General features: G+C 44.8%; 2 protein-coding genes across 2 annotated transcripts in view; both read right to left on the bottom strand.

Moving 5' to 3' along the window:
* Positions 1–4,956, bottom strand: part of RPL14 (ribosomal protein L14) — a 5,671-nt gene extending 715 nt beyond the window's left edge. The window contains exons 1-5 of the mRNA XM_065397948.1: positions 4,865–4,956; positions 3,644–3,745; positions 1,613–1,707; positions 632–731; positions 124–177 (exon numbers count right to left, since the gene is read on the bottom strand). Coding sequence (XP_065254020.1) covers positions 124–177; positions 632–731; positions 1,613–1,707; positions 3,644–3,745; positions 4,865–4,867 — 354 coding nt within the window. The 5' untranslated portion in view covers positions 4,868–4,956. The remainder of the gene's footprint in view (positions 1–123; positions 178–631; positions 732–1,612; positions 1,708–3,643; positions 3,746–4,864) is intronic.
* A 19,409-nt stretch (positions 4,957–24,365) lies between these two features.
* Positions 24,366–57,579, bottom strand: ENTPD3 (ectonucleoside triphosphate diphosphohydrolase 3). The gene is made up of 10 exons (XM_065399267.1): positions 57,540–57,579; positions 53,245–53,372; positions 46,270–46,387; positions 40,485–40,635; positions 39,094–39,253; positions 34,015–34,245; positions 32,719–32,994; positions 32,504–32,614; positions 28,154–28,291; positions 24,366–24,599 (listed from the first exon to the last, which is right to left on the bottom strand). The coding sequence occupies exons 1-10, from the start codon at positions 57,577–57,579 to the stop codon at positions 24,366–24,368; spliced, it is 1,587 nt and encodes a 528-aa protein (XP_065255339.1).
* Positions 57,580–72,089: the final 14,510 nt, after the last annotated feature.

Genomic DNA, 72,089 nt, shown 5'->3' with positions numbered 1-72,089 from the left:
ATGAACAGAAAAATTAGTATAAGGAATTATGTATTTGAATCTGATTCAGAATAAAGAGCTAGATTTGCTTTTAAAACACCACAAATCAACTATCCAAAGACAGCTATACATGTAACCACTTACCATTTTCTTTGCCTTCATGACCTTGTAGCGATCAAAATCTGTCATCTTGGCTTTCTGTTGAAGAAAATTTGCACTTCAGTTAAAAGTTAACTAAAATCTTCCGTGTTTAATTCCTTAAACAGTTAAATGTAACATTGCAAAAATAAATATATTTTGTGCTTTTCAGCCAGACAACGCAAAAGAACTTTGCAAACCACCACTAAAATGAATTTACAAATCAGCGTACATGCCATTTATCTCCATAGCTGGGACTGTCTGATGATGCAGAGAACAGACAAAAAACATTTTGTAGAGATGGCAAAGCAGAAAAATAGATGATTAAATTTAGTGGTAAAACCATTTGATTTTCAACAACACAATTTACATTACAACTTGACAACCCATGTTTTCTCTGCCTTTAGTCTTACTCTGCAACATTAATCTCAATTTTTCTACTAGATTATATCTGATAACTTTAGTAACATGCTAAGTGCAGAGTATTTTATATCACACTGAAGATCAAACATACCTTTTCTCTGGCTTCAATCTTCTTTGCCCACCTTGTACCTGTCCATTTTTCATTAATATTTTCTTTCTCCCAGGCAACTCGCACATGCTTCTGACGAGCACTGCATTTAAACAAACAATGTCATATATCAACATTATTTGCATTATCATCATACACAAATCAACTCCTTCAGTGCTGCTCCAGCTTTCAATTTTAAGTAAGTGAAGTCAAATACCAAGTAGACAGGTTACATCGTTAGTACATGTCAAAGGTGTTAAACACAGAGCAAATTTAATCAAAGTCCTGTAAAAGTATACTAAAACTTCCTTCTTGTGTTGGCAGTTAGGATTGAAGGGAGGGGCAATCTAGAAAGATACACTGGGATACTATTCTCTTGGCATTCATCTAAAATGGTTAGTAAAAAACAGAAGTTATGAGTTCAAAGTTATGGAAGCTTTTATCAGCATAGTAGGTCTCATAGTAGTACCCAATAGTGATTGTGGCTTAGTGATTTTATAGATCACAGAAGCTGGAGAGAAAAGACTTGGAATTCAATCCAACTACAAATAGGGTATATAGTTCTTCAAATAAAGAACATATTGAATACTTCACTTTGAATATGTAGCCATAGTCTATTGTTTAGGAGACAACGCATGAAGTTATGCATTACTGTAATTCATTTATAACTTTTCCTTGTAAGTAATACGGGCTAGTATCTGCCTCAGTCAATTCTGCTACTTGTCAATCACACTGTCAATACTCATAGCAATGAATCCAATACATTTAACCATGATTATATGATCTGCTAGGTCTTAACAGCACACACATCATTAAATCACTTAGTACATTATGAAAGATGATTAGACTTTGGGGATAACTTAAGAAAACACCTATACATCCATATGATCTTTTCTAAAATTTAGAAACAAAATTACAAAAAGACCATGTAAATTAGCTTCACATTAAGTCAAGTTTAAACAGCCAAAAGGAAAGACAACTCACCTGTGTGGGAATTTGAGTACAAAATCGGTTAGCTGCATGCACTTGAAGGGCATAGCCTGCCTTCTTACACCACTGCAGGGGCCGTCAACTAGCGCCTAGAACAAGAGTGATTGAATGGATTCACTAACATTTTTCCAATATACTATGACAGACTACAGAAAGTTACTTTCAAATGAAGAAAGTGTTACAAACTGGAGGAGAGCACTATGCATTTGGAACACTGGAGAACATAACAAGAGTGGAGTACACTACCCAAACTCTATGGCAAGATCAACTAGCATTTATTTAAAGCATTGTTTCCCCAACACAGAAGGCCAAGGGAGACGCATGTTCTCGCACAGGTGCAACTAAAGATGCAGAAAACTTCTGTGCAACTTCCCCCTCCCTAATGCAAGTAGGAACAGTTCATATATATAGGACTACAGGCTCAGTCAGGTGAGCAGGGAGACTCAGGAAGCAAAACGTTAACGAAAATGAGTACAAATAAGAGACCGGAAAAATTAAACAAACAAACAAAAAAGAACAGAAACTGTGATGAGATGAGTTTGGAGATAGTGTCCCTCTGTCAATCACAAGAATCCAATACAGGTATTCAGCTCCTTTTAGAAAGATATGAACGCAAGAATGGCCATACAGGCCCAGACCAATGGTCCATCTAGCCCAGTATCCTGTCTTCCGACAGTGGCCAATGCCAGGTACTTCAGAGGGAATGAACAGAACAGGGCAATTTATCGAGCGATCCATCCCGTCCATCAGAAGCTGACCGAAACTAGGGACACCCAGAGCATGGGGTTGCATCCCTGACCGTCTTGGCAAATAGCCATTGATATTTTCCATGGAACTTATCTAGAGTTCTTTTTTTAACCCAGTTATACTTTTGACCTTCACAACATCTCCTGGCAACGAGTTCCACAGGTTGACTGTACATTGTGTGAAGTAGTATGTTCTTATGATCCATTCCCTAATCATTTTTCTTGCCTTTTGATTACTTTTTCCAATTCTAATATATCTTTTTTGAGATGGGGCAACCAGAACTGCATTGTATTCAAGGTGTGGGTGTATCATGCATTTATATAGCAACATGATATTTACTGTCTTATTATCTATCCCTTTCCTTGCGGTTCCTAACATTGTTAGCTTTTTTGACTGCCACTGCACACTGAGTGGATGTTTTCCATCCAAGAACTATCCACAATGATTCCAAGCTCTCTTTCCTGAGTGGTAACAGCTAATTTAGACCCCATCATTTTGTATGTATAGTTAGGACTATGTTTATTGTATTTATCATTCAATTTCATCTGTCATTTTGTAGCCCAGTTTTGAGACCCCTTTGTAACTCCTCGCAGTCTGCTTTGCACTTAACTATCTCACTACAGATCCCTGGGAGACATCACTATTTACCTCTCTCCATGCTGAAAACTATCCATTTATTCCTATCCTTTGTTTCCTGTTTTTTAACCAGTTACTGATCCACTAGAGCAGGGGTCGGCAACCTTTCAGAAATGGTGTGCCGAGTCTTCATTTATTCACTCTGATTTAAGATTTCGCGTGCCAGTAATACATTTTAATGTTTTTAGAAGGTCTCTTTCTATGAGTCTGTAATATATAACTAAACTATTGTATGTAAAGTAAATAAGGTTTTTAAAATGTTTAAGAAGCTTAATTTAAATTAAAATGCAGAGCCCCCCAGACCGGTGGCCAGGACCTGGGCAGTGTGAGTGCCACTGAAAATCAGCTTGTGTGCCGCCTTTGGCACACATGCCATAGGTTGCCTACCCCTGCATTAGAGGGCCTTCCTTCTTATCCTTACTATTGATCCTGAGAGGGGAAACAAGAGTTTCCGTACAAAGATTAATTGTAAAGCATGCAGTACACATGAGTATTTGTATTCCATTTTCCTTAACACTGTAAGCCCCTTGGAAAAATTGATATATGGAAAACTGAAGTATTTTAATATTGTACAAAAAATACCTTTAAAATAGAGAATGAAAAAATCGGGGAGAGGAAAAGACTACAGGTCTCTGAGCTTACCCTGTTCTGGTCAATAACATCCACAATTGCCACCAGCTTGCCAGCATGTGGCCCAAAGGAGATATAGGCAACTCGGCCAATCTCAACGTAACGTTTGAACACCTGGAAGAAATGTTTTACTGAAATTAAGAGTCTGAATAAAAGTAGTATGACCAAAACCAGGAATCGCTATCTACAAAACCTTCAATTGCAGGGGCCGTTTTGCCCCATGGCCTGGGATAGGAGATCTAGCACTTTCAGACCAGTTTCAGTTTAGATTTCAGAATCTGCAGCTATTCCTTCTTGTCTTGTGTTTCTGTTTTGTACATCCCATTTGAAAATCCTTCTTGTCAGAGGTAGGCTCAGGTAAGAGAGAGGGGCCCCTACAGGAGAAGGGAAACCAGGGGACAGACAAACGGCGCCCACAATTTCACTTGCATTTCGGTCAGGAGTCAATGGTACTCCAAGCAAACTGCATCCCCTATTCCCCTGCCCTGCTAGGAAGGGAATCTATACTATCCCTAGGGATGGGAGGCAAGCACTGGTCTGCGCGGGGGTGGGACCAGCTCGGCGGCAGCCCCCACACGAAGGGTCGGAGGTGGAATATGCCCCTCAGAGCTCACGGCTGGATGTGCGGGGGGGGGAGGGAGGTATCTGGCTATAAACTCAGTGCTGACGGTGCCGGTAGGAGGTGGCGCGGGAGACGCACGCTCGCTCCCCGCGTTACGGGCTGGGGGGGACGGACCCATTTCAGCTTGGGGGGAGGGAGGTTTGTGCAAAATGTGGCAACGGCAGCCCGGCTAGGGTGACCAGACAGCAACTGTGAAAAATCGGGACGGAGGTGGGGGGTAATAGGCTTCGATATAAGAAAAAGCCTCAAATATCGGGACTGTCCCTATAAAATCGGGACATCTGGTCACCCTAAGCCCGGCCCTGCGGTTCACCCGACCACCGGCCCCGCCAACGGACCGGAGCTTTGGGCTCCCCTCGGTGGGGGGGGGGGCAGCAGGCACCAGTGGAGACGTGGCCGAGCCCCGCGCCGCAGAACACGTTCCCGGAGCGGGGTGGCCCCCGCCCTGCCCTGCCACGGGGGCTCCCGCCCGGGGTCCCCGCGCCCCGGCCCCGCTCCGGTCATTGGGAGGAGGCGGCTCAGCGCCCTGCCGGGGCCCACTCCCGCCGCGCCGGGCTGGCGGGTGAGGGATTCCCGGGCTGGTGGCGGAGGCCGCGGCCGCACGCACTCACCATGATGGCCGCCCGCGAGCAGAAAGGAGCGAGCGGCTTCCGCTGAGCCCGGACGCCGCTTCCGATTCCCTACTGCGCATGCGCCCGCGCTGGAGAAGGTGGGTGCAAGCTCGCGCTCCAGATGCGCATGCTCCTGCGAGGGCGAGGACGACAGGAGGTGGGGAGAGTTGCCTTACTAAGTGCGCATGCGCACCAGGCGGTTCCGGTGGGTGTCGCAGGGAATCGTTTCCGCCCCTCCTCCAATAGGCATGCCTGCCAAACAATCGCGGTGGGCGGGTCAAGATTTTTACCTCATCCTTTGTACGCATGCGTGACAAGCATGCCGGGCATGGAAGGGGAGAGAATGTGGCCTCACCAAGGCGCATGCGTAGTCTCGGGAGTGTCTCGCGCGCTCCCCTACTGTAATCCGCATGCGTGAGAGGCTGTCGGCCTGGAAGCTGTGTGCGCGCGCCCTGCCGCCGAGCTGAACAGAGGGCGCGCGGGTCTGGCCGGGTCTGCGCTGGAGTTCGCAGAGCGGGGTGCGCGCAGAGCTGGTGCAGCGCATGCCCTGTAGTGATGTTGTACGGTACAGCCTGTACCAGCCCATGCATTTGCTGCACATGGGTAATGCGCGTTTTAAATGCCGTTGGCTTCTGTGGGGGTTTTCCCTTTGCAATGCGAGAGGATAATTGATCTTATTAGTCCTCCGTTAAACAAGTGTCTTTGCTTTCATTCACCAGTTATCTCAGCATGGAGTCAGCCCTGCCGAGAAACTGTCTGGTGCTTAGAAGAGAAAAGATTCCAAGCCAGATCCATAGTAGAAACAGAAGTTACCCAAAATCACAACCTCCTTTCTAATCCAGTAAGTTTGTACACTTGCTCAGCTCTGTGAATGGTAAGAATAACGATGACCAAGGTACTCCCAACACTGTAGCTCACCATGCATCAGTAGTGATGTTTGCCTTCCTTTCTGTAATTCCAGGAGGGTCTCTGGACCAAGGTACTATTTGTGAAGGTACGTGTGGAAGGAAGGCTGAGGAAAGCCACAATGGAGAAGTACTGAATCTTTCTATTGTAAAACAAAGTTTTTATAGAGCAGCCATACCTCAAGCCAAAGACTGAAAAAGGTGAGGACATTCTACAGGGCTTCCAGAGGGATAATGACATTGGCCATCTAAATCGTGCAAACTTGGCTGAGAATCAGAAGAAGGACGTCCTAGCAACTCGGAAGTTGCCACCTTCAAATTTCAGTTTCCTAAAACACTAATGGGCTCAGGGGCTAGTCAGAAATATCGTTGCTGCAGTGTGCAGCTCTTACACGAGTATAAATTTGCACATTACTCCAAACATCTGGATGGAGTGTTCTGTGAGTGTTCTTTAAACAGCAAGGAAGCAGTCTTGATTTCCATTCCCTTGAAAGACTGGTCAGATGGCAAGAAAATACTTGAGAGGCATAGCAAATCCAAAGAACATGTTCTTGCTATAGCAAAGTCAGATGAATTTGTTGCATTTGAGCACAAGAAAAAGTTTACATACTGCAATCAGCATGCTCTGAAACAAATAGTTAAAATTACCATCTTTTATGGAAGGCAGAACCTTTTAATGAGGGGACAAGTAATAAACACTAAGATTGTACATGTGCTTTCATGTAATATCACAGGACTGGACCCTAATTTGAAAGAGCAGCTTAGGTCTACACTACGAAATTAGGTCGAATTTATAGAAGCCGGTTTTATAGAAATCGGTTTTATACAGTCGATTGTGTGTGTCCCCACATAAAATGCTCTAAGTGCATTAAGTCGGCGGACCGCATCCACAGTACCGAGGCTAGCGTCGACTTGCGGAGCATTGCACTGTGAGTAGCTATTCCACAGTTCCCGCAGTCTCCGCCGCCCATTGGAATTCTGGGTTGAGATCCCAATGCCTGATGATGCAAAAACAGTGTCGCGGGGGATTCTGGGTACATGTCGTCAGGCCCCTCCCCCTCCGTCACAGCAACGGCAGACAATCGATTCGCGCCTTTTTACCTGGGTTACCTGTGCAGACAAGATACCACGGCAAGCCTGGAGCTCGCTCAGCTCAGCTCACCGTCACCATATGTCATCTGGGTGCCGGCAGACGTGGTACTGCATTGCTACACAGCAGCAGCTAATTGCCTTTTGGCAGTAGACGGTGCAGTATGACTGGTAGCCATCATCGGCTATCTGGGTGCTGGCAGACATGGGGCTGCATTGCTATACAGCAGCAGCTCCTTGCCTTTTGGCAGTGGATGGTGTATTACGATTGGTATCCATCATCGTCGTATTCCTCAGTGAGTTCGGTCAGAGGCACCTGGGCAGACATGTTTTGTCTCCTGGAGACTCAGTCCTGCCGGCAGTCCTATTGAACCGTCTTGACGATGATGGCTAGCAGTCGTAATACAGCATTTTCTGCCAAGCACCCAGAAGATGCCGAGGGCTATCAGTCGTGCTGCACCGTCTGCTGCCAGCTTAAGATGTAAAAAATAGATGGACCAGATTTGTTCTGTATTCATTTGCTTCCCCCTCCCTCCGTGAAATGAACGGCCTGCTAAACCCAGGGTTTTGAGTTCAATCTTTGGGGGGGCCATTCTGTGTGACAGTTGTTTGTGTTTCTCCCTCATGCACAGCCACCTTTGTTGATTTTAATTCCCTGTAAGCCATGTCGTCACTCGCCCCTCCCTCCCTCCCTCAGTCAGACAATAGTTTCGCGCCTTTTTTCAGCCCAGACGCCATAGCACTGGGATCATGGAGCCCACTCAGATCACCGCGGCAATTATGAGCACTATAAACACCACGCACATTGTCCTGGAGTATATGCAGAGCCAGAACATGCCAAAGTAAAACCAGGCGAGGAGGCGATTGCAGTGTGGCGACGAGAGTGATGAGGAAATTGACATGGACATAGACCTCTCACAAAGTACAGGCCCCAGCAATTTGCAAATCATGGTGTTACTGGGGCAGGTTCATGGCGTGGAACGCCGATTCTGGGCCCGGGAAACAAGCACAGACTGGTGGGACCGCATCGTGTTGCAGGTGTGGGACAATTCCCAGTGGCTGTGAAACTTTTGCATGCGTAAGGGCACTTTCATGGAACTTTGTGACTTGCTTTCCCCTGCCCTGAAGTGCTAGAATACCAGGATGAGAGCAGCCCTCACAGTTGAGAAGCGAGTGGCGATAGCCCTGTGGAAGCTTGCAACGCCAGACAGCTACCGGTCAGTTGGGAATCAATTTGGAGTGGGCAAATCTACTGTGGGGGCTGCTATGATCCAAGTAGCCAACGCAATCAAAGACCTGGTGATATCAAGGGTAGTGACTCTGGGAAACGTGCAGGTCATAGTGGATGGCTTTGCTGCAATGGGATTCCCAAACTGTGGTGGGGCGATAGACGGAACCCATATCCCTATCTTGTCACCGGAGCACCAAGCCACTGAGTACATAAACCACAAGGGGTACTTTTCAATGCTGCTGCAAGCCCTGGTGGATCACAAGGGACGTTTCACTAACATCAACGTGGGATGGCCGGGAAAGGTACATGATGCTTGCGTCTTCAGGCACTCTGGTCTGTTTCGAAAGCTGGAGGAAGGGACTTTCTTCCCGGACCAGAAAATAACCATTGGGGATGTTGAAATGCCTATCATTATCCTTGGGGACCCAGCCTACCCCTTAATGCCATGGCTCATGAAGCCGTACACAGGCAGCCTGGACAGGAGTCAGGACCTGTTCAACTATAGGCTGAGCAAGTGCCAAATGATGGTGGAATGTGCATTTGGACGTTTAAAAGCGCGCTGGCGCAGTTTACTGACTCGGATAGACCTCAGCGAAGCCAATATTCCAATTGTTATTGCTGCTTGCTGTGCGCTCCACAATATCTGTGAGAGTAAGGGGGAGACATTTATGGCGGGGTGGGAGGTTGAGGCAAATCGCCTGGCCGCTGATTACGCGCAGCCAGACACCAGGGCGGTTAGAAGAGTACAGCAGGGCGCGGTGTGTATCAGAGAAGCTTTGAAAACCAGTTTTGTGACTGGCCAGGCTACGGTGTGAAACTTCTGTTTGTTTCTCCTTGATGAACCCTCCGCCCCCCCCCCCCCCCGGTTCACTCTACTTCCCTGTAAACTAACCACCCTCCCCTCCCCCCTTCGAGCACCGCTTGCAGAGGCAATAAAGTCATTGTTACTTCACATTCATGCATTCTTTATTAATTCATCACACAACTAGGGGGATAACTGCCAAGGTAGTTCGGGAGGGGTGGAGGAGGAGGGAAGCGCCGGGTGGGGTGGGGGAGGAGGGAAGGACAAGGACACACTGCAGTTTAAAACTTTAAAACTAACACTTATTGAAGGCCAGCCTTCTGATGCTTGGGCAATCATCTGGGGTGGAGTGACTGGGTGGCCAGAGGCCCCCCCACCGCGTTCTTGGGCGTCTGGGTGAGGAGGCTATGGAACTTGGGGAGGAGGGCAGTTGGTTACACAGGGGCTGTAGCGGCGGTCTCTGCTCCTGCTGCCTTTCCTGCAGCTCAACCATACGCTGGAGCATATCAGTTTGATGCTCCAGCAGCCGGAGAATCGACTCTTGCCTTCTGTCAGTAAGCTGACGCCACCTATCCTCTTTAGCCCGCCACTTGCTCTCTTCAGCCCGCGATTCAGCCCGCCACCTCTCCTCTCGTTCATATTGTGCTTTTTTGCACTCTGACATTGACTGCCTCCACGCATTCTGCTGTGCTCTGTCAGCGTGGGAGGACATCTGGAGCTCCGAGAACATATCATCCCGAGTCCACCGTTTTCTCCTTCTAATCTTCACTAGCCTCTGTGAAGGAGAAACATTTGCAGCTGGTGGAGGAGAAGGGAGAGGTGGTTAAAAAAGACACATTTTAGAGAACAATGGGTACACTCTTTCACGTTAAATTTTGCTGTTCACATTACACAGCACATGTGCTTTCGTTACAAGGTCGCATTTTTCCTCTTATATTGAGGGCCTGCCGGTTTGGTGTGAGAGATCACTCACGCAGTGCCAGGCAACAGATTTCGGCTTGCAGGCAGCCATGGTAAGCCACAGGCTTTTGGCTTTTTTAACCTTCTTAACATGTGGGAATGGTTTCAAACAGTAGCGCCCTCATTTCCCATACCAAGCACCCGTTGGGTTGGCCATTTAAAATGGGTTTGCAATGTAAAAGGAGGGGCTGCGGTTTCTGGGTTAACATGCAGCACAAACCCAACTACCCCCCCCCACACAGACCCAATTCTCTGGGATGATCACTTCACCCCTCCCCCCACCGCGTGGCTAACAGCGGGGAACATTTCTGTTCAGCTGAGCAGGAACGGGCACCTCTGAATGTCCCCTTAATAAAATCACCCCATTTCAACCAGGTGACCGTGAATGATATCACTCTCCGGAGGATAACAAAGAGAGATAAGGAATGGATGTTGTCTGAATGCCAGCAAACACCGGGACCATACGCTGCCATGCTTTGTTATGCAATGATTCCAGACTACGTGGTACTGGCCTGGCGTGGTAAAGTGTCCTACCATGGCGGACGGGATAAGGCAGCCCTCCCCAGAAACCTTTTGCAAAGGCTTTGGGAGTACATGAAGGAGAGCTTTCTGGAGATGTCCCTGGAGGATTTCCGCTCCATCCCCATACACGTTAACAGACTTTTCCAGTAGCTGTACTGGCCGCGATTGCCAGGGCAAATTAATCATTAATCATTAAACATGCTTGCTTTTAAACCATGTGTAATATTTACAAAGGTACACTCACCAGAGGTCCCTTGTGTGCCCTCAGGGTCTGGGAGCACGCCTTGGGTGAGTTCGGGGGTTACTGGTTCCAGATCCAGGGTGATAAACATATCCTGGCTGTTGGGGAAACCGGTTTCTCCGCTTCCTTGCTGTGAGCTATCTTCATTGTCTTCATCATCATCTTCCTCGTACCCTGAACCCACTTCCCTGTTGCGTGATTCTCCATTGATGGAGTCAAAGCACACGGTTGGGGTAGTGGTGGCTGCACCCCCTAGCATGGCATGCAGCTCCGCGTAGAAGCGGCATGTTTGCGGCTCTGCCCCGGATCTTCAGTTTGCCTCTCTGGCTTTGTGGTAGGCTTGCCTTAGCTCCTTAATTTTCACGCGGCACTGCTGTGCGTCCCTGTTATGGCCTCTGTCCTTCATGGCCTTTAAGACTTTTTCTAATATTTTGCCATTTCGTTTACTGCTACGGAGTTCAGCTAGCACTGATTCGTCTCCCCATATGGCGAGCAGATCCCGTACCTCCCGTTCTGTCCATGCTGGAGCTCTTTTGCGATCCTGGGACTCCATCATGGTTACCTGTGCTGATGAGCTCTGCGTGGTCACCTGTGCTCTCCACGCTGGGCAAACAGGAAATGAAATTCAAAAGTTCGCGGGGCTTTTCCTGTCTACCTGGTCAGTGCATCTGAGTTGAGAGTGCTGTCCAGAGCGGTCACAATGAAGCACTGTGGCATAGCTCCCGGAGGCCAATAACGTCGAATTCCGTCCACACTACCCCAAATCCGACCCGCAAAGGCCGATTTTAGCGCTAATCCCCTCGTCGGAGGTGGAGTAAAGAAACCGGTTTAAAGGGCCCTTTAAGTCGAAAAAAAGGGCTTCGTCATGTGGACGTGTCCAGGCTTAATTCGATTTAACGCTGCTAAATTCGACCTAAACTCATAGTGTAGACCAGGCCTTAGTTATAGACCCTATAGTACAGTGGACATATCAGAACAAACGCAAAATGAGCTCATAAAGTTGGTAGGAGTCCATATACGGAGAAAGATTATTGAGAGAGTTAAAAGCAGGACCATTTTTCAGTTTAATCGCTGATGCAGCTAGTGCTTGTCCAGCAAAAGAAAACATGGCTGTATGTTACATCACTGGCTGTATGTTACATCCACTCAGGGCCATCCCTAGCCATTTGGGTGCCCTATGCAGCCCCCCCACGGGGGGGATGTGTGGAGCCCCAGGTCTCCCCCCACCCCAGGGTCTGGGAGGCAGGAACTGTGGGGGGTCCACTTTTGGGGGCCCCACAGGGCCACAGTGGCCCGAGGGATTAGCGGGGGGCTGGGAGCAGCCCGATCCGCTTTCCTCGTCCCAGCCCCAGCCGTGTTGCTCGGGGGAGAGGGCTTGGGGGAAAGGATCCCCCCCACACACACACAGCGGCAGCAGCAGGAAGCAGAGTAGCCCGGCCCCAGACCGCTCCGCCAACTCCCAGCCGCGGCGCTCCGCTTCCCGCCACCGGTGAGAGCCGGGGGCAGTCCTTTCCCCAACCCAAGTGACATGGCTGGGGCCACGTCTCTCTGCTTCCCGCCACCGGTGAGTGCGGGGGGCGATCCTTTCCCTGCACTCACCGGTGGCCAGAAGCAGAGTGCCACGGCTGGGAGCTGGCGGAGTAGAGTGGGCTGGGGCCTGGTTGCTCCGCTTCCCGCCACTGCCGGTGAGTGCGGGGTCACTGGGGGAAGAGGTGAAATGGGGGCGGTCTGGGGGCGGAGCAGGGGGGAAGGGTAAGAGGCAGGGCAGAGGGAATTGTCCAGGGCCCCACGCTCCCCCTAGGGACGGCCCTGCCCCTTGCAGGGGGGGCTGGCCAAGGGATAGGGCTGGTCGCTGGGGCTGGTGCTGCCGCGTATGCAGCATGCAGATGTCTAGGGCACCATGAAATTTGGGGCAATTTGAAATGAATGATGGGCAAGTAGAACTCCATGAAGGCTTCATTGATTTTATAGAAGTCTTTGATACAACACAAAGCCTTACAGAGCCTCTTGAGGTTACAGAAGGAACTGCTTGAGGGGCTACAACTGTAAGATGGTGAGCAATATAAGTGGTCAGAAGGCAAGAATTTGTGAAATCCTTCCAGCAGCCATGTACTCAGCCTGCAAGAACAGCAATTGTTCAGTCTTGTGCAGTGCAACAAGTGACTAACTGTTTTGACACTTTCTCAAAAATCATAACCACGCTGAAAGCTGTGGTAAAATATCCTAGCATTCAGGGCCGGCTCGAACTTTTTTGCCGCCCCAAGCAACAACAAAAAAAGAGCGCCGCCCCGCCGTAACAAACCCCCCGAGCGCCGCCCCACTGAAACAAAAACAACCCCCCCCGAGCGCCGACCCACCGAACCAAAAACAAAACAAAACCCCAAGCACCGCCCCGCCGAAACAAAACAAACAAACAAACAAAAAAACCCGAGGGCCGCCCCGCCACCCCAAGATTGGCCACCCCTTACAAGGTGCCGCCCCAAGCACGTGCTTGGTCGGCTGGTGCCTGGAGCCGGCCCTGCTAGCATTCAGCCTACAGAGCTGCAGGAGCTCACAGGCTTGTTGAATAAACCCTGGGAGGAAGAAGAGGATCAAATTATGGAGGGCGTGCCTTTGGATTGCAACACACAATGGATGAGTCAGATGGATACACTAGCTTCAAAACAGAGTCTGTTGTGGTTGTTGGTTACTTAGGCCTGGTCTACACTACGACTTTAATTCGGATTTAGCTGCTTTAAATCGAATTAACGCTGGACCCGTCCACACAACGAAGCCATTTAATTCGAATTAAAGAGCCCTGTACTCCTCCTCGACGAGCGGAGTAGCGTCAAAATCGGTATTGTCAATCCGAATTAAGGTTAGTGTGGCCACAATTCGATGTTATTGGCCTCCAGGAGCTATCCCACAGTGCACCATTGTGACCGCTCTGGACAGCAATCTGAACTCGGATGCGCTGGCCAGGTGGACAGGAAAAGCCCCGGGAACATTTGAATTTCATTTCCTGTTTGCACAGCGTGGAGAGCACAGGTGACCACAGAGAGCTCATCAGCACAGGTAACCATGCAGGCTGATAATCGAAAAAGAGCACCAGCATGGACCGTACAGGAGGTACTGGATTTGATCGCTGTATGGGGAGAGGATTCAGTGCTAGCAGAACTTCGTTCAAAAAGACGAAATGCCAAAACTTTTGAAAAAATTTCCAAGGGCATGATGGAGAGAGGCCACAATAGGGACTCAGATCAGTGCCGCGTGAAAGTCAAGGAGCTCAGACAAGCCTATCAAAAAGCAAAGGAGGCAAACGGTCGCTCCGGGTCAGAGCCGCGGACATGCCGCTTCTACGCCGAGCTAAATGCATTTCTAGGGGGGGCCGCCACCACTACCCCACCTCTGACTGTGGATTCCGAGATGGGGATAATCTCATCAGATACACCTGATGATTCCGCAGAAGGGGAAGAGGAGGACGAGCTGGCAGAGAGCACCCAGCTCTCCGTTCTCCCCAACAGCCAGGATCTGTTTCTCACCCTGACTGAAGTACCCTCCCAAGCCTCCCAAGCCAGTACCCAAGACCATGACCCCATGGAAGGGACCTCAGGTGAGTTTACCTTTTAAAATATAAAACATGGTTTAAAAGCAAGCATTTTTAATGATTAATTTGCCCTGAGCACTTGGGATGCATTCGCAGCCAGTACAGCTACTGGAAAAGTCTGTTAACATGTCTGGGGATGGAGCGGAAATCCTCCAGGGACATCTCCATGCAGCTCTCCTGGAGGTACTCCAAAAGCCTTGCCACAAGGTTTCTGGGCAGTGCAGCCTTATTCCGTCCTCCATGGTAGGACACTTGACCACGCCATGCTAGTAGCAAGTAATCTGGTATCATTGCATGACAAAGCCTGGCAGCGTATGGTCCTGGTGTTTGCTGGCATTCAAGCAACATCCGTTCTTTATCTTGCTGTGTAATCCTCAGGAGAGTGATATCGCTTAGGGTAACCTGGTTGAAATACGGGAATTTAATTAAGGGGACAGAGGTGGCCGTTCCTACTGGGCTGTTTGCCTGTGGCTGAAAAGAAATCCTTCCCTGCATTTAGCCAAGTGCAAAGGGGGGGGGGAGGATTGGCCCAGAGCTTTTCGCGTTTTGCTAGCAGGGATCTTCCCTGATACCAGCCACGCGGTGGGGGGAGGGATAAAGCACTCATCCCAGAGAATTCATGGCGGGTTGGGGGGGGTGTTAGTTTGGTTCCTGCAGGGATCTTCCCTGATACCAGCCACGCGGTGGGGGGAGGGATAAAGCACTCATCCCAGAGAATTCATGGCGGGTTGGGGGGGGTGTTAGTTTGGTTCCTGCAGGGATCTTCCCTGATACCAGCCACACGGTGAGGGGAGGGATAAAGCACTCATCCCAGACAATTGGATGGTGGGGGGGTGTTAGCTTGTTTTCTGCTGCTGAAGGTTAACAGGAAAACTGCAGCACAACGGGCTTTGCTTGGTATGTGGGAAAGCAGGGCGCAGAAGCCTAAAGACAGTGGCTTACCATGGGAGCATGCAAGCTGAATTCTGTTGCCCGGACCTGCGTCTGTGATCTCTAGCAGCAAAGCCACAGGCACTCAATATTAAGAGGCAAAATGCGACCTTGCACAGAAATCACATGTGCTATGTAATGTGAATAGTATTTGTCACCGTGAAAGAGTATAAGCATTGTTCTGAAAAATGTATCTTTTAAAAAAATTCTCTCCTTTTTTCACTCCCTCCAGCAGCTGCAAATGTTTCAAGCCTCCCTCCTCCTTCCCGAAGGCTATCCCAGATAAGGCGTCGGAAAAAGAAGACGCGAGACGAGATGTTTGCAGAAATCATGCAATCCACCAGGAGTGAAAGAGCTCATCTGAATGAGTGGAAGGACACGGTTTGCAAGTATAGGAAAGAAGCCAGTGAACGTGAGGACAGGAGGGACCAACGTGAGGACATGAGGGACCAACGTGAGGACAGAAGGGACCAACGTGAGGAGAGGAGAGACGCTCGAGATGAGAGGTGGTGTCAGGAAGATCAGAGGAGGCAGGATGCAACGCTGGGGCTGCTGCGTGAGCAAACAGACATGCTCCGGCGTCTGGTGGAGCTTCAGGAACGGCTGCTGGAGAACAGAGTGCCGCTACAGCCCCTGTATAACCCCCCTACCTCCTCACCATGTTCCATAGCCTCCTCACCCAGACGTGTAAGAACACGGGGGGGAGGCTCCGTACACCCTCCCATTCCACCCCAGTGGACAGCCCAAGCAAAAGGCTGCCATTTTTTTAACCTTTTTTTAGTGGGCTTTTCCTTCCCGCTGATCCTCCTCCCAAACCCCACTCAGGTTCTCTCCCTCTTTTTATAATCAATTAATAAAGAATAAATGATTTTTAAACAATAGCGACTTTATTTCCTTTGAAAGCAAGCTGGGGGAAGGGGGAGGGTGGGTTCCTTACAGAGAATGAGTCAATAAAGGGGGCGGGTTTTCATGAAGGATAAACAAACAGAAATTTCACACTGTAGCCTGGCCAGTCATGAAACTGGTTTTCAAAGCTTCCCTAATGCGCAGCGCTTCCTGGTGTGCTCTTCTAATCGCCCTGGTGTCTGGCTGCGCGTAATCAGCAGCCAGGCGATTTGCCTCAGCCTCCCACCCTGCCATAAAGGTCTCCCCCTTGCTCTCACAGAGATTGTGGAGCACACAGCAAGCAGTAATAACAATGGGGATATTGGTTTGGCTGAGGTCTGAGCGAGTCAGTAAGGATCGCCAGCGACCTTTTAAACGGCCAAATGCACATTCTACCACCATTCTGCACTTGCTCAGCCTGTAGTTGAACAACTCCTGACTCCTGTCCAGGCTGCCTGTGTATGGCTTCATGAGCCATGGCATTAAGGGGTAGGCTGGGTCCCCAAGAATAACAATTGGCATTTCAACATCCCCAACGGTTATTTTCTGGTCCGGAAAGTAAGTCCCTTGCTGCAGCCGTTTAAACAGATTGGTGTTCCTGAAGACGCGAGCGTCATGAACCCTTCCCGGCCAGCCCACATGGATGTTGGTGAAACGTCCCTTGTGATCCACAAGTGCTTGCAGCACCATTGAAAAGTACCCCTTGCGGTTTATGTAGTGGGTACCCTGGTGCTCCGGTGCCAAGATAGGAATATGGGTTCCATCTATCGCCCCACCACAGTTAGGGAATCCCATTGCAGCATAGCCATCCACTATGACCTGCACATTTCCCAGAGTCACTACCTTTCGTAGCAGCACCTCCGTGATTGCTTTGGCTACTTGCATCACAGCAGCCCCCACAGTAGATTTGCCCACTCCAAATTGATTACCGACTGACCGGTAGCTGTCTGGCGTTGCAAGCTTCCACAGGGCTATCGCCACTCGCTTCTCAACTGTGAGGGCTGCTCTCATCTTGGTATTCTGGCGCTTCAGGGCAGGGGAAAGCAAGTCACAAAGTTCCATGAAAGTGCCCTTACGCATGCGAAAGTTTCTCAGCCACTGGGAATCGTCCCACACCTGCAACACTATGCGGTCCCACCAGTCTGTGCTTGTTTCCCGGGCCCAGAATCGGCGTTCCAAGCCTATAACCTGGCCCATTAACATCATAATCTCCAAAGCACCGGGGCCCGCGGTCTGAGAGAATTCACGGTCCATGTCCATGTCCTCATCACGCTTGTCGCTGCGCTGCAGTCGCCGCCTCCTCCTCCTCGCCTCTTTTTTCTGGTCCTGGGTAAGCATAAACTCCACGAGAACGCGCGAGGTGTTTACAATGTTCATGACTGCGTTCTGGAGCTGAGTGGGATCCATGCTTGCTGCGGTATGGAGTCTGCAGAGTTCACTCAGGAAAAAAGGCGCGAAATGGTTGTCTGCCGTTGCTTTCAGGGAGGGAGGGGGAGGCTGTACCCAGAACCACCTGCGACAATGTTTTTTGCCCCATCATGCACTGGGGTCTCAACCCAGAATTCCAAGGGGGGTGGAGACTGCGGGAACTATGGGATAGCTATGGGAAAGCTACCCACAATGCAACGCTCTGGAAATCGATGCTAGTACGGTAGCTTGGACGCACACCACCGAATTAATGTGCCTAGTGTGGCCGAATACATTCGAATTTATAAAATCGGTTTCCTAAATTCGAATTATATAAATTCGGATTAATCCCGTAGTGTAGACATATCCTTAGAGAAAATAGTTGATAATGATGGTGGTGCTGAGAGATTGTTATATTCCATCACTAAATTTGACTTTCTGATTACTATGGTGTGCGTTGAAAACATACTTTTGTGTACAAAATCTCTGCATGTATATATACAGCATTGTACTGTAGATGTAATTTATGTATTGGATGAAGCAAATATTATTCTTAATACACTCAGGAGATTGTTAGAGGATGACAACCCAAAATTTGCTTCCCTGTATGCTGAAGTGAAGTGTTTGGCTGATGCTGTTTCTGTTGAAGTGTCACTTCCACCCACACGTGGCAGAAAAATGCATTATGATAACATGGGTGCCACAGACCTTAGAGAATATGACAGGAAGAATGTATTCATTCCATTCCGGGATCATGTAATTTCAGAGCTTCAGAAGCAAGTGATAGACTGTTCTTCATGTTTTCTTGCTCAGTTCCTTGTGCCAGATAAACTGCATATATTAGAGACTAAAGATATGGTGATGGCTCTGTATGATACATACAAAGTGGACCTTTCTAACCTTGATAATTTTAAAGCAGAACTACAAAGATGGCATGAAAAATGGATAGACATTCCAAGGGATGAACAGCCAAACAGCATTCTCAGTACTCTTCAAGAGCTGACCCCAGCATCCTATCCTGATCTCAACATTGCTCTCTCTCTGTTTGGCCACCATGCCAATCAGTATTGCTTTGGAAAACATATAAGGGTATTGCAGACAGTCAAGACATGGCTAAAAAGCTCTTTATGTGAAAGTCAACTCATAGGGCTGGCTTTATTGTATATACATCAAGATACTGATAGTGATGTGGTTCAGATTTTGGAAGATTTTTACTCATCTAAACATTAGCAAAATGGTTTTGCTAATGAGAGGAGTATTCTGAGTATGACACAGAGAACAAGGGCCTTGTGAAACCCTTGATTTTCTGTCCCTGTAAGTGGTGTAATGAAATAGTTCAAATGTATCTGAAATTTAGTTTATGTGGTGTTTTATATTATTTTGATTTAGAAGATGTTTTAAAAAGTAAATGAGTGCTTTATTATTCAGTGTGAGTGTTGTAGGCTAGCACCCAAGGAACAGTTCACAAAGGGTCGGTGAGCATTTAACTCCCTCAGGTTCTTTTGAAAACCCTACCCAAAATTCATAGTATTGTTTTTGTAAACAGGTGTAAGGTCACATCAGCAATTCTGGATTTCTTCCATTCTGTAATGGACTGATAATAATGATCAACTTTTTTCATCTGTTGCTCATTACATACTTGACAAATCAGAAGATAAGGCAGGGGTGGGCAAACTATGGCCCGGGGCATATCCGGCCCTCCAGACATTTTAATCCGGCGCTCGAGCTCCCGCTGGGGAGTGGGGTCTGGGGCTTGCCCCACTCCGCGCGGCTCCCAGAAGCAGTGGCATGTCCCCCCTCTGGCTCCTATGCGTAGAAGCAGCCAAGGGGCTCCGCACGGTAGCACCACCCCCGCAGCTCCCATTGACCGGGAACCAATGGGAGCTGCAGTGGTGCGGCGCCTGCGGCCAGGGCAGCGCGCAGAGCCGCCTGGCTGCCCCTCCGCGTAGGAGCCAGATAGGGGACAAGCCACTGCTTCTGGGAGCTGCTTGAGGTAAGTGCCGCCTGGAGCCTGCACTCCTGACCTCCTGCTGCACCCCAGCCCCCTGCCCCAGCCCTGATCCCCCTCCCGCCCTCTGAACCCCTCAGTCCCAGTCCGAAGCACCCTCCTGCACCCCCAACTCCTCATCCCTAGCCCCACCCCAGAGCCCTCCCCCCCCCCCCCCACACCCCAGCCCGGAGCGCTCCCGCACCCTGAACTCCTTATTTCTGGCCCCACCCGAGCCCGCACCTCCAGCTGGAGCCCTCACCCCCTCCCGCACCCCAACTCCAAATTTTGTGCACATTCATGGCCCACCATACAATTTCCATACCCAGATGTGGCCCTCCGGCCAAAAAGTTTGCCCACCCCTGAGATAAGGAGAATGTAGGAGTTTTCCTAAGAAAGGCTCGGTCTTTTAATCACACTTTCACCTTTAGATCGGAGATGCTCAAACTTGACAGCACCAGTGGGTGTCTTCACAACTTGGTAGGAAATTGAGGGCTGCACCTAATTTGGATAAATGTAAGTTCCACACATCTGTATTTACACCTTCCTTGACAGAGGACTATAGTGCTTACTATTGAGTTCATGAATTGCTAACACTCAGAAGAATACCAAACTTGGGTTATGGCCTGTTAAAATTCAGTATTTGAAATGGGATTTAACTCTGTATCAAAGACACGAGATATGAATAGCCACTTAGGTGACCCATGTTATAGGGGTGCAATTTATAGCCATTGAAGCAGTATCAGCAGGGGCCTTTGACTATACTATACATACTATTATTGTGCCATTACAAATAATGGGATGCCATTGGATGTGTGGATGTAAAGCACAGAAAGAGTTAATTATTCCCCGTTATTCAGATTTTTTTTAAAAATTAGCCTTACCTCAGTCCTTTGTAAACTTAGCTGAGAAGGTGGCTGTGTGTGTTAACTTTCCCTCCTGTTACTTCCCAAAAGAAAAAAAATATTCAAAAGTACTGATGAAGTAAGCATGGGTGCCACCCATTAGCATGGGACCATCTTACTAGATGTCATCATAGGCCATTTCCCAACCGGGGAATTTTCAGCATGACTTTCAGGTTCAATTTTGTTGCTGATTTTACCCTCTTCCCCTAATTCTTTAAAAATTAGAGATAGAAGAATCATGGTTCATTCCCCTACTGTCTGTCTGTGGTAGGGCACCCCTCCTAGACGCTACATGCGGAACACACGCAGATTCAATTATCCCCCATCTTAGCGGGTGTTGCAGGGCATCTTTCTTATGGTCCAGTGCTCAACCCTCCGGCCAAGGCCTCTGAAGTCTCAGCCCCCCTTGGGGTCCCAGGCAAAACAACAAGACAGTCTGCAGTCAGTGAATGGGGTCAAATAGAAGAAAAGAAAAAGCTGTCTGTAGCTCCCTACAGGGTATGGACCTCTCTTATTTCAGAGGGGCCCTTGGACTAGTATCTCTATCCACTGGAGTTCCAGTGTAAAGTATCAGGCCTCTTTCCCCTTCTGCTCAGGAGTACTGCACCCTCCTCTGCAGGTTGTCAGCCCTCTCTTCAGGGCTGGAACAGATCAACAGTCTGCTCCCTTCCCAGGGTTGCCCAAGTCTGGGTTCCCTTCCTTTTAACGCCTCCTCCAGTCCTGGCATGATTTGCAGGCACATAGGAGTGGGGCCATTCCAGCCCACAGCAGCTCCTTAGCCCCTTCCATGCTAGTACAGGGTATATAAACCCCGTCACACCTATCCGTGTAGGGTTATTCTCTGTATTGCATGCTAGAGCTTTGTCCTGTCTAGTTCTAGGCACCTTTTCAACTTCAAGAATGAATCCGCAATGAATTGAAATCACTTGCATTGACATCTCCATTTCATTTCTCATGTGTTTCTCCTATGCAGCTAGTTTTTAAGTACTTCTCCCAGACAGGTGTTGCTTTCTGTGAAAGTCTTTCTGTCTCAGGCGGCTCTTTTTCTACTCTCCCTTTCTCTGGTCAGCATCCTTGTAGGTTGGAAATGTATTTGTTTCATTTTTTCCTCTTTGGCCTGTACATTTGGAGTCAAGAGGTGAACCTGAAACAAAGCCCTAGGTGTAAATGTGCCTGAACTTTAAGGGGGCTTGGAATCTGATTCAAAATATAACCATTCTTAAAAAATGAAAGTTGTATCAAAACCACAGCTCTGACCCCTCGCAAAATTTGTGAATTCAAAGTGGGTCTCTAATGCTGAATTATGTGATGTGGGGGATGATTTTCAAAAATACAAATGGCAGGCACCTAACTTGCACAGAAAGTCAATAGGAGTTAGGGGCTTAATAACCATTTGTGCCTTTGAAAATCACTGGGCTTATCTCTGCTACTCAGTTTTTAACCACTTGAGGGATATCTCCTGAAGACCTGGCACTGAGAAACCAAGCTTTTGGGGTCCTGAGCCCCAATTCCCAGTAGTTCACAAGATCACTTCAACTTGCCAATTTTCCATCTCTTTGGAAGATAATTTCAAACATCTTGATGTTTCTATCCTGCTAATGTTATCTGCCATGACCAAGAAATAGGCATTGGTCAAGGAACCAGAGAAAATGTGCTCTTAGTTTGTCTCTTTTTAATCAAGAAAATATTTGGACCCTTTTATTTCAATAAAAAGATGCTAAAATCCCTTTAAACTCATCAGGCAGGTTTTTAACAGGATTTAATTTGAAGTGTGTAAATAAAACCTTAGAAATAAAGGAGAAAATTGAAAATATGAGCAAGGGGTGAGAAAGTTACCCACCGACCCCCTCACGTAGAGCTTGCTGAAGAACTCGTCACTGCTGGGAGTATGGGGGCAATACATTGCAGTGAGGATGTGTTCCAGCTGGTGTCTTTAGGGGAGCAAGATCCAGCCAGGGCATGGGACTACAGTGACTCATAGATATGTGGGAGGAGCTGCACCTTTCTCTTCTACAGCTCCCACTCTAGGCCCCATGCAGTGCAAACATGATTTCTCTTTCATGCTCTGGCTGCTCACCCCCCTCCCCCCTCTTCTCACTCATCCTCCCTCCATGGCTCCACATGGTGCTGTTGTATGATGAGCACATGGAACCAGAAGGGGAGTTAATGGGAATGTGGGGTGAGCTGAGGGCACCTGAGGATGCATGGGGAGGTTTTGCCAGTTTTTAGGTCGGAGGCCTGTCTTGGAGGGGTGGAGTTGTATATGAAGCCTGGGGTAGAGGAGCCAAGTGGCTTGGTGTTGAGGCATTGGGCTTGCAGGGTCCTACAGCACAGCTGCCTCAGCTCTCCAGTGCATAGCTGCAGCACTAGGACAGCAGTCAATACACTGTTGCCTCAATACCAGGGCACAGTTTTGCTACCTGTGCCCTGTTCACCTGTCCTATAGACCCCCTGCCTTTCTGACATCTTCACTCCTGCCTCCCCTCACTGCGTCTAGGGTGGTGGGCAGCACTGAGGGGATGGGAAGGTAAAGGAGTAGGTAGGGGGCTAGAATGAGTAGGGATGAGGAGAGGTCAGGTGGATCATTTTGGGTGTGCAGAAAGTGTTTTGGTTGGAGGCCTGGGTCAGAGGGAACCGGTGCTGGGTTTTCAGAGGTCAGCTCCCTGGAGCACCAAAGCACCTGCACATTGGGAAGCTCTTGATGAGATGATGTCTCAGTGCAGACATCTGGTTGCTGCTTGGCACCCCAGATAGCTGAACAGCAGTGTTGAAGGAGCTGAGTGTCTGTGTTGAGGCACTGGCACTTGAAGGACTGCCCACGGCATTGCTGCCTCAGACAGTGGGATCCACTCCAGCCCCCATCCATACATTCCTGATTCCTCTGTACACAGGCCTCTTCTCTTCCAGGCCTATGCATCCCTGCAAATCCACCACCCCATTTCCCCAAAGACTTGCTTACCCTGCCAGACACCCCACATCTCTGCCCATGCCCCATTGCCATGTCTCTCCCACAGAATCTAGCCCCCTATCCTGTTAACACTGAATGAGAGGAATAACTCGGTGTGTTAATGTTTCAGAAGGGGCCTATAGCTTAGATATTATCTGAATATGAAGTCTGGACAGTCTGTGGTTGTTTAGGACCCAAACAAGTGTATGGACAACCAGTCAACATTTTGGTAAGGGAGCCCTTTTAAATGTTTCTTTTGTAAAAGTTAGTAAAAAATGACAAAATTCAATTGCTCTCTGGAGAGTCAGTATGGCACACTTGGAGACTCCGTTTAATTATTAAAGTACAAAACAGAGGGAGTTCAGGCTTGCTTTCAGGACAAATCTTGATGCAACCTTTATTACAGAGGTGCTGCTAATGCCTCAGATATACTGAATGTCAAAATGTATAGCAATATGCAATCATGGGCTTGGGTTTTTATTAATAACTAAATGAGAAGGGAGTTGTTCAATAATTTAGTGATCAACTTTACATGGTAGCCTAAATCTTCTGTCATGTTCTACATGGTAATGAAAATCATTGTTTTTTTGTTCCTTCTGAGTGCACCTCACAGTTACAACCCATAGATAGTGGCCAATGTCCTTACCCGTTTCAGAAATGAGTTTTTCTTTTAGCTTCAGTTTGACAGATGAGTATTGCCACTATCTTCCTTTAGCCTATGGTTTTGTCCTCTTGCTTGTATCTTGGAACTACTGACCAGGTAAGTCTAAAGGAGACTTTTATGCCAAAATAACCTGTAGTGAATGGTGGTTCTTCCCCCCCCGCCCCCCCCAAATGCTTAACAAACAAAACAGTTTACTGACGAGTTGCCTGTTACACTATAACACCATAAGTCTATAGCAATGAGTTCTGAGACCTCTCTTGAGAGATCCAATGCATTATAAATACCAATTCCTTGATTTCTGTTCTCCACTCTACTTGTGTTTCTGGCCTTTTTCCCTTTTTTTTTTATAAATATATTTATTTATTTCTCCCTTGGTTTTCTAAAAGGCAGTTCTTCAAAGAACATTTCAAGTTTTTGTCTTTTGTTGTCACTGAGTCTGTTCATTCTGTAGCAAGTACGTGGTCCATATGATTGATATTCTTTCGCATGCGTGATACAACACACAAGTAAACAACAAAGATGAGACACAGCAATGCCACGGCTGTGAAGAAAAAGAGGAGACCAGCAAACAAAAAAGGGTTCACAGGTAGCTGGATCAGCTGGTTTTCTGCTGGGATCATGTTGGTGAGGTTCAGCATGTAACCCAGAGACCATGCTATACTGCTGTTACCAACCTGAAATGCGAAAAAGAAAAAATTCATATCAATTTTTTGCTAAAGGCCAGAGAACCCAAAAGCTGCAGCACAGCTGACACTGGCAACTGTTCTAAAAATACTGGAGGCAAGGCCTTAGCAAAGGCTTGCAAGGATTTTTAAGAGAATAGGTACTTTCCTAAATCATTCAACATTACATAGAGGGACGAAAGAGGAATCCTGAAAAGCAGTAGCATTGGTGGTTCAGTGGTAGAATTCTTACCTGCCATGCGGGAGGCTCGGGTTTGATTCCCAGCCAATGCACAGCCTGAGCCTTTGGGGGGGGGGGGATAGTTCAGTGGTTTGAGCATTGGCCTGCTAAACCCAGGGTTGCGAGTTCAATCCTTGAGGGGGCCACTTAGGTATCTGGGGCAAAATCAAAATTGGTCCTGCTAGTGAAGGCAGAGAGCTGGACTCGATGACCTTTCAAGGTCCCTTCCAGTTCTAGGAGATGGGATATCTCCATTAATATATAATATTAATAAAGTTACACATGATTTTTTGCTATCTCAGTTTCTATATCATTTGGCTTAAACAATTGAGATAAAAAGACATCAGATTGATTCCCATACTGGGAATGAGTAGAGTATGGTTCTATCTCATCTATTTTATCTTAATCTATCCTATTTAAAATGTATGTGTGTGTGACCAATCACTATAAGTATCTTAGTGTGAAGTACAATTTAAGATATCAGCAAGCATAACAATCATAGAACTGGTCTCTACTTTCGCCATCCTAGTGTTTGGCTACTTATACCCGAATTAAACACACACACACACACACACACACACACACCTTTAACTCTGAATTTTCAAAAGACAGCCTCTTATAAAATGGCACCCACAAAAAAAGGCCAAGAGAAAGCCCCAAATCAGTCACTCTTATTATTAATATTGACTCTCATTCTAGTGCAATATTGTTGATTATAAATACCGAGGAGCTACAGCAAAGTCATTGACCCCCTTCTTTTTTGACCCGTCTTGCTCTGTCAATCTGCACAACCGAATTTGCTCCAACCCCTCAGAATGAGACAAACACCTACAAGATCTTTATCAAGCATTCATAAAACTACAATACCCACCTGGGGAAGTGAGGAAACAGATTGACAGAGCAAGACGGGTACCCAGAAATCACCTACTACAGGACAGGCCCAACAAGGACAATAACAGAACACCACTGGCCATCACATACAGCCCCCAGCTAAAACCTCTCCAGCGCATTATCCACGATCTACAACCTATCCTGGAAAATGATCCTTCACTCTCACAGACCTTGGGAGGCAGGCCAGTCCTCGCTTACAGACAACCCCCCAACCTGAAGCAAATACTCACCAGCAACTACACACCACACCACAGAAACACCAACCCAGGAACCAATCCCTGTAGCAAACCTGGTTGCCTACTCTGTCCCCATATCTACTCTGGCGACACCATCAGAGGACCCAACCACATCAGCCACACCATCAAGGGCTCATTCACCTGCACATCCACTAATGTTATATATGCCATCATGTGCCAGCAATGCCCCTCTGCCATGTACATTGGCCAAACCGGACAGTCCCTCCGCAAAAGAATAAATGGACACAAATCGGACATCAGGAATGGTAACATACATAAGCCAGTAAGTGAACACTTCAATCTCCCTGGTCATTCTATTACAGATTTAAAAGTCACTATCATTGAACAAAAAAACTTCAGAAACAGACTTCAAAGAGAAACAGCAGAACTAAAATTCATTTGCAAATTTAACACCATTAATCTGGGTTTGAATAGGGACTGGGAGTGGCTGGCTCATTACAGAAGCAGCTTTTCCTCTCCTGGAATTGACACCTCCTCATCTATTATTGGGAGTGGACTACATCCACCCTGATTGAATTGGCCCTGTCAACACTGGTTCTCCACTTGCGAAGTAACTCCCTGCTCTCCATGTGTCAGTATATAATGCCTGCATCTGTAACTTTCACTCTATGCATCCAAAGAAGTGAGGTTTTTACCCACGAAAGCTTATGCCCAAATAAATCTGTTAGTCTTTAAGGTGCCACCAGACTCCTTGTTCTTTTTGTAGATACAGACTAACACGGCTACCCCCTGATACTTGGATCAGTACTTTCTGTGCTGCTGGCCTGGGGGGAACAATCATAAGTGAAATTCAACCTTGTGCTGAGGACCAATACAAGGCTTATGCAACAGAGACGTTCTGGTTAAAGACCTCAAAATAACCCTCGTGCTGGCCTTTTGCATAGGAGTTAATTTACCTACTGCAAACACTTCGAGATCTTCTGGTAGCTGGCCCCTAAATGGTAAAGCAAGGAAGGCAGTGTAATTATTTCCTTCTGTATACTGATGGATTTGCTCAAATGATGGAGCTCTGCTATTTAGAAAAATCTTGCTCAGAATTTCTTGATGTCTTGTTCTGAAGTGCAGTGAGAGGATTACTCTTATTGTACAGTATCTGCACTCCTCTTCATTTTGTGTTACCTCATATTGTAATGGGCCAGTGCTAACCCATTTGAAAGCTCCCTGAAGAGTTTACAAATCTGATTGAAACAAGTTGCAGAATTAAGACTTGTAGTGGGAAGGAAGGGATCACAGCATAGCTGAGTCTAATTACTCAGAGGAAACACTGCTGTAACTGTCACCGAATCTAAATGGCGGTGGGTGCAGAAAGTTTGTTTACAGTCCTGTCCTCTACACTTCATTAAAAGTAATAAAACCTACGAGTCAATCACCCCAGCAACCCTAAGAAACAAGACAATGTAGAGGCCTGCTTTTCAGTGCCCTCATTTAGGCCCCAGTCCTGCCATTTGATTTTTATGGGCAGATCCTGGTACCTGTAGAGAGTCCTGTTGATTTCAGTGGGATTCCATCTGGGTAGATCATTACACATTGGGCCAAACTCTGCTCAGTTACATCCTGTGAGCAGACATCTTTCTCAAACTGCTCTACAGACAGAGTACGTAAAGTCCAAACTCGCACCCACCACCCTGGAGTCTGGCTGTTAATGAAGAAGAGTAATAAGATAAAGATTATCTGAAAACATCTCCCCACTAGGCTTAGCTATTCATACGGTCCCTCCTTCAGGACTGCTCAGATCATGCCTTACATCTTCTCTCCCCAGATAGCCAGTCCCACCTCCCCTATATCCAGGTGGTAACAAGTTATCTCCCACACAGTGAGTCAACAGAACTCACTTGGTTGTGGCAAGGTGTTTCAGGCAAATATTGCCATCTTATTACACACCACTGTGCAGCCCAAGTGACTTCAGTGGATTTGCACAGGCATAGAGAGCAGAATTTTTTCATCTCTTTAATAGTCTAAAGAACCTAGGATCACTGAATCATATTGTCACCACCAGAATCATTAGGAGTTGGCATTGGAGCTAAAGACACAGCTCTTACTTAGCTTTAAATATCTAAAAATCTTCTACAGAAGCTGCCCACAATCAGTATGTATTTGCAAGGTAAAATGTCCTTCTGTCGCCATTTTCCAAATTCTTCTTCATGTTATAATAATAATAAAAAATAATTAATACTCACTTCTTTTTGGAAATGTATCTGGGGCCAAGTCTCCGTGTTAAATTTATATCCATGTACAAGCAGGTAATAGAGGTAGTTTGCTGAAAAGCAGTAGGATCTAGCATATGCTTCTTCAAACTTAGGCAGCATAAATGGAAGCTGACAAATAAAAATAAATAGGATCAACACGTAAATTAAAATACCAAAAATTTCTTTTAACTAAGGACTCGCATAAAGTACACTTCCCAATCTAATTAGCGCTTACCAGCTGTTTTCAGAAGCATCCTAAGAAAAATATTATTGTAAGCAAATAGACATGGTGATTTAATTGGAAGTGACTGTGCTGTTGACGTATTTTGTACTGTAAACAATAATTAAAAATAAAAATTGCATGAAAGATTGAAATTGTTAGTCTACATCAGGGGTAGGCAACCTATGGCACGCGTGCCGAAGGTGGCACGCGAGCTGATTTTCAGTGGCACTCATACTGCCCGGGTCCTGGCCACCGGTCCGGGGGGCTCTGCATTTTAATTTAATTTTAAATGAAGCTTCTTAAACATTTTAAAAATCTTATTTACTTTACATACAACAATAGTTTAGTTCTATATTATAGACTTATAGAAAGAGACCTTCTAAAAACGTTAAAATGTATTACTGGCACGTGAAACCTTAAATCAGAGTGAATAAATGAAGACTTGGCACACCTCTTCTGAAAGGTTGCCTACCCCGGTCTACATTTTCTATCTGATCTTGTAGCATATCTAAAATTGTGGTAATAAATTTCAGGGGCAAGGTCTTCAAGAAGATTGCACAGTCATCCTAAGTGTGACAACAAGTGATCAGATCATAAGGACATAAAATTATAGTTCGGAGTGCTAGCAGAGAACACAGGGCCAGTTTGTGGACTCAGCTACCTCAGTGTAAATCTGAAATAACGCCATTGAGGTCACTCAGGTTACTCTGGATTTACACGGATGTAGCTAAAATCAGAATATCGTCTGCAGGATATGCTGATGCAGTACAGAAGTACGGATTTGACAAGAGGTTTGGATAGGGTGATCAGACAGCAAATGTGAAAAATCGGGATGAGGGTGGTGGTGGGGGGAGGGGGGGTAATAGGCGCCTATATAAGAAAAAGACCCAAAAATTGGGACTGTCCCTATAAAATCGGGACATCTGGTCACCCTAGGTTCGGAGAAAGTATGGCTGCTTGAGACAAAAAGTCCTGTAAGTCAAATACTGTGCATATCAGTGGGGTGTTTTTTGGTGATCATTTTGGAGTGGGATGCTCTCTCAAGGTATCCAGTGTGGTAACAGTTTGAGTACAAAGTTATGCATGAAGAGTTATGATCCCCCACTTCATTTAACAGTGACAAGGGTGCTGGTGAGGGCCAGAGGGGCTATGAGGACAGTGAGGTGACCTGAAGGGAACAAGCACTGCAACCCATTAAAAAAAAAAACAAAAAAAACCACCACCACCAAAAAAAACCACTTTAAAACCAGAGGAAAAATACCAAGCAATACAGAGCACAGAGCACTGCAGTCTGAAATAGCAATATGACAGATGGCAGAGTGCCACTTTGGGGCCCAGCATAGCTTTACTGCAGGTTTCAAATTTAAGGACCACTCTAAATTATGCTCATTCTCCTGGTGACCTCGATGAAGAATAAATCTGCCTCCAGGCCCAATCTTGCTCCCATCTGAGTTAATGGAAATGTTGCCATTGACTTAATCTCGAGTAGGATGAAGTACAAAGTGTACAAAGTACACTTAGTACAAAGAGAAGTCTAGTTGTTTCTGGATTTATTGCATTGAATCCTTACATCAAGATAATGGCTCTTAGTAAGCAAACTCTCTCTCCTCTCCTCAAAACAAACAAGCAAAAAAAAAACCCTGTAATACTGAGGCTCTCCCTGTCTCAAGGGCTCTTCTTGGATATTACAAACCATAAAGGACATAAGTAATTTCTAATGATTCCATTGCAATAGGTAGGTACACTAATAAGCGTCAGTTTTCCTTCCCTACAACTACCAGCAACAAAGAACAGACACCTATGTGACATTTGGGGACCAACCCAGACCAGCAAGTGGTTCTGTCACTGCCTTCCCTGTAATGTTTGGTGCCCTCATGCAGCTTTGGTTCAGACCCCTGACACCAGTAGCCCACACGCACAAGGTCTTACCCTGGCTTTCAGCAGCCTGGTTACTCCTTGCAGGGTGACACCAGCAGCACTTTCAGTCCCAGGTTTCCCCAAATTCATCCTCCACAAGTTCTTAACTACCAGGCACTCAGACTTTTCCCCTTTGGTTCATCATCCCAAAAGTGTGAAACCAGCCCCCCAGACACCAGCTCACTATGACACACACTCTCACTCTCTCTCTCTCTTCCCCTCCCCCTTCCGCCCCCCCCCCCCCCCCCCGCACACATACACAGTTTGTATACCAGTTTGCATACAGTTGTTTGCTTGTGGTAAAAATAAATGAAAGATTTGTTTAACAGAAAAGCCACAGATTCAAAGATGAAATAGCAAGGGAGAGCAAACATATATAAGTTACATAGTAAAAAAACAAAGACAGAACCTCAGGCTTTATACTTTCACATTAGAGAAAATCACTTTTCTAATAAAAGTTATTTTGCCTGTGAACAGTTTTCCAGCATGTCCCCTAGCCAGAGGAAAGATCCAGCATTTCACGGACAGCACCCGCACCAAGTGACTGTCCCTCAGTTTCTGGACACCTTTCACTTCAACCCCCTTCCATTTTAGAAGACTTTCAGGTTTTTTTCCTTCAGTCGCTATAGATATGCAAAAAGTGGGGGAAATCCCCAATTGTCTAAATGTCTTTCCATTAACTCTAATGGTCCACCATAGTTTTTTCCTGAGCTGGACCAATAGATGGGTTCTTAAAACTGGTCTCCTCTGGTTAGGGAGGTAGCCCCTTCTCACCTGATTGCTTCCCTGCCCTGTTCGGAGGTGAGGCTGGAGTTACACCACAGTTACAATGATAATTGCATACACACACACACACACACACACACACACACACACACACACTACAAAGCTCAGAATGACCATCGAGTTCAGAACACTACAAGCTTTCATAAAAGACCTTACTCAATATATTTGTGTAGTACAACAACACTGGCAACAATCAGTTGATTTAACTGCTTATTTTTTGTGGTTTAAATCTTCTGTTGTCCCCTGGGGTGTCTGGACCATGATTGTCACAACCGAATTAAAAAGCAAATACTGAAACACATTCTATGTAGTACTTATTTCATAGAATATCAGGGTTGGAAGGGACCTCAGGAGATCATCTAGTTCAACCCCCTGCTCAAAGCAGGACCAATCCCCGTATAGAACTAATATTGTAGTTTTGTGCCAGGGAGAGGCTTCAATTAGGCTACATCTATACTTAGAGCTGGGGGTGTGATTCACTAAAAAGAGAGTAGCTGCAGTACTGGTAGCATGGGCAGTGGCAAGTGGCAGCATGGACTGGCCACCTGGAGTACATGGACTGGCTGCCCCGAGTATATATCCATGGGATCCAAGTGGGTTTGAACACAGGGCAGCTAGCCCGTGCCGCTGCTCACCGCGGCCCACGCTACTGCGGCTACACTACACTTTTAGCCTGCTAGCTCGATGAGAGCTAGTGTGAGTATGTCTACTCGAGCTGGGAATCACATGACCAGCTGCACGTGTAGATGTAGCATTAAAACGTTCACCTTGAAGTTGTAAATTGGTCGTGTGTGATCATCGATTCCGTAACCACTGAGCTGACATTCAATATACAAGTTCAGCAAAAAAGGGTCTTCCTGAAAATGTCTTCATTTGTAGACAAATAACTGTAAAGATCTAGATAGTTCAGTACAAGAGTTTTTCCTGGAGAACTGGGCCTGATTCTTATTTACAGTAAGGCTCTTTTACACCACTTACCCACTTTAAGGCCTCTCTATGTTGCCAGAACAGTATAAAGGATCCTGAGTATAGATGAGAGTCAAGCCCTTTGTTTCTTTCTGGCAAAAATATGCTCCATTTGCTGTGATGTGACATGACAGGTGCACAAGACTCACAGAATGAAATAGAAAACGTTTGCATTGTGCCTAGTTCCTTGTTTCACTACAAGTAGGAAACTCAACCCAGGATCATGGAAAAGTTTCATGAACCTGGGCCATGGTTTAAGTACCCTAGGATTATTTTATAGTTTGGAGTGAACTTGAAACTCATGGGAAAGGAAGGCAAGAATTCATATGAACCTTTTAAAAATGTATTCACATGAATCCCTGTGAACAGAGGTGGTTCAGTTTCCCATAGTTCTATGTGACATGCTCCTTGATCTTTTCCCTTTCCAAATGCAGAAAATTCATACTGACCTGACTCCAGTTCCGTGAGCAGAAAAACCACATACTTGAATTAAAATCAGCTAGGGGAAAGCGTCCTGTTAAATTCAAAGCATTGGCTGTATAGTAGAATCCTGAAAAGGCCTATAAATAAAACCAGATGAAAGGCACTTTATTCTCAAGATCCTATATAAATCAGAGGTAGGGAAGAAATGCTGCAAAAAGGAACACTGTGCTTGCAGACTTACCACAAACTTCCCTTTAAGCTTTGGCTGATAGACTCCATTGAATGAACAGTCTTCCCCCTTGTCATTGCAAGCAGTGAAGTTAAACAATAAGGACACCTTCTCTTGGCACAGAGCTGGGTCTCCAGTTCCCCTGAAATTTATGAGTTGGCCTGGGTTGTAATTTGTTGGCCTTAGAGATACCGTGCAAAGGCTTCCATACAAACTTTTCATTGTTAAAACAGTTTCATAGTTCTGGGGATAGCATGGATTATCAACCTTGGTCTTGTTTCTTGAATTCTGAGGGAAACAGTAATTTTTTTTGTCTTAACAGGAAAGCTTTTAATTTCAATTAATAGTATTTTAACCATATATGTTTATATTCTCCCCTTCTCCTCTCTGCCATAACAAGAGTATTGAATATAGTATGGTCTAATGATCATTATCATACAAAGCAAATCCTATCTCACAGAATGCACTTGTGAAATAAAGCAAAGATTCACATGTCTAGTTTAATTGCTTAGCAGACTATTTCTTGGCAGAGGGAACAAAGTAGACGTACAGGTTAAGTTTTAACAATGGATCCATTCTCATTATACAAAACAGCTGAATAGCCTGACTCCTAGGGCAGTGGTTCTCAACCAGGGGTACATATACCCCTGGGGATACGCAGAGGTCTTCCAGGGGGTACATCAACTCATCTAGATATTTGCCTAGTTTTACAACAGGCTACGTAAAATGCACTAGCGAAGTCAGTACAAATTGAAATTTCATACAATGACTTGTTTATACTGCTCTATAATATAATATACACACACTATACACTGAAATGTAAGTACAATATGTATATTCCAATTGATTTATTTTATAATTATGTGGTAAAAATGAGAAAGTAAGCAATTTTTCAGTAATAGTGTGCGGTGACACTTTTGTATTTTTATTTCTGATTTTGTAAGCAAGTAGTTCTTAAGTGAGGTGAACCTTGGGGGTACACAAGACAAATCAGACTCCTGAAAGGGGTACAGGAATCTGGAAAGGTTGAGCGCCACTGTCCTAAGGGGTCAAGGCATTAACTGAAAAATAATTAAACACAATTACAAAACTATCCTCAAAGAGAGACATTAAAAGAAAAGAAAAATAAGCGATACTCAGTTTGGCTAAATGTATAAAATGAACCCAATATGTTTTGTTCAGCAATTAACATAATGGGGCCCTAACTGAGGCCTCTAAGCCATACTGCAATAAGAACTTATGGCAGAAGAGAGAACATGTTCAGAGAGTTACTGAATACAAACCGAACAACATAGTTCCTGAATGTACCTGCACAAGTGAGGCTAAGAGCCTTTTCTCTGCTTCATCTCTTCCATAACACTGGAAGCTGTGAGTATACACACTGTACTCATAGCCATACAGCTGCACCTGTAACGTGCTATTGGAGTTCTGCACACACTCCTCTGGGACAAATGATAGTTGAGTGGAGGCTCCTCCTAGATCAAGCGCACCCGTAGTCTCTGCTCCATGAGGATGGACCCATCTCCTCCAAAGGGTTTTCTAAAAATTTAACAGGTAGGTTTGAAATGTCATCTGCTTCTTCAAGCTCTTTCACTCATTAAATTATTTTTAAATCTAGAATATATCTGTAATAGTGTAAAACAGCACTCAGGAAAAGCTCACTTGTGTGTAAAGCATTGTCTCATGAAGTTTAGGGTGATATTTTTTCACAAAGGGAAATGAAGCTGAAGAATGAAGGAAAGGTCCAGCACAACTAAAACTCAGAGAGAGATGGCTTAGTGTTCAGAGCACAGGTCAGGCAGCTGCTAATCCTGGTTCTGAAACTGCCTCTGTATATGAACTTGGGCAAATCACTTAATCTTTCTGCATCTTTAAAATGGAGATAATATTCACCTCTCTTTCTGACAGAGGTAGTCTGACAGTAACACTTTACAAACAGTAAGTAAAGTATTAATAAAGGAGAAATGAAATATTAAAAGGTCTGAGATGGCTACAGTGCAAAGAATAAAGAGACAGGCCAGAAGTGAATGAAGAACAGAGTTGGTAGAGCTGGCAGCAGGAAATTTTTAATCAAAATACTTTAAAATGAAAAATGCCATTTTCATCAAAATTGAAACATTTTTGGGGAAAAAAACCACAACATTTTCACAAAATTTAGTTTAGAAAACGAGTGTTTCAATACTGTCAAAATATGTCCAGTTTCGACTTTTCAGAAGGGAGAGTTTTGCCTTTTTATTTTGAAACAACTTTTCAAAATGAAATTTGTTGTTTTTTACATGAAAAACATTAAAAGTTTAAAAGGGTAGAAACTGGGACCAAATGTTTACATTTTATCAAAGGTTTTTGATCAACCCAAAACTTTTTTAATTTCATCGCAATTTTTTAATTTGAATTTTGTTTGTTCAATTTCTGAATGGAAATTTTTTTGAAACTGGAATTCGCTGTGAAACAGAAAATTGGGTTTCTGCCCAGTAGCTAGAGAGCCAGCTCCTCAGTTGAATGCTCTGTTGAAGTCAACAGAGCTATGGCAATTTACACCAGCTGAGGATCTGCCTGAGAGCTTCTATGAAAGTTTTTATATTTTAAAAATAATTCCATCATCGTAGGCCTATAAGCAAGACCCATTTCTCAGTTTTTGAGAAGTTATTTGGATTTTTCTAGCCACCTATTTGGCAGTTTTCACACAAACACAGGAAAACGTCTGTTGGATCTGCAGGTCATCAAAAGGAAAAGTATGCACCATCCACAGATTTATTTTAATATTGCCATTATTTATTGAAGGAGTTTTCATTCTGCACGAGTCTGTGTTGCGATGGGAAGGGAGAAGTGAGAACAGACTGCACGCTCCAGCAAACACCTCCAGGCAAACGCCTAGAGTAAAATCCTGGCTCCATTGACTTCAATGGGCTAGGATTTCACACCTAGACTTTTTCCAGTGTCACAAGACTGGTGAAAAGTTTAATTTTTTTTCAGTTTCACACTATGTGCCAAATTCTTCACGAAGCTCGACTCATCTGAACTCCGTGTATTCAACTGGCTTCCCAGCATCTGTGGTCCCTTGTGGCCTTAAAAAAAAAAAAAAAAAAAAAAAAATCTATGAATTTGCCAAGCGGAAGTCACAGTTTTGATCATTAAAGGCCTGCATAGTAGTAAGAAACTGCCTTCAATGAAGTCAATGTTGTTGCACGGATGTAAGGGAGGGAAAAATTTTGATATCATGAATTATGTGACTGATTCCTGCAAATGTGTTTGGAGCAAAATATTATTTTGGATTAAGATAATCAAAATCCACTTTGCAAATTGTCATGATCCAATAGTAACTGTTCAATAGGGAACAGTAATAACGTTCAGGAAATTGATTGACTTTATTCTAGCAAGATTAACTAGGATAATTCTCAAATATTTTGGGGAGTCAACACCTCTAATTAATATAACTGAGCACTGAAGATCACTGCTGTATGTCTAATTCCACATACACAATTGAGCTAGAGGTAGGCTTTGTCTATACATAATTTTGTACCAGTATAACTATGTCAGTTAAAAGAACAGGAGTACTTGTGGCACCTTAGAGACTAACAAATTTATTTGAGCATAAGCTTTCGTGGGCTACAGCCTACTTCATCAGATGCATGCAGTAGAAAATACAGTAGGAAGATATATTATACACAGAATATGAAACAATGGATGTTACTATACACACTATAAGGAGAGTGATCAGTTAAGTTGAACTTTTAGCAGCAGGAGAGGAAAAAAAAACCTGTTTGTAGTGGTAATGAAAATGGCCCATTTCCAGCAATTGACAAGGAGCTATGAGGAACTGTCCCCAGGGGGGGGGGGGGGGGGGGAGAATAAGCATGGTGAAATAGTTTTACTTTGTGTAATGGCCCATCCACTCCCAGTCTTTGTTCAAGTCTAACTTAATGGTGTCCAATTTGCAAATTAATTCCAATTCAGCAGTCTCTTGTTGGAGTCTGTTTTTGAAGTTTTTGTTGTTGTAATATTGCGACTTTTAGGTCTGTAATCGAGTGACCAGAGAGGTTGAAGTGTTCTCCGACTGGTTTTTGAATGTTATAATTCTTGACATCTGATTTGTGTCCATTAATTCTTTTGCGTAGAGACTGTCCGGTTTGGCCAATGTACATGGCAGAGGGGCATTGCTGGCACATGATGGCATATATCACATTGGTAGATGTGCAGGTGAACGAGCCTCTGATAGTGTGGCTGATGTGATTAGGACCTAATTATAACATTCAAAAACCAGTCGGAGAACACTTCAATCTCCCTGGCCACTCAATTACAGACCTAAAAGTCGCAATATTACAACAACAAAAACTTCAAAAACAGACTCCAATGAGAGACTGCTGAATTGGAATTAATTTGCAAATTGGACACCATTAAGTTAGGCTTGAACAAAGACTGGGAGTGGATGGGCCATTACACAAAGTAAAACTATTTCCCCATGCTTATTTCCCCCCCCCCCCCCCCCCCCCCCCCCGGACAGTTCCTCATATCTCCTTGTCAATTGCTGGAAATGGGCCATTTTCATTACCACTACAAACAGGTTTTTTTTCTCTCCTGCTGCTAAAAGTTCAACTTAACTGATCACTCTCCTTATAGTGTGTATAGTAACACCTATTGTTTCATGTTCTCTGTATAATATATCTTCCTACTGTATTTTCCACTACATGCATCCGATGAAGTAGGCTGTAGCCCACGAAAGCTTATGCTCAAATAAATTTGTTAGTCTCTAAGGTGCCACAAGTACTCCTGTTCTTTTTGCGGATACAGACTAACACGGCTGCTACTCTGAAATATGTCAGTTAAGTGTGGGATTTTTACAAAGATAGTTAACTGATACAACCCCTAGTATGAATGCAGCTATACTAGTATAAAGTTGCCACATATCAGTCTAGATTATCCCCTTTCCTACACAGGAATAGCTATACTGCTATAATCATCTATACCAGAGGTGGGCAAACTTTTTGGCTCAACGGCCACATCTGGGTATGGAAATTCTATGGTGGGCCATGAATGCTCACGAAATTGGGGATTAGGGTGCAGGCTCTGGCTTGGGGTGTGGGCTCGGGGGGGGGGGGGGAAGGCAGAAATGAGGAGTTCAGGGTGGGGGAGAGGGATCTGGGCTGGGGCAGAGGGGGAGATGAGGGCTCCAGCTGGGAGTGCAGACTCTGGGGTGGGGCTGGGGATGAGGAGTTTGGGGTGCAGGAGGGTGCTCCGGGCTCGGACCGAGGGGTTTGGAGGGTGGGAGGGGGATCAGGGCTGGGGAAGGAGGTTGGGGTGCGGGAGGGGGTCAGGGTGCAGGCTCTGGGCAGTGCTTACCTCAAGCATCTCCCAGAAGTAGTAGCATGTCCCCCCTCTGGCTCCTACGTGGAGGCGTGGCCAGGTGGCTCTGCCCACTGCCCTGTCCGCAGGTGCTGCCCCTGCAGCTCCCAGTGGCCGTGGTTCCCGGCCAATTGGATCTCCAGGGGCAGTGCTTGGGGCGGGGGAAGCATGCAGAGCCCCCTGACTGCCCCTACACATAGGAGCCAGAGGGGGGACATGCTGCTGCTTCCAGGAGCCATGCAGAATAGGGCAAGCCCCTGACCCTCCTCCCCAGCTGGAGCGCCAGAGCGGGGCAAGCCCCGGACCCCGCTCCCCGGCGAGAGCTCGAGGGCCGGATTAAAATGTCTAGAGGGCCGGATGTGGCCCCCAGGCCATAGTTTGCCCACCCCTGATCTATACAGTGGTATAACTGCATCCACACTAAGGGGGTTGTACTACTTTAGCTGTGCCGATATAGATAGAATGGTACAAATAAAAGCATTAGGATGGAAGATAAAATCCAGGATGTGGCTGACAAAATCCAGGAAGCATGACTTTGCTAATTTGGACATACACAGAGGATCTCGTGAAGATAGCCTGGCAAGAGAGGGTGGCAGGAAAGAGACCCTTGGGAAAGCTGAGGAAGCGATAGATGGATTGGATTAAAGAAGATAAGCAGGTGGACCTTAGGGCTGCCTGGGACAGACAAAGCTGGAGAATGCTTGCACAACGATCCAGACCCAGTTGATCGAATATGGGGAAGAAGAAGTAGTACAATTTTTGTGTTTAGACTAAGCATTAGATTTTCCATTTAGACAGGAATCTTATTTCTGTATCTTGTTAAGAGTTCTACCTTGACCATCAACATGCCTTTTAAATATTTCCATTGTTCCTAGTTAGGATAAAAAACTCTATTCATTTTATTCTCTCTATAGCAAAAGCTTGTCTGTGATCTACTTTTGGTGGAAATGTGAAGCCAACGGCTACTCTGTTTTAACATGCATCTCCTCCAAAACTTGTGATTCATAAGCAACAGTATAAAATAAAACATGCATTTTTTCCACACACCTCCAAGAAATTGCCCATTAAATAGTTGGCCGTAATCCATCCATACACCCCTTCCTCTTGCCCAGTTATGATTTGAGCACCCCTAAATTCAAAGGGCTGGGATCTGAAGTAGTTTTGAATGCTCTCAAGGACTTCATTGGCTGCCGTTTCGTTTTTCAACCTAAGCAATTCACAAAACACAAAATGCTGAGCATCTGGAAAGACAAGCTTACCTTTATTCTTTTATCAACCTAGTGACTAAAGGAAGGCCCATGATTTCCTACTGACAATCTGAGTCCATTTTGGTCTGGAGGGACAGCCTTTAATAAGGAACCTCTGAGTTAGATGTACAGCCAGCTTTAGCAAGCACAGCTGACCTAAAACAACTCTGAAGGTTGTAGAGCATTAGCTGTGGGCATGTCTTAAGCCGACATTTCTGCAGTAGCTCTGATCACCCCAGCATGCTCAAAATAGAAGCGTAACCGTAGTGGGCTAGCTGCCCCAAATACAATCCCATCTGAGACCCAAGGTACCTACTGGGATGGCTAACCTTTCCCAGCACTGTGGCTACACTTCTATTTTTAGCACACTAGCTCAATCAGAGATGGTGCAGGTATGTCTACTTGAGCTGGAAATTACATTTTCCAGTTCCAGGGTAGACATATCCTGTGTCCAACAGTTGCCATGTTTACACTGCAGGCAACTAGGTATTTTGTTCCTCATATAAGATTGTATTTAGTGAACTGAGTGCTTATGTGAAAGGTGCTGGCTTAATTGTTACGGAGACTTTATCCCTCTCTTTAGCCACAGAGCCAGGTGCAGCACAGGAAACCTCGTGGGGAAATTTGTATTGCTAATGTGCCTCAGCCCTGTTCTGGAGGGCTCATCTCCAGTGGTAACAGGGTAGAGTCTCCAGGCCCATTCAAGCTATAACTGAAACTGAGAACAAAAAAGCCAGCTGGTGCCTGTCTCAAAAGCCCCATGCATAGATATGGAGCAACCACTTAGCATCATGCTCACACTTAGTGTAACTCCTTGTCTCCAGCTGAGTTACACCAACTATGAATTTGGGCTTCCTACCCTCAGATATGTTCACACAGTTCTCATTTACACAGTGGGATTTGACCCCATGTGCTGAGGACAGAAATTAGGACCTCACATTGCTGTAGTGCAAAGCAAGCAAATACTTCCTTTCAATACAGTAAAGCGATATGGTAAAAGAAAAGCAGATCTGTTTAAAAATTAGACCAAAAGTTCCAAACCTTTAATTTTACGGGCTGAGTTGGATTTCCTTTTGAGACAGATCAGAATTCCTGGTGAACACAGAGTTGTCTAACACATTTTTCCATATCAGTTTCACGTGCTGCTGTTTTATTTACATATATTAAATGTACTGGGCTTTTTTGCCATACCTCAGTAGTCGCATTCCAGCTGTAGCTCCCAGATACGTTGGGGTATTTTTATGCAAGTGAGATGGAATTTTCTCCTTTACTTTACTCATGCAGTTGTCAATGGGTTTGACAATCTCTTGAGGGTTATTCCCATAGCTGGATATGCCCGGGCCTAAAAAAGAGCAAGTGGCTGATTTCATTTGTCTTGCCACCTAGCATCAGAAGAAACAGCTTTTTTGGCCATTTAATATTCCATTTTGAAAAGATGTTTAACCTTTAAACAAGGACTTAATTTAAAAATCTTAATGATTAAAAAGAATATTAATGAACATGCCTTGGAGTCTTTTATACAGGGCAGCACTCCTGACATATGACTCGCCCCCCAACACTGCCATCCTTTCAACTGTACATAAGCGCAAATTGACAACAGTGCCACATTAATGCGAAAAATATATTACATGTGTCAGGCACTGCAGAAAAATCCACCTACTGGGTGGAAAAAAACCTCCTGGATCTCCAAAATTATAGAAAACTCCATCCCCGTGTGTCCTAAATCATGTGGACTACACCTAACAAACTGGCATATGTCAGACCAGATCAGGAAGTAGCATCCTACTGGAAGCAAAATAATGAATTGTGAGCTGCAATTTGACCTTTGACTGGACTTAGTGGCAGCATGGTCTAGTGGAGAGGGACCTGGACTGGGAATCAAGCAACCAGGGGTCTATTCCTATATCTACCAATGACCTGCTAAATGACTTTGGACAAGTCATTTTTCCTTTCTTTGCCTCAGTCTACCTATCTGTAAAATGGAGAATAATTCTACTTTATTCAGTGCTTTGAGCATCACAACTGAAGTGCACTTGGGGAATGCTTATTATTATCAGGAGAACCGATTCCCCCGAGAAAGCTTGCAAGAGAGCAACATATAGCTTTTGGCATTCAATTACCTAAGAGGCTCATGATCAAATCCAGACCCCAAGGTAGACATGCTAGCTCAGGAACCATCTGGAATAAGGATGTAACCCTACAGCTCTGGTCCTTAGGCGCAATGGAACTATCAGTTACAAATATGAGACTAGTAGAAGCAAGTGACTTAGCCTTCTAAGTGGCTGGCCCCCAGCTGTGCGACTCCATCCCACCAGAGTAAAGAAAGACCACAGACCGGACTGCTTCTAGGATGAAATGCAAGCCTCTTCATGATAGCTTTCCAATAGCAGCACTAATTAATCAGAATAATAAAAAGGAAAACAAAAACTGCCCATAAAGCAAAGAAAATAACAAACCTCGACCCCATGTTTGGGGGGTGGGGGGAGGTGGACAGGAGAACAAGAAGAGAGATCATCTATTATTAATTATTATTATTATTACAGTGTACACCTGATTCTCCAAAACCTAGTTATCTGAACCTCCACATTATCCGAATCCCTTCCTTGTCATTGCTGGGGGACAAGAGAGAAGAGACCCTCAGCTGCGGGGTAGGCCACCTTGCCACTGTACAGCTCCCGTGGCAGCGGAGGGAGACCTCTGCCACCCCGCTATTGTGGGTGAGAGTGAGTAGGGTGTGACTGTGGAGCTCCAGAGGGCCGGTGACAACCGATTCCTGCAGGTGCAGGGGAGGCTGCAGTTCTGGTGGGGCAGAGCAGAGTCCTGGCCAGGGGTCTCCGCTCTGCCCTACTAGGAAGGCAGCCTGCCCCCGCAACTTTGCACCTGCAACATTTGAAAGGGCAGGCGTGTCAGCGCAGGGAGCCCTCTGCAGCCCTGCTGTGCTGGGAGCAAGTGAACGGGGCCATGAGAGTGAAGCAGCAGGGGGCTCACTGCGCTGCCACTCCTGCCCTCCCAATTATCCAAATGAAATCTGTGCCCCCCATGCTATTCAGGAGGATACATGAATGCATATGGGTGGGCAGCACATCAATATCTGGAAGGTGCTCATACAACGCAGTGATCACTGCGTTGTAGCCAGAGTAGAGCCACTGTATAAAGGAATATGGACTGGGTCAGCACTAGGGTGGGCTGCCCAATTGCCACAGGGCTGATGGGAGAAGAATGCAGTGGAGAGCAGATCTCCTCCTGTTCCACCACCTCCCCACCTCTGGAGGAGCCCTGGCCCAGAAGTGTGCATGCAGCGCAGCTGGTGGAGGATTGGGAAGAAGGGAGAAGCATGATGCTGGTTACCGCTCTCTCTCCACACTGTCACCCTACAGACATGCTGTCTGGCTCCCTTTCACACATAGTATCACAGGGACTAGCACACATTTGGCTACTGTAGTTTGAGGCACCTTTCTATGGATTCACACAATACCCCTGTACAGGGTCACCTGGCCCCTTATGTTCTATAATTCTCTTGTCTCTCTTGGGGAAAAAAAAAAAAAACAATTAAAACCAACTTTAAAAGTGCTTCCTCTTGTGTTTTTAGGACAGCAGAATGGCTCAGCTTCACGATGCAGCTTTCTCACACCAAAAACCCTAAGGGCAACATTCTTAATTAGCCAAGACATGAGATGTCAACGTGCGGCTGCTGTGCAGTGCCGGCAGTATGCCACTCCTGCACGTGTAAGGACATAGCACATGGCAGGTCCCGGTGCAGTTCTTCCATGTTTTGTTCCTCGTGTAAGCTTAGATTTCTCTACATTTTTTTTTTAATTGTTGGGGCATGTGTATATAGTGTTAAAGATAGAAAGACTGGTAGTGCTAGAAACCAGTGCTTTCTATTCATCCACCAGCCACTACAGACAGCTACACCCTAAATATCCATTTCCAGACAAAAGCCAGGATATAGGATTTTGCATAATCCTCACTGACCCATGTTCTGGAGAAAGAAGGAAAGGAAAAGTCACCTGTGGAGGTTAGTGCTGATATCATGGATCAGCAAATGTCTGAGGGAGAGATGATTAGTCTCTGTCCATTGTTATAAAACTGATTTTTAATATCCTCTCTCCCCAGTACACCTAACTTTGCTAAAATTAAACCAATACTCCCCCAAAATCCCATGTGTTGTTCTGAGCCAGGGGATAATTTCCTTGAAATATTGTGGGAGTAATCAGACAAAGCATTTTACAGATAAGACTGAATGAAAAAAATTCAAAGGTTTATACTTTTATGGACGTTTCCTAACATTTGTGGGAATATTATAGCTCAGAAATGGTTTGGCAGAGAAACACGGCATTTGATTATTCCTTAACCTTGGGCTAGATTGTGGCAGTCCCCTTGCTCACATAAATGAGCAGTTACTCACACAAGTCAGCTTATTAGAGTCTGATCCCCAGCTCAAAGAAGTCAATAGAAAGATGTCCATTGACTTCAGTGATCTTTAGCTTAGGCCCTTAATGAATTAATACTAATAGGCCTTCAATGGGACTATCTGTGTGAGTAACTGTTCATCCATGTGAGGAACAGAAGCCAAGGGATCGCAATCTAGCCCAGAAAGAATAAAAGAATGATGCTGGTCACTTTTCTTTCTAATCTTCCTCCAGCTCTCTCATTTTCCTTTCTTCGTGTCACCTGCACGGACTCCTATTCCTACTCCTATTTCTGTATTATCCCTGTAGCACAATACGACTGGAAAGAATACTTGCCTGTACCACAGCAAGAGCACTAGAAGAGTTTGTGAGTGTGAAGAAATTGTTTATGGGTTTATACCCAACAGCTGAAATCGGACTTTACACAAGCCATAGCCCAGGCACGCACGTGGGCTTTAGAACATGTGCTTGGATTAAAGACTGACAAAACGATTAAAAAAAAAAAAAAAAAAATCAGATCCACCCTCCTCCACATGCACAGACAACACAAAAACACAGTTTGAAGCAGATTAAAAACTAGCTTCAGTGGGTGTAAAAGTGCTTTTTCTCTGGGGTCTGCTCTTGATCGGTACAGAGTATCCTCAAGGGGAGCTGAGGGTTCCCAGCACCTGGCAAAATCAGGCCTTTAAAGAGCCTTGGAACGTGTGGAGAGCTTTTCTTTTCTCAGATGATTGAATGAATTTCCGGGCTCATTAATGAGTGGCTGACAGCACTGGCTAGATGAAATAAGGTGTACATTTTCTGACTGCATACAAGCCATACATTTTTAACAGTGAGAGTAATTAACCATTGAACAAATGACCAAGCTTGGGTCATGGTGGATTCTCCATCACGGACAATTTTTAAATTAAAATTGGATTTAAAAGATATGCGGAGGAATTATTTTGGGGAAGTGTGTTATACAGCGGGTCAGACTAGAGGATCATCAGGGTCTCTTCTGGGCTTGGAATCTAGGAATCTTTCTCATGCAGTTCTGCAAACACACCAAAGCGCTAACCTGCAACAGCCCTGCTATTCCACTCCTGGGACTCTCCTGAACACATCATGCTAGTTTTATGCTTAACTTGATGGCTCTGTGATATATAGAAATGTCCACTAGGTGAGACACCTAGCCAAATTTGAACCTAGAAAAAAAGTAAAGGGAATGTGTGACTGGTGAAGAACAGAGTTTTTCACTTCAAGACCACATGTTAAATTGACCCAGATTAGCAGTGTTCGAAAGTTATCTGCTGGCTGTTCAGTGACCTATGTGAAATGATTTCAGTCCAGTTCCTAGTGGATTAATATCCATGTCACAAAACCATAATCACAACTGGTGCCATCCTTGGCAGTTTCAGCAGTGAGGCCCAGGAATCCATAAGCATAGACACTGAACTCTCCTCTCGTCACTAGAGGCTCTCTTCAATCAAGAGATTGATGGAGCCGGGCAGGGGGGAGGGCAGAAGCGGGAGAAAGTTTGCACCTATGCTTCCCATGCTCTTCTATCTGTTCTTTAGACAGAGGACTTTAGTCTCCAGGATTCTCAGTCTAGTCTCATTCACAAGCTCTGAAGTCACTTATAACAAACATGTAAAGAAAACATTAAAAAAAAAAAAAGTAACCCAGATTTCCAGAAAAGAAAAGCAAATAATGCACCAACCTGCTAGCACAGCTGGGGTCCTATGTTGCTCCCACTGAAATCAACAGCAAAACTCCAATAGAAGTTGAGCCCCTAATCCTTTCAGAGGATTTTTATTTTAATTATTTTTACATTAAACAGCTTTTTCAAAGAACAGCTCAAGACACTAGAAGCACTAGACCAGGGGTAGACAACCTATGGCACGCGTGCCGAAGGCAGCACACGAGCTGATTTTCAGTGGCACTCACACTGCCCGGGTCCTGGCCACCAGTCTGGGGGGCTCTGCATTTTAATTTAATTTTAAATGAAGCTTCTTAAACATTTTAAAAACCTTATTTATTTTATATACAAAATAGTTTAGTTCTATATTATAGGCTTATAGAAAGAGACCTTCTAAAAACATTAAAATGTATTACTGGCACACGAAACCTTAAATCAGAGTGAATAAATGAAGACTCGGCACACCTCTTCTGAAAGGTTGCCGACCCCCGCACTAGATATTAAAGGGTCAGATTGACTGGTACGATCTGGTACGATCTGGTCCCTCTGTGCCATTCAGGCAGTACAAAGAGGCTATATTCTGGCCCTAAATGGTCTCCAGAACATTTCTCACAAGAACTCTGATGACGTAAACCCAGTGGAAGCAGTTCCTGCTCCAGCTGTCCCACCCCACCATGGTGAAAGGGTCATGCTGGGGAAGGAGGAAGCACGTGAGCGGAAAATACCTGAAGGAGCATTGCTCCACTACACAGATCCTCCTCTGTCATAAGTAAAAGCAGCCCACAGGCTACACTAACTACCGCAAGGACCCGGCAGGCTCTGAATAAGGGATCAGTAACTTTTTTGGCATCAAACTGCTATTTCCAAATCTCCATTTGAGCCTCACCTTTCACACTGCACTTGAAGGTTTGGCTTACTACTCCTGTATCATTTTCTTTTTCTGCTGGCCATTCATACATGTAGACTGTAGTCCGAGATGATCCGGCGTCAAGCACTATCCCATACTGAAAAAAAAAAAAAAGGGGTTACAATTTAAAATCCAAAATTTGTCAGCCTTTTGTTTTTTTTAAAAACTACCACAAGGTTTTCGGCACCGGTCATTGTGCCGCACATTTACTTAAACACCAAAGGAATGCTTTGACATATACTAAAGTGATATTAACTAAAAACATCAGGTACTTGGACAATCTGCCTGAGTCAGGCCGTAGTCTGAATGATTCCTAATGAAAAACTGGCGCATAGTATAGCAAACAAACATGCCACAACTTGGCTATTTTGGTTGCAACTACAATTTCCAGGAGGAGCAGCATGTTACAGAGGCTGACAAGTGAAGTGCCATATCAGGCAGACTTCTGCTTTCCCCTGCAGCCATCATAGCCGCAAATCGCCTCTTTTGATTTACCAAACATTGTCAACTTCCAGGAGACTAACTAGCAGATAAAGTCATCCTTGCTTGATTTGTAGACTAGAAACATTTACAGCAAACGGAATATTTAACTTGAATGTAGCGTGGTCCCCTGGCATTTCTTTAGATCCATTGTTTAGCACAACCCCATTATTTTAATGGAGAGCATTAGGTGACTGCTCCAGTTTACCAGAAGGCTATATGAGGAATGTGCTTCCTCTGTGCTCACACAAGCAGGTTACAGAATTGGGGAAATATATCTATTTGTGCTCAATCTAAATTACTCTAAAAATGCAGCCGTTATGAGAGGTAATGTAATAACATACTTTGGTGTGTGGATTTCTTTAAGGAGACTCAGATGCTTCATGTATCTTGTCAAATGTATGTTACTGCCTTAGCAATCAGCATGGACATGGCCTGACTTTAAGTGCTAATGTATAATTGTGCAATGCAACTAGACACCTGGAGAAGTCCTGCCTGACAGTATCACGAACAGAACACAATCATTATGGTTTCTTTCAGAACACAATCCAAATATACACAGGACACCAATTAATTCCTTCTTCTGGATGCAGACTCATACCTGCTGCAAAGCCACTAACGTCAATAGCATCACACTAAGGATGAATGTGTCATTGCATATTTAAATGGTTACACAACATGTACATTTTAATATCTCTCGCATCAGTGATATCTAGGATTTCCCTTCCCTTGGGCTTACTCTTTGCCAGGTATTATTATTTTACTTATATTACAGTCCTATCTAGAGACCCCCTCTGAAATTAGGGCCCCACTGTGCCAGACAATGTACACACATTGTAAGACAGTCCCTGCCTAAAAGATCTTACTATACAAGACAGATGGGAGAGAGGAAGTATCATTAACTCCATTCACTGAACTGCAGAGAAATTAAGTGACTTGCCCAAGGTTACACATGAAATCTGTGGCAGAGCTGGGCACTGAACCCAGATTTCCCCTGTCCTAGTCTGCTGCCTTAACCACCAGATCATTCTTCATCCCCATATGTCCATCAATGGCTATTAGCAAGGATGGCCAAGGATGGTGTCCCGAGCCTCTGTTTGCCAGAAGCTGGGAATGGGCAAGAGGGGATGGATCACTTGATGATTACCTGTTCTGTTCATTCCCTCTGGGTCACCTGGCATAGGCCACTATCGGAAGACAGGATACTGGGCTAGATGGATCTTTGGTCTGACCCAGTATAGTCGTTCTTACGGAAAAATTGCCTATCGCTAGAACAACATAATTTGAGTCAAAGGTCAAAAAAGACCAGAGCAGCCAAAAAAAAAAAAAAAAAAAAAAATCATAGTTTTTCTCCCTCTCTTTTTTATTGGGATTTTCACCCATAAATTTTCCATCAACTCTAATCATGACCTTTCTTTAATATTCAGCAAAAATCTATTCAGTAGACTATATTGTAGGATTAGTAAGAGAGGGTGGACAGGCAAAAAAAAAAAAAAAAAAAAATCAACCAAATGAAAGGGAGCTGGAACTCTGCTGCTGTCTAGTGGAAATGAGAAAGATGAAAAGAGATGGCTTGAAGAAAAAAAAAAAAAAAATCACAGAAGTGTAGAACTGGAAGGGACCTTGAGAGGTCACCTAGTCCAGTCCCCTGCACTCAAGGCAGGACTATGTAATAACTATACCATTCCTGACAGGTGTTTGTTTAACCCGTTCTTAAAAACCTCCAATGAGAGATTCCCCAACCTCCCTAGGCAATTTGTTCCAGTGCTTAACTACCCTGACAGTTAGGAAGTTTTTCCTAATGTCCAACCTAAACCGCCCTGGCTGAAATTTAAGCCCATTGCTTCTTGTCCTAGCCTTAGAGGTTAACAAGAACAATTTTTTGCCCTCTTCCTTGTAACAACTTATTATGTACTTGAAAACTGTTATCATGTCCGTCCCTCCCACCCCCCCCAGTCTTCTCTTCTCCAGACTAAACAAACCCAATTCTCCCCCCCCCCCCAATCTTTCTTTGTAAGTTATATTTTCTAGACTTTTAATCATTTGTGTTTCTCTCTTCAGGACTTTCTCCAATTTGTCCACATTTTTCCTGAAATGTGGCCCCCCAAAAGTGGATACAATACTTCACTGAGGCCTAATCAGCATGGAGTAGAGCAGAAGAATTACTTTTCGTGTCTTGCTTACAACACTCCAGCTGATACATCACAGAATGTTTGCTTTTTTTTTTTTTTTTTTGCAACAGTGTTACACCATTGACTCATATTAGGCTTGTGATCCACTATGACCATCAGATCCCTTTCCACAGTATTCCTTCCTAGGCAGCCATTTCCCATTTTTTATACGTGCAACTGATTGTTCCTTCCTAAGTGGAATACTTTGCATTTGTCCTTATTGAATTTCATCCTATTTACTTCAGACCATTTCTCCAGTTCATTTTGAATTTTAATCCTATCCTCCAAAGCACTTGCAGTCCCTCCCAGCTTGGTATCGTCTGCAAAGTTTATAAGTGTACTCTCTATGCCATTATCTAAATCATTGATGAAGATATTGAACAGAACCAGAACTGATCCCTGCAGGACCCCGCTCAGTATGCCCTTCCAGCTTGACTGTGAACCACTGATAACTACTCTCTGGAAACGTTTTCCAACCAGTTATGCACCCACCTTATAGTAGCTCCATCTAGGTTGTATTTCCCAAGTTTGTTTATGAAAAGGTCATTTAAGACAGTACCAAAAGCCTTACTAAAGTCAAGATATACCACATCTACCACTTCCCCCATCCACAAGGTTTATTACTCTGTCAAAGAAAGCTATTAGGTCGGTTTCACATGATTTGTTCTTAACTAATCCATGCTGACTGTTACTTATCACCTTATTATATTCTAGGTGTTTGCAAGTTGATTGCTTTATTATTTGCTCTATTATCTTTCCGAGTACTGAAGTTAAAGTGAAGTTGTCCCCTTGTTGCTACATTTGTAATTTCTCCATCACGCAGCTTTTACTATTAGCAGGGCACCCTCGTGTTCATTGCTCTTGTTTTCCTTTACTGACACTTGTAACAGATTCTATGGACCTGACTCCACTATCTGATCTCTTGGGTAATCACTTACTCTTGTGCAAAGTGTGTGTAAAACTCTACCATTTGGATCTGGTGCCATTTTACACCCACTGTTTGTGTGTACAAAAACAAAATAAAAAAACAAAAAACAAAAAAGTTCAAGGAACTGGTGAACCAGGTCCTGTCTCCCTAACACAGCTGACTGATCTGTTTACTTAGGCTATGTCTACACTATGGCCCTTACAGCGGCACAGCTGTACCACTCCAGCTCTGCCATTGTAAGGTCTCCCGTGTAGCCGCTCTCCTGCCGGCATAATTAAACCACCCCCCAACGAGTAGCATTAGCTATGTTATCAGGAGAGCCTCTTCTGCCAACATAGCACTGTCCACACCAGCACTTTTGCTAGTGAAATTTATGTCAGTCAGGGAGGTGTTTTTTTCACATCCCTGACCGACAAAAGTTTTACCGACAAAAGTGGTAGTGTAGACAAAGCCAAAGGCCTGGTCAAACTGGAAAAAGTTGCACTGGTTTAACTCAATCAATTTTAAAATCAATCTAGGTAAACAGATGCAAACCCCTGAAGTGGACCACACTTAAACCAATTAACCCTTACTTAAATCGGATTAGCTTAATTTGGTAATTTACCAATGCAAGCTAAACTGGTAACAGCAAGGGTTGAACAGGTTTAAATGCATCCACATTAGAGGCTTGCTCCAGTTTAACAGTATGGATTAGTTAAATCAAAGCAACTATAGACAAGGCTCTCTGGAACTAATCAGTTTGTGCCCATAAAAATAATAATAATAATAATACTCTGTTTATATTATATTGCCACTTTCAAAAGACATTTAGAACACAAAGAAAAGCATGTGCCAGATGAAAACAAAAAATATTATGATACCAGAGACAGAATAGGAAACATTAGCCTTTGAGCAAAATGCTTCTTATAAGTACCAGAGCTTGCTAGGTGTCTAAGCTAGGGTTGTTTACAGGTTTCAGAGTAGCAGCCGTGTTAGTCTGTATCCGCAAAAAGAACAGGAGTACTTGTGGCACCTTAGAGACTAACAAATTTATTTGAGCATAAGCTTTCGTGAGCTACAGCCCACTTCTTCGGATGACTGAACTTATTTCCAAGTCATTTAACTGCAGGATATTTGTCCGTCCCTTGATCGTTACTCTCATTTCACAATGTTTGGATGAGTCACAAGCCCTTTCAGTGCCTGAGCCTGTGTGCATAGACTAGTTCTTCCTTCATGAACTACTAGGACGGAAAACTAAAGCCTCAGATCTTCTGACAGGCATGAAACAAATACTTAATTGGGCAAAAAAACACAACGGGACATAGGTTGTATAAGACAACTTGCCTGTAGGTATTGTAAAAGCATGATGCCGATGGCTGAGTGCTGTCAATGCACTGGGGAAGTACTACTATGCGATCACACAGGCTTCAGAGGGTCACATTATAATGCTTGTTTTAGTTTAATGGAGAGTAGTTTGAAAGAAAAGAGACACTTCTGAGGAGAAAACATTTTTCCTCCAACTGTTTCCGTATTTAATTATTATAACTAAGGCCTTGGTTACACTGGCGCTCTACAGCGCTGCAACTGTCTCGCTCAGGGGTGTGAAAAAACACCCCCCTGAGCGCAGCAAGTTACAGCGCTGTAAAGCGCCAGTGTAAACAGTGCTGTAAACTAATCCCCTCGGGGAGGTGGAATACCTGCAGCACTGGGAGAGCTCTCTCCCAGCGCTGGTGCCGCGACCACACTCGCACTTCAAAGCGCTGCCGCGGGAGCGCTCCCGCGGCAGCGCTTTGGAGTTTCGAGTGTAGCCAAGGCCTAAGTCCAAACTTTAGGACGCTGTGGTTTCCAACCACTGGCACATCAACACAAGTACTGCAGGCTTCTGTGACTGTTCACGGTCCCTCTTCTCTACCAAAGAGCCCAATTCTGCAAGGCTCTTTCCTGAGAGACACAGCCTCCTCCAAACCAAACGAAGCCCACAACATCTAGGGTTGCCAACTTTCGGATTGCAGAAAGCTGAACATGCGGCCAGTGGGAGCTGCGGAGCTGGCACTCGGGGCGGGGTCAGTGCACGGAGCCTCCCTGGCCGCCCCTGTGCCTAGGGGCCTCAGGGACATGCCGGGCTCTTCCAGGAGCCATGCAGAGCCAGGAAGGCAGGGAGCCTGACTTAGCCCTGCTGCGCCACCGACTGGACATTTAATGATGCTGACCGGAGCTGCCAACGTCCCTTTTCGACTGGGCGTTCCAGTCGAAAACCGGACAACTGGCAACCCTATTAATGACGTGTAGGCTAATGGTTGGGAACCCCTGAACCCTTACCCTTTAGGGTCCTCAAGGAAATCCAAGCCCATAGCAGTTGTCACAGAAACAGCCACTGCTACTCCACTGACACACACAGCTGGTTCTCTGAGACTGTTAAAACTTGGGAAGCAAATCCATCATTTCAAAAACAACTTATGAGGGTCATAGCTGAATTCGGAAGTGGCGCAAAGAGAGTAGAGCGGGACAGGGAATCTGTGGATTGCAACATCTGCCTGAACTACCACCCTGTACCCACTATCAAAGGGAGCAGCTGGCGAGGACTCTAAAGCACGACAGGGGCTGTTTTCCTTAAACCCATTAGTAGCTTTAGTAGAGGAAACAGAACTCAGGGGACCTGAACTGAGAACTTCTCAGGGAGGTGATTTTCCATTTTGTGTTAAAGATGTATGAATCTAGCATTTTGAAGTCTGCACATACATTCTTTTAATGATCTGGAACCAGAAAACAGACTTTCAACTTATTTCCCAAAGCATTTCAGTTCACCTTTTCAGATTTTCCCTACTCTTTCATGTAGGTATTAATAGAAGGAAGGATAATAGAGCTAACAAGTTCTAACCAGTGTGATGGATATGTAATTACACACTTAGGGCCAAAATTCTGCCTTTAGATACACGTGTGCACCTCACAGGGATCATATCTGAGGGCAGAATTCAGCCCCTAGGAATGTGATTCAAATGCAGATCATTTCTTGAATCAAAGCCATTTTATAATAATTACTATAAAACATCAATCTGGACTGACAAAGAGAACTTTTTCTTCTTACTTGCAATTCAGACTTAGCAGAAGCATTGTCTAGAGTACAAGGTTAGGCATAAAGAATTCTTATGCCACCTTTGCCTCTGGCTTGGTGTATCATCTTGAGCAATTCACTTATTCTCTCAGCTTCAGTTCCCCCATCTATAAAATAGAGACCATAATGCTTAGCTTACAGGGGCATTGTGAGACTTTAACTAACACTTGCCTGTAAAGCATTTTGAGATTATCAGGTGAAATGCACTGTAGAACGCACAGTATTATTATTTGATAGAACATTTTAGTCTATTGTTCTGTTTCCTTATACCCTTTAAAACTTACCTTCAGTCCTGGAGAAAGGACCTCTTTGTGGTTGATCTGAACAAGTGTAACAGCAATAACAACAACTATGCTTAGAAGCAGAAATACCAAAGTGATAATGGTTGACGTTTTGGAGAGCACCTTGAAACCTAAAGTGAAAAGGGAAAATGCATGTAAAGGAGTGCAGGGATCATCGCTAAGTCAAAGGGCCACACCCTGCAGCCCATACTCGGGCAAAACTCCCAGTAAAATCACAATGGGAGTTTTGCGTAAGTACGAGCTGCAGGATTTGCCACTAGGCGAGTCTCTACTCCATTCAGGACCTGGCTGGAAGATGTATTTTGCCACCATTAATCCATCCCTGTAACAGAAAGTCTCACTGCAGTAGGTGAGTATCACATGTCGCACTGTCTAAAACAAGCCAGAGACGAGTTAAGCATTGTATAACAGACATTTTCTAACTAGGTGCTGATGTGTCAGTGAAACACAGGGTATGTGTATGTGCATGTAAATACAGAAAGTATTATCATTGTGTGGTGCCCAAAGTTATGCTGGATGCTTTACACACTAGTAAAAAGACAAGGTCTCTGCCCTGAAGAGCTTACGAACCAAACCTAAGCGTATATGTGCAAATTAACCCTAAAGTTAAGTGTAGCTGTTTTGTGCATTGAAGGCAATGCTCTTTCCAGGCTCCATTGGAAATGTTCACTAAGGAGTTCAAGGAGGAGGATTTGTTCTGGTTTTTCATTTTAATTTCTACTAACCCTTTAACTCTGCGTGCAGAGGCGGCCCTCGCTGGGCAACCCTCACCCATTTCAGTGCCATGAGGCAGCAACCTCATCCTTCTCCTGTGGAAGGCTCTTGCAGAACCAGGGATCCATATGGGATGAAGGAGTGGAGAGGGCAGGCTGGAAGGGAGTGGGCAGACTGCAAACAGGGCTGGGGGTGGTAAGGGAGCTGCATCGTTCTCCCTGCACAAAAGAGATCAGGAAGGAAAGCTGGGAAGGTTCACTTCTCCTAGGAGCCCACTCTGTGGTGGGGAACTCCCTTAAAGAGGTGGCTCCCAGAGGCAGGCAGCCACAGGAGACCCTGAGCTGGTGTAGAGATAGAAGGCCTTTGCGTGGATGGCCATGTGCCCAATTGATCCCAGGACATCCATGGAGCTTGATGGCCAGAACCTCACTTTCTTCTGCAGGGTGGGGGAAAGGAATTCCCACCCCCAACTACTAATGGAAGAAAGCAAAGGAAACTCCACGGGGTGAGGTGGAAAAAGAGAGTATCACCATGTAGGGGTACAATTCGACCCTGTGAAAGGGCCCTGGGACACTAAAGTTCTCTAACCACAAAACAGGTACAACTCAGACACAGCAACAGTGCAAGCTTCCCACACTGCCCAAGCGTCTCACACTGACCCCAACCAATATTCCTCCTTCCTGAGAACATATACTCCTGTTGCGCTCATTACAAAATAAACAAACACTTGTCTCAACCCCGAAGACAGAGAATTAAAACTCTGGGAAACTTGTGTGCTAGTTTTTCCCCTTGATTTTTTTTTCTTGAAAACACCTTTACATAAGCAGTAGGTGCAGCCCGTCGTGCATGTTAGATCATGCAAGTTTCAAGGGGCTCTGCTCAAAGGAAAGATCTTAGCAATTATGTACTATTATATCGCAAATGTTAGAAGTATTATGCAGCCAGGTCCTGCTCGTGGACTTAAGTGGGACTGCTCACCCAAGTAATACAAACAGGATTTTGGCTGCAAGGGCTGCATAGGGAAACAGGCTTGGCTACAGCAGTGTTGTTAGCATGGCCAGACTGGCAATTCTGGAGCTCTAAAATCTTCTGGTGCGACATGATAGACGGGGGGAAAGGGTGGAGGGTTGAAGGATACTTAGAGGTCAAAAGGGTCTAAGGAAGACAAGAGAATTTAGGGGAATATTGCAGCTATGGCAAATTGAAATGGAATGTGAGAAGGGCAGATTCTGCTTTTGAATTTCCAATATTTGTATGTTTTCCTGTGCCCGTGTTCTGTCTGCCAGTGACTTATCAAGAGAAACGTCTTTAGGATTCTGTCACGCCATGTAGGCACAGCCAGGCGCTGGGAGCAGCACCATCCCCAGGAGAGCACACCTGCCACTTCAGTCCTTCAGGAAATACAGTCTACTCCTGCTATTACGCAGGGTCCACTGCCACAACACAGTGTGGACCGTGGCCAGGACCACAGCACTGTCTTCTCACGCCCCCTTTGGGACAATCTGCGCTCTAGGGGTGCATACCGGAAGCAGTCCCTGTAAGCCCCCCGATTGCAGGGACAGCATACTTACAAGCCCTGCACGGTACATGCAAATGATAGAGAAGTCTCCTTAGACCCTATTCCCCACGCCAAGCACTCACTCAGAGGCATGTCAGTGAATGGAAACTAACATGCTCAATATCTTGTGCACTCATCTAAGTTCTGAAGTTTCTTTATAATGACACTCTTACGACCTCTATATTTTAAGGGTTAGCCTCTCATGTCAACACCCCAGTTAATTTTCACTAGTACTAATCATAATGAGATTTCTGCATGAAAATCATTAAGCTACCACCAATTACAATAATAGTGGATTTCCAGACGGTACTGTATATTGATTTATTGTCCTGAGGGATTCTGAAATTCAAGAAAGAGTACTGTATGGGAAACATGGGAGTGACAGGACAAAACCCTATTTTTATATCTAAAATATCTGTTATTACCTAGAGGTCAGTTACTTTAGAACCTATGCTTAAGAGCCATTAAAAAAGCCAGTTCTAACAATCCATCTGGGACTGAGAGCTGCTGGGATAAGACGTTTGCCTTTGTAACAAATCCTTCTCCTTGTGTATTTTGCAGATTTGTAAGCTTTCCATGATCACAAAATAGCATACAATTTATTTATTTATTTATTTTTGCTGCCCCAAGCAAAAATAAATAAATAAATAAATAAAAGCTGCTCGGACTGTGCCACCCCAAGAATGGATGGAATGCCGCCCCTTAGCATGTGCCACCCAAGGCACGTGCTTCCTCCGCTGGTGCCTGGAGCCAGCCCTGCAATTGAAAGTTGGGTGAGAGCTAGATTTCTATTTACTCCTCAATAAATATATTTTCTTCATGGATCAAAGGATTGACCTGTAGAAGTGGAAGAGACTAAGAGCGTTTACTCTTTGATAATGACAAGACAAATTAGTCAATATTTGTACAGAACTCTGAAGGTGTCAAACCCCATTAAAAAGTGCAAATCAATATTTAATTATTATTCTTATTACTTCAGAGCACCTACTATGACTGTTGAAATATTGTTGTTCTGCTATAGACTTTTCAGCAGGGAGCAATGCACTCTAATGCTTATATATTTCAGGGAATCACAAATTTCTATGGGCCAAATCCTGGTCCTATTGAAGTCAATAGTAAAAATTTCATTGACTTTACTGGTACCAAGATTTGACCCTATCTGAAAGGACTTCACTTTTCAGAAATCTCTTCATTGGGAAGAGTATTATGCGAATGAACATCATTTGTGACATTCCTCTTTTAATCTAGTGTCACTCCCAGATAAGACAATTTAATTAGAGCATAATTTATAAATCTAGGCACATTTGTTAGAAGTACACCTTACATTTCATGCCCCGGTACAGTTAGCTAAACATTTTAATTATATGGTAGCTGGACTGTGCAAGATTCTAGAAGACTTCATGTCAGTGGAACAGATGCACAAGGCCATATTCTGCTCGCTGTTACAGCCAGGAAACCCCCGTGATATTACACACACACACACACACACACACACACACAGCAAGAGAACAAAATTCATCCCAATTACTGAAGTTGCAAGAGGGATTAACTTGGCCTGTTGACTTCCACAGGACTGCACGAATGTAAGTGAGAGCGGAATTTGGCTCACTCTAGTGGATTTTAGGCAAAGAGCCAATAACATAATTTAAAAAGATGTTGATGAAATATTAAAGTGCCATTGTTCTTCATTACTAAAATCAATAACATTCTGGCACAAGTGATAAAGTAAATACTGGCAACTTTCAGTCCCTACTAAATTAAATATAATGGACCACACAGGAACACATTTGAAAGAAAGAACATTTTCTCATTTCCTATAGCTTACTGTAGATAAAAATAATCACTTTCTGCAAAGGAAAGTTGGCTCAGTGACTAAACCTCTTCATGGTACTGAAATATGAAGGTTAAATATACATCTGTATAAATGTAAACATATATTATAGGTTGAGATTCATTTCTATAATTGACTTGAAACAGCTATTGCCAACCTATTTTAGGTACTGACCTGTTTGCTGACAGGGCTGGCGGGAAAGTACTGTAAACATCTTTTTCCAAACTGCATAATGGGAGAAATATACATATTTTTATCATTTAAAAAAATAAGAACATGTGATCTCAAGATGAAAGTTTAGTCACAAGATGCAGGGATGAGACTACCAATAACATTAGGATACAGAATTTTAGAATGCCTTAGCTTTTGTTTGCAGAGCATTTTATAGGCCTGTATTCCATGTAGGGTAGGACAGCAGGTAAAAAGAAAATAGTTTCCCAGGGGGAAAAAAATCCACAGGCCAAATACTTGTGGCTGAATCTTTAGACCTTCTCCAGGTTCACCCATCCCTAAATACAGCATTACTGGCTAGAACCTTATTAGGAAAGGTTCAAGTGTATAAGTCATGTAAAACAAACAGTTAAAGTGCGCAAGTGTCATTCTACAAAAAATGAGGAAGCTAAAAAAAAAAAAAAAAAGTCCAAGCATATGAGCATCTCTCTCTCCACACACACACTTTTGATTCTGCCAGCTTATCTCCAGCTGTGATCACTGAACACAATAAGCAGCTCTCATAACGATGCACCTATGTTTGTAATGACACCCACAGCATCATTAGCCAAGATCATAAATGGAGCTTTTCTTTAATAACCTACCTACCAGAACCTTTCTGAGATGGTTTCCCACTCCTTGGCCGGCCACTTGCTCTGCCATAACCTCTGTTCTCCCATGCCTACGCACTCTGCACCTTATAAACACACACTATCTAATGGTCCAAAAAGTCTCTTCCCCCCAACTACAATGTGGGAGCCAACACACACACACACACACACACACCTGTCCCCGGGAGCGCGCTCTCACACACACACACACACACACACACCTGTGCCGTGAGAACACGGCCACCCCCCATCTCCCACCGCCCCTTACCGTTCCCCGCAGCTGCTGGGGTGACAGTGTGGCCGGGGCAGGCAGGCTCCCGCCGCACAGCTCAGGCTCCCTGGTGGCTTTGCCGGCAGGGGCTGGAGCCTGGGAAACACCCAGCCCCGCTCGGAGCGCGGGCAGCGGCTGGGAACGGGGAAAGGCGAGCGCACTGCCCGCGCGCGGCGCAGAGGAGCTCAGTGGAGAGGCGGCAGCCGGCGCTATAAAGCCAGGGGTGCCGGCTGGCCCCTCCCCTGCGGAGCTGCCACAGCCGGGAGCCTCGGGGTGGCTCGCACGTTGCCCTCTCTTGCGCAAGACAGAGCAGGGAGGGGGACCCTCGTCCTACTCCCACCGATCAGCCGCGGATCGGCTCACCTGAGCCCTGCCCCTTGCAGGCGGGAAGCTGCTGGGCGGCGCAGCCAGCATCACGCCCTGGCCTGGCGGGTGCCCCCCGGCGGCTGGTTGCTGGCCGCCGAGCGGCACAGCTGTCCTGCCGCGCCCCCTCCCTTTTGTTTTGCTCACACTCTGCAGCGAGGTTAATTGAGGCTTCGTGGAGAGATGCGGCACCCTCCCGGCAGGGGAACCCTCTCCCGCCCTCTGCGGGCTCCCACCCACTCCGCCGCCTTGTGATTTCGGGACTGTAACCGCGGTGGGGCTGTGCCCTGCACGCACAGGCTGAGCCAAGAGGTGGCTCCGAATTCCGCCGGTTCCCAATTCCCTAGGAACAAGGAACCTGCTTCAGCCTCATGAGCAGCCAGCTGTCATCCCCAAACCTCCTCCCCTGGCCCGCCCCCTCCAAAGCCCAACCACAGGGTGAATGAGCGGGTGCCTCCCACACCCCTGGATGTTATTACTAGTTACTAAAACTGGTTTGATGCTGGTCCTGTTGTGCCAGTTCAGCAACACCAAGAGCATTCCATGCCCATCAGTGGCTCGACAAATCCTGTATCCAGCCTGCAGCCCTGGCCCAACCAGGATGTGTCTGAGGAAGGCAAGAGAAGAAAACAACCCCTACTGCACCTAGCCACTTGTGCAGTCGTAGAGAGGGGAGGATATTACTCCTCTCCTCCAGAGATCAGATCAGCTGATGCCGAGAAGCATACGATTTATGGTCACGTGTATTATTATGCTAACATTATGCTGGTAGCATAACTGGTGTTGATCATAAAATCATCCAGCCACTTTTACAATCCATTTACAGAAAGTAGGTCCTAATTCAAGCCGCAAGGTTCTTTGCTCCTTCCCAAGCCTGCTCAGACCCCTCCAGGATCATGCCCGGCTTTCTCACAGATCCTTCTGTATCCCACCCTCAGCTCCTCTCCCCATTTTGGCTTGCCAGCTTCCTGAACCTACCCATTTGGCAGGGGTACTGGTACAATTTTTATAGCGGGAGTGCTGAAAGCCATTGTACCAAACTGTATATAAAGGAAACCACTTCTAGTCAGAGGGTGTTGCAGCACCCCTAGTTCCAGCACCTATGTTCTTTGGCTCCTCTTCAGTTCCCTCCCTCAGCCATGCTATACCTGATTGATTTTCCCTCTACCTGACCACCCCAGCCCTCGCTCTGCATTACCTATGGTGTGTAGCTTCACCTGACATTTTCCATCCATTCTGTCCTTCACCCAACCTTCCCCTTGCCACCTGACTACTCTTCCCACTATAACCAGCCCTCCCCTTACTCCTATCCGCTCCCCTATATCCCTCTTTCTAGTTGGCACCCGTTTCTCCTATTCCAATTGTCCTCTGTTTAATGCACGTAACCCCATTGGCTTCATCCGTTTGCTGTTGTGCAGTGGAATCTTACCCATACGCTTATTTAAAAGCTACAAATTTACGCGTTTGATGACAACCTAAGGAAAAGTGTACATGCCTGGGTTGTAGTTGTTACCTCATGTAAATATTTTCAGTCAAAAAACAATGCATCGCCTTTGCAGTTTCACAGGCACATGCCACAGACTATGGTTAAGAAAACTACAGAAACAAAGCAATTACTGTGTGCAAATTACTATGATGTGATTATTGCTTCACAGGTACACCAGGTAATTGTATTACACGCCCCTCCACAGTACAGGATCATCATTAAGGCTATGATTATGTCATGAATTGTCATGGAAGTCACGGAATCCGTGTCTTCCAGAGACCTCCAAGACATTTCCTGCCCTGGGGCTGGAGCTGTCAGCAGGCAGCCCTGCAGCTCTCAGCCACTGCTGGCCCCTGGGCAGCAGGGAGACCCCGCAGTGCCCAGCCGCTGAGGGCAGCAGGGGCACCCCACAGCTCCCAGCCACTGAGGATTGCAGGGGACCCACCCCCCACAGCTCTAGCCACCGCAGGCAGCAAGGGGACCCCGGATCTCCCACTCCCCATGGGCGGCAGGGCCCCCCGCTGCTGCCCAGCAGTGGCGGGTGGGGGGGAGGACCCCATAGCTGCTCAGCCCCGGCTGGTGGCGAGGGGACCCCGCAGCTGCTAGCCATTTGGCGGGGCGCGAGGGGACCCCAGAGCCCCCAGCTACTGTGGGTGCTGTCTTCCCTCCCCATTTTGTCAGGAATATTTTTAGTAAAAATCAGACAGGTCACGGGCTTCCATGAATTTTTGTTTATTGCCGTGACCTGCCCATGATTTTTACTAAAAATATCCCCGACAAAATCTGATCCTTAATCATCATCATCATCAATAATAACAGGAAAACAGCCTGAAGAATACCATCCTTACCAAACTGATCACAGAACTGCATAGGGAGGTTGTGGAATCTCCATCTCTGGAGATATTTAAGAGTAGGTTAGATAAATGTCTATCAGGGATGGTCTAGACAGTATTTGGTCCTGCCATGAGGGCAGGGGACTGGACTCGATGACCTCTCGAGGTCCCTTCCAGTCCTAGAATCTATGAATCTATAAACTGGGTCTACTGCAATTATAAGGCCCAGACTGCTGGTGTTGAAATGTTAGGTGCCTCAAAAACATTATCCAAAGGAGATCCATAGTGTATACAAAATGCTGGTGGAGGAATGGCAATGGGGAGGTGGTCAACCAAGGCTCATCCAGACTCCAGCCCGTAGGAGCAGTTGCAGAAGCAGCCAAAGCAGGGACTGCTGCACAGGGAGGAGGGAGTATGATGTGTCCACCCAGAGCCACCTGTCCCCCAGAACCCTTCCATGATCCAGAACTGTGAAGGGAAAACACCCCACACACACACTCAAGGTAAACTAGGACACAAGGTGATGCCCCTCAACCACATGGCCTTGAGGGAAAACTGCAGAGAGGAACCAGCCAGAGACAACACTGAGTAAGAGCAGCTACAGAAGCAGCTAAAGCATGGACCTTCAGACATTCATAGAGCTCTACAGTCTTGGCTGGACTTTCTCTGTCCTATGCTGTTTGGCTGTCTGCTCCAGCCCTCTCCCGCCACTTCTCTTACAGTCTCTTCACCTCTTACCCTCTTCTCCTCCTGCCCTGTCCCCTCACCTCCCTTTCCTTCAGTGTCCCCTCTCCCTTCTCATTTCTTTCCCCTTAGGTTATCCCCTTCTAATGGCACACACCCCATAAATAAAATCATAGCACTGACATGCCATATGCTGCCATTACATTGTTCCCTCTGCTGGTGTGTTCTATCCCTTCTACCCTGTATCTGTCTTGTCTATTTAGACTGTAACCTCTTTGGGGCAGGGACCTTCTACTACTGTGTTTGTACAGTGCCTAGCACAATGGGGTTCCACTCTTGGTGGATCCTTAGGGTCCTAATAAACAAGCTTAATAATAATAAGGAGCACCTATGCCTTGCATGATAGTCAGCAGCTCAGGAAGAACTTGTGAAATAGTTTATGCATTGGTTAATATTCTTTCTTAAGTTGTGTAAGCAGGTGGCCATTCAATTCCTGCTATTTTTTTGCTGCCTTCCCAGCTATTCGTGCCGATTTCATTGAGACTCATCACTGAGCGCGTGGTGCTCTTTGGTTCAAATTCAGTGCTTGCACCATTTTTCCTGAAGACTTTCTTCCCAAGACTTTAGCAACATTTTAAAAATGCCCTTGATTTACCCTATTCCAAAAATTACACATGTTCACATTAACTTCCCTTCCCTCTACCAATCTGAGGACTGGCAATACAGCAGCAAGATGCTAGCAAACAGGATTTTTGCGAGGGAGTTCTCCAGGTGAAGGAGGAGTGACTATGTGACCCTTGGGATGAGTTTGTTGTTTGATGTGTGCTTTCATGTTTGAAGTTGATAGTGTGGTCTGTTCTGGAGGCTGTGCACTGAACCAAACAGCCTGCTAGGCTAAGCTTAGAGTTTACAAACCAGGCTTTAGCCTACTATCCTATGATCCCTTGACAAGGGGCGGGGCAAACTCAGGGAGAATAGGGGTTTAAAAAGCCAGCACCTAAATGATCGGAGGAACTAGTGAACAGGGGAGTTTTGTGAGGATGTTTAAACCGGGAACATGAGAGGCAGATACACCTAACAAACATACTCTAAACTCAGGCCAATACCCCCTCCACCCCCGCCAAAAAAAAAAAAAAAAAAAAAAAGACCCCCACAGGAGTAAAAAGAGAATGCAGGCAGAAGTCCAGCAGCAGAGTGGGGGCTATCCAGTTTATTGCACTGAATGCAGCATGCATGATTACCTGCCTCGTGGGGAGATGTATGCATTTGGTGTGAACAACTCATGGCCTTTAAGACCAGTACTAGCTCTTGAGACCAGAGTAGCTAATCTGGAGGTGCTAAGGGAGGCAGAGAAGTACATCAAAGAGACTTTCAGGGACACAGCAGAGCAGTCCTACCCACAGTCTGACAGCTTCCGTACTATTGAGGAGGATGAAAGTCTTGGGGAAGGAGAATATCAAGCTGAAGCAGAGGGAAATGATCCCATAGTTGGGACACTCCTTGCAGATGATGTCATGGTGTCCTCTCAGACCGAGGATACCCCTCTGGGGGAGGGGACCCCAGTTATTAGGAAGAGACAGATAATAGTAATGGGGGTTTTGATTATTAGACATATAGATAGTTGAGTTTATGATGACTGGGAGAATCACATGGTGAATTGCCTTCTGGGTGCAAAGGTTGTGGACCTCTCAAGACATCTAGACAGGCTTATGTGCTTTGCTGGGAAGGAGCCCATGTAGGTAACAAAGACATAGAGAAAGGTAGGAGAGAGGTCCTGGAGGCCAAATTTAGACTGCTAAGTAAGAGATTAAAGTCCAGGTCCTACATGGTAGCATTGTCTGAAATGCTTCCAGTTCCACACATAGAGTCAGTTAGACAGGGTCTCAATGCATGGATGAGATGATGGTATTGGGAGCAGGGATTTAGGTTTACTAGGAACTGGGGAACCTTTTGGGAAAGGAGGAGCCTCTACAGGACGGATGGGCTCCACCTAAATCAAAACAGAACCAGACGTAAATTAAAAAGGTCATAAAGGAGTTTTTAAATGAAGGGCTGTGGGAAAGCTGACAGATGCAGAGGAGCACATGGTTCAGACAGACACATGCCTTAAGGGAGGATTTATTAAAGCCGATACTCTATATCAGGGGTCGGCAACCTTTCAGAAGTGGTGTGCTGAGTCTTCATTTATTCACTCTAATTTAAGCTTTCACGTGCCAGTAATACATTTTAATGTTTTTAGAAGGTCTCTTTCTAGAAGTCTGTAATATATAACTAAACTATTGTTGTATGTAAAGTAAATAAGGTTTTTAAAATGTTTAAGAAACTTCATTTAAAATTAAATTAAAATGCAGAGCCCCCTGGACCAGTGGCCAGGACCCGGGCAGTGTGAGTGCTACTGAAAATGAGCTTGTGTGCCGCCTTCAGCACTCGTGCCATACGTTGCCTGCCTCTGCTCTATATCCTAATAAAGAAGAGAGGATAGAAGTTCATAGAATGCAGGTAGGAACTGAAGAGAAACTGCATCACACAAGGCAGACAACTAAATATTGACAAATTTTATAAGTGTTTGTGTACAAATACCATTAGTCTAAATATTAAGATGGGTGACATTGAGAGCCTGGTAATAAATGAAGTTATTAATATAATATGAATCACAGAAACTTGGTGGAATGATGATAATCAACAGGACATGATAATACCAGGGTACAAAATATAGAGGAATGACAGAGTAGGTCATGCTGGGGATGGGGGGAGTGGCACTATATATGAAAAAAAACATAGTCCAATATAGTACAAATCTGAAATGAATCAAACTTACCATAGAATTTCTAAGGATAGAAATTCCATACTTGAATAATAAGAGTACAGCAGTAGGAATATATTACCGACCACCTGACCAGGATGGTGATAGTGATTGTGAAATGCTCACAGAGATTAGAGAGGCTACAAAAACAACAACAACAACTAAAACAATAATAATGGGGGATTTCAACTTTCCCCATATTGACTGGATACATGTCACCTCAGGACAGGATGCAGAAATAAAATTTCTAGACACAATTAATGACTGCTTCTTGGAACAGCTAGTCCTGGAAACCACAAGGGGAAAGGCAATTCTTGATTTAGTCCTAAATGGCACACAGGATCTTGTCCAAGAGGTGAATATATCTAAACCACTTGGTAATAGTGACTATAAGATAATTAAATTTAACATCCTTGTAGGGGGGAAATACCAAAGAAACCAACCACAGTAGCATTTAACTTCAAAAAGGAGAACTACACAAAAATGAGGAGGCTACTTAAATGGAAATTAAAATAAATAGATGAGAGAAATGCCTGCAAGCTGCATGGAAACTATTTAAAAACACTATAGTACAGACTCGAACTAAAAAGGATGCTCCAAATAAAAAATGTCAGTAAAAGGACCCAAAAAATGCCACCCTGGCTAAACAGCAGAGTTAAAAAGGTGGTTAGAGGCAAAAAGGCATCCTTTAAAAATTGGAAGTCAAATCCTGCTGAGGACAAGAAAAGAGCATAAACTCTGGCAAGTCAAGTGTAAACATATAAATTAGGCAGGCCAAAAAAGAATATGAAGAGCAACTAGCAAAAGACACAAAAACTAACAGCAAAAAAAATTTCAGTACATCTGAAGCTGGAAGTCTCACAAACAATCAGTGTGGCCACTGGATGATCAAGGTGCTAAAGGAGCACTCAAGGAAGACAAGGTCATTGTGGGAGAGCTAAATTAATTCTTTGCAATAGTCTTCACTGCAGAGGATGTGAGGGTGATCGCCACATATGAGCCATTCTTTTTAGGTAACAAATCTGAGGAACCATCCCAGATTGAGGCATCAATAGAGGAGGGTTTGGAACATATTGATAAATGAAACAGTAATAAGTCACCAGGACCACATAGTATTCACATCACAGTTCTTCTGAAGGAACTCACATATGAAATTGCACAGCTACTAACTGTGGTATATAATTTATTGCTTAAATCAGCATTTGTATCAAATGACTGGAGGATAGCTAATGTAATGCCCATTTTTTAAAAAGGCTCCAAAGGCAATCCTGGCAATTACAGGCCAGTAAGCCTAATTTCAGTACCAGGCAAATTGGTTGAAACCAAAGTCAAGAACAGAATTATCAGACACATAGAAGAACATGATATGCTGGGGAGGATTCAACTCGGATTTTGTAAAGGGAAATCATGCCTCAAATCTATTAGAATTCTTTAAGGGTGTCAACAAGCATATAGACAAGGGTGATCCAGTTGCTATAGTATACTTGGACTTTCAGAAAGCCTTTGACAAGGTCCCACACCAAAGGCTCTTAAGTAAAGAAGGCAGTCATGGGATAAGAGGGAAAGCCCTCTTACGGATCAGTAACTAGTTAAAAGATTGGAAATAAAGGGTAGGAATAAATGGTCAGTTTTCACAGTGGTGAGAGGTAAATAGCAGGTAAATAGCAGAGGTAAATACAGATCCCCCAAGTATCTGTACTGGGACCAATGCTGTTGTAAAAAGGGGTAAACAGTGAAGTGGCAAGTTTGCAGATGATACTAAATTACTTAAGATAAGTCCAAAGCTGACTACAAAGAGTTACAAAGGGATCTCACAAAACTGGGTGATTGGGCAAAAAAATGAAAGAGAAATTCAATATTGATAAATGCAAAATAACGCACAATGGAAAAAAATCCCAACCATCCACACAAAATGATGGGTTCTAAATTAGCTCTTACCATGGATATATCTCTGAAAACATCTGTTCAATGTGCAGCGGCAGTCAAAAAAGCTAACAGAATGTTAGGAACCATTAGGAAGGGGATAGATAATAAGACAAAAAATATCATAATGTCACTATATAAATCCATGGTACATCCACAACTTGAATATTGCATGCAGTTCTGGTCATCCCATCTCAAAAAAGATATATTAGAATTGGACAAGGTACAGAGAAGGGGGACAAAAATGATTAGGGGTATGGAACAGCTTCCCTATGAGTTGAGATTAAAAGGACTGGGACTGTTCATCTTAGAAAAGAGACGACTAAGGGGAGGATATGATGGAGGTCTATAAAATCATGAATGGCATAGAGAAAGTGAATAGGGAAGTGTTATTTACTCCTTCACATACACACAAGAACATGGAGAACTAATGAAATTAATTGGCAGCAGGTTTAAAACAAACATAAAGAAGTACTTCTTCGCACAATGCACAGTTGACCTGTGGAACTGGTTGCCAGTGGATGTTGTGAAGGCCAAAACTATAACTAGGGTCAAAAAATAATTATATAAGTTTCATGGAGGATAGGTCCATCAGTGGCTATTAGCCAGGGGTTCTCAAACTGGGGGTCAGGACCCCTCAGGGGGTCATGAGGTAATTACATGGGGAGTCGCGAGCTGTCAGCCTCCACCACAAACCCCACTTTGCCTCCAGCATTTATAATGGTGTTAAATATATTTTTAAAAGTGTTTTTAATTTATAAGGGGGGAGGGATCGCACTCAGAGGCTTGCTATGTGAAAGGGGTCACCAGGACAAAAGTTTGAGAATAACTGCTATTAGCCAAGATGGTTGTGAAGGCAACCCCATGTTCTGGGTGTCCCTAAACCTCTGACTGCCAGAAGCTGGGACTGTACAACTGGGATGGATCACTCAATAATTGCCCTGTTCTCTTCATTCCCTCCGAAGCATCTGGCACTGGCCACTGTCAGAAGACAGGATACTGGGTTAGATGGACCATTGGTCTGACCCAGAATGGCCATTCTTATATTCTATATAATGGTGACGAATGTGCTATGAAATCCTAGCTATTAAGACACAGATATTGCCTGCATCTCTACGGTTATTATATCACTCATGAGTGACAGATCTTGTGGGCCTGAGCACTGGGATCCATGGCGGACACATCCCGATGACTGTAACTATTAGACTGCTCTTCCCCCACCAATGATGACTTGAGACATAGAGGCCACAGATGTTTTCCTGTCCATGATGGTAGCCTGTACATAAATACAAATGAATATAAATTTGCATTAAGACTGCACTGTTCAAAATTGGTATTAGTCAGCCTGCCTGTCTACTTCCTCCTCTGTTTCTTCAAACCAGCTCTTGAATTTGTCCTTTGTACCTTTGTTCCTCCAAAGTCACGTCCACACCCTGTTCTCACAGCCAGCCTGCTCCCAGTACTCTTGTTCACCTGGTCAAAGTAATGAAATGTCCATGTCTTCTGAGCTATTTCACTTGCCAATAACATCTTTGATTATTAGTGGTGCGTAGATAGCTCTAGGTTTTTAAACTTTAGCCATTGCTGGATAGAGAGGCCTGGACCAAAACACTGTATTTGCAGAGTAGCCAGACTGAGTTACGTTTTCCTGAAATGTACAAGCATGTTTTAATATTTTATTTTACAGTTTGTTTCTCTACCCCTGCCTCAGGCTCTCTTTCTGCACCGCCTCTGCTGGTGGCACTGTAATTCCACCCAGTTTCCCCTTGATTAAAAAAGCATTTCCAGCTAGCAAATCTACAAGGGATACATCTTTTGCTTAATCAGTACAACAGTGGCCCGTTTGTTAGAACATTTTTAAACAGTTTGGTTTAATCAGCTTAATGTCCAAATAAGTTCTAGACTTGCACAGAGTGACTGTGTCCAAACAAGATTTTTTTCTTCTTAACACACGTCATAATCCTTTATAAATGCCAAGTACATTTCTCTGAAGTCATAATTATAACTATTTTACAGCATGTTAACACTCGCCTTTCTTAGGTTTAGAACACTAATTTCTCTTTATTATAATGTTGAAAAACACTAAATACTCTCATGTTGCTGCTGGTTCTTAGTACTCCCAAATCTACACAAATAAATAATTTACCTTTATATAGTGCCTTTCCTTCATGACTATATACATACAACACTAATGAAACATAGGCAGCTCTGAGAAGAAGGGCAGCACCCATGTGGTACATAGCACAACAGTAGGAGAGAAGGACATTTTGGCCAAGGAAATCAGGACAAACTCCTATTCTTGCAAATAATGCCACTGGGTCTTTCCTATGGATGCAGCACAAATAGGACCTTGTCTCATCCTAAAGGTCTTTGCTTAGGGTGCAATGTACCCCCAGACAGAGGGCTAGAACAATGTCTATGCATCAATCAAAAGAGAGCTTAAGGGGACTTACATGGTGCCTAGACTTTGTATTGGCTCTCTGCACAAAGTGAATTTCATCTGTGGTAAAATACATGGTACTCTGTATATATACCAGAACCACTTACAATGGCAACCCTGGGCAGGGCTTTCTAACCCTAGACTCCACTTGGAAAGGTCAAGTGCTTGCAGGGGCCATGGCTGTCAGCATTCACCCAGAACTAGACCCTGATCTGTGACCCACCCAATTCCGGCAAGCCACACAATCCATATCTAGATACTTCAGTCCTGCTCTTTATGTTGATTGTACAAAAATTTAAAACAGATCTAGTTAATCAGGTACATGAGGAGAGTGTGTGGGCAAGGTAGTATACGGTAGAGCCCAATTAGCAAAAATGTCAGACTAGCCAACAACTTACAAAAACAAGACTAATATTTGTATACATTTGTGCACAAATCCACAGAAGAATGTGATTTCCTGTGTTAATGTTATGCTGTAACAAACCCCAATGTTGGGAAGAAATTGCACGCAATTGTGGAGAACCTAAAGAATTTGATCGGCATCACATACTGTATAGAATGCAAAACCCCCATATAAATAAAAATCTGCCATTCTGCCTTTCCAATGCTGGTTCTACTCTCTTTCATAGAGACAAGAGGGAGGAGTGAGGTTAGCACTTTATTAGCACTTAAGTAACCTAAAAATATCAAAGAGAAATTCAGAACGTCAAACCACATGAAACAATTCTGTTTTAGGGTTTTTAGAAAATGTGGTCATTGGTGCATTTTGTTGGCAGGAGGAACTAGAATTAAATATGCATTAGACCTACTGCCTTTATGTCCCCCACAGTGGTTGCACCCACAGACCTGCTAGTACCATCTTAATGTCATACACTGGAAAGTCAGTAATCACATGAACACACTTCAATTTTTACTTCTGCAAAAGTATGCACTCTCTGAACACAGAATGAACAAAAAATACTGAGTTAGTGCCAAGAAATTCTTAGAGTGAATTTGAATGGGATTAAATAAGAAATATGAGAAGTGACAACATGAAAGAGAGATTTGCTTAGAACTGTTTCTTTTGAGAGAGTCTGAAGTATCTGGATTTAGATCATCTAAATTATGAGAGAAGTCATGGAAACTTTGAAACGTAGGCTAGGGCTGTTTCTTACCAAATATCATGCTGATTTCATAGGAAATCCAGTGCGCTGAGCCTTGAACCCAGAATCAGAAAAAAATCCATTAATTGCTTGAGTATCCCTGTAGACATATAGAAAGTGACAAAACCAGTAGTCCACATAGAAAAAACAGGAGAGTTGGTAGGTCTAGACATGTACTAGATAGGCTGCAAGAGGGCTGAATGGGCCTCATAGATCCTAATATATCAATATTTATATTATCTTCTATAGTGAGTTCCACCCAAAAAGTGCAAAACACTGTAGAATATTAATGGATTCAGCCTAAACACAACCCTGTGAAGTCAATATTATCCAGAGCTGGGTGGAAAATTTAGATATGTTTCACAAAAAGACAAACAAACAAAATGAAAGATTATTGAATTTTTTTCTTTTTTTCTTTTTTTTAACCTCTCTTTTTTAAAAATTCAAGTCTCTCTTATTTAAAAAAAATCTCCCTTATTTATGGTTTAAAAATGAATGGGAGGGGGAAATTAAAAAGTGAAAGGAAGAAGTTGTTTTCCCATGCTTTCACTTCACTTTTTTCCATCTTTTTCCAATGTAAAAAGAGAGTTGGAAAGAGAAAGAGAGAAAATGGGATATTTCCCACTTTATATATGGGGAACAGGCACAAAAGTTAACTCAACTTAGTGGGAAGTGACCTGCCCCAGGTCACACAGGAAGTCTGTGGCAGAACAAAATTCAGAAAAGGGATTCTCTCCACTGCCCTGGCCCCTTTACATCTCACTCACTGCAGAACGTGTGTGCCGTGTAGCTCACATCTTCTATATAAATGACTTCCATGAACTCTGTCTAGCATACACAGAGGAGCACACATTCTAGGAGAAACCACATTGTGTATCTAGGTTGCAGAAGGAAATGTACATCTGACAATCAGGGTCAAGGAACCCTCTGTGGAGAATCGAAGAGGAAACCCCCAAAATAAGCAGTGAAACCAGCTGATTGCATACTATGTTATTTCGCTGTAAAAGCATATCCAGTAAGATCTTTTATGAAAGCTTGTAATGCACTGAACTTAATAGTCCTTATGTGTCTATATAGAAAATTGTAATTGTAACTCTGGTGCAACTTCAGCAGCATCTCAAACAGGGCAGTGAAGCTGTCAGGCAGGGAAGGGCTACCTCCCCAACCAGATGTGACTGTCTTCAAGCACCTTTGTCCAGCCCAGGAAAAACAATGAGGAACCAACAAAACAAATGGCAACAGCTTGAAACTGAAGAGAAAACCTTTGGGAACTAAGGAGGGTGTTTTCCCCACTTTTCATATCTATATTGACTAAAGAAAAAAAACTGCAAACCCTTTTAGACCATGTCTATACTGCAAAATTAGGTCAGCCTAATTTAGGTCAGCCTATAGCCCCTGCAGTTATTAAATCGCTTGTGTGGGCATGTGTGGCTCCTTGTGTGTCCCCTCACCAGAAGTGCTTGTATCAATTGTATTGTCAGGGTGGGGCATCGTGGGACAGCTCCTGAAAGCCAGTAACAGTTGATGAAAGCACTGCAGTGTCTACACTGACACTGCGCCCTGGTCTCCACTACGAGTTTAGGTCAAATTTAGCAGCGTTAGATCGATTTAACCCTGCACCCGTCCACACGACGAAGCCATTATTTTCGACTTAAAGGGCTGTTAAAATCGATTTCTGTATTCCTCCTCCGACGAGGGGATTAGCTCTGAAATCGACCTTGCCGGGTCGAATTTGGGGTAGTGTGGATGCAATTCGATGGTATTGGCCTCCAGGAGCTATCCCAGAGTGCTCCATTGTGATCGCTCTGGACAGCACTCAACTCCGATGCACTGGCCAGGTAGACAGGAAAAGGCCCGCAAACTTTTGAATCTCATTTCCTATTTGGCCAGCGTGGCGATCTGCAGGTGAGTGCAGATCTCATCAGCAGAGGTGACCATGATGGAGTTCCAGAATCACA

The sequence above is a fragment of the Emys orbicularis genome, chromosome 2, assembly GCF_028017835.1.
Source record: "Emys orbicularis isolate rEmyOrb1 chromosome 2, rEmyOrb1.hap1, whole genome shotgun sequence".
Taxonomy (NCBI): Eukaryota; Metazoa; Chordata; order Testudines; family Emydidae; genus Emys; species Emys orbicularis.
This window is presented reverse-complemented; position numbering and strand designations above follow the sequence as displayed.

Coding starts and splice junctions, on each gene's coding strand:
- ENTPD3 (XM_065399267.1), bottom strand. CDS start 57,579: ATGTTTACAGTACTTTCCCGCCAGCCCTGTCAGCAAACAG. Junction 53,373..57,539: donor CCAGCCCTGTCAGCAAACAG/GTCAGTACCTAA, acceptor TTTTCACTTTAG/GTTTCAAGGTGCTCTCCAAA. Junction 39,254..40,484: donor GCTGGAATGCGACTACTGAG/GTATGGCAAAAA, acceptor TGAATTGCTTAG/GTTGAAAAACGAAACGGCAG.